Source organism: Symphalangus syndactylus, chromosome 15 (assembly GCF_028878055.3).
Source record: "Symphalangus syndactylus isolate Jambi chromosome 15, NHGRI_mSymSyn1-v2.1_pri, whole genome shotgun sequence".
NCBI lineage: Eukaryota > Metazoa > Chordata > Mammalia > Primates > Hylobatidae > Symphalangus > Symphalangus syndactylus.
In genome coordinates, this window is record NC_072437.2 from 41,196,326 (window position 1) to 41,268,414 (window position 72,089).

At 39.4% G+C, this 72,089-nt stretch overlaps 1 long non-coding RNA gene across 1 annotated transcript; it reads left to right on the forward strand.

Annotated features, from left to right (window-relative positions):
- The first annotated feature begins 15,374 nt into the window (after positions 1-15,374).
- On the forward strand, positions 15,375-45,757 carry LOC134732603 (uncharacterized). Its single transcript, XR_010115913.1, has 3 exons — positions 15,375-15,465; positions 23,009-23,123; positions 45,635-45,757. It is a non-coding gene; the product is annotated as an uncharacterized lncRNA (long non-coding RNA).
- The last annotated feature ends 26,332 nt before the right edge of the window (positions 45,758-72,089 follow it).

The window sequence follows — 72,089 nt, forward strand, 5'->3', positions numbered from 1 at the left end:
TCAGCTCTGCCATTGTAATGGGAAGGCAGCCATAGACAATATGGAAATTAATGAGTGTGACTGTGCTTCGAGAAATTTCATTTATGGGCCCTAAAATTTGACTTTTGCATAATTTTATGTGACAGAAAATATCATTCTTCTTTTGACTTTTAAAAAATTATTTAAAAATGTAAAACCCATTCTTGTTTCACAGGCCATATAAAGGCAGGTGGCAGGCTGAATTTGATCCTGGGGCCATAGTTTGCCAATCCCCAGTTTAGAGTTTTGAAATATGCACGTAGATGCTATGTCATCTGTTGAGCATGATTTGACAAGTTCAAAAATGTCACATTTTCTGTGCGTTAGATGACAAAGTTGGAAGCTCTTGTCTCCAACAAGCATTAATCATCATGCATTTTATTAAAAAATGGATACTCGGGCCAGGTGCGGTGGCTCACGCCTGTAATCCTAGCACTTTGGGAGGCTGAGGCGGGTGGATCACGAGGTCAAGAGATCGGGACCCACCCTGGCAGACATGGTGAAACCCCGTCTCCACTAAAAATACAAAAAAATTAGCTGGGCATGGTGGTGCATGCCTGTAGTCCCAGGTACTTGGAAGGCTGAGGCAGGAAAGTCACTTGAACCCAGGAGGTGGAGGTTGCAGTGAACCGAGATGGCGCCACTGCACTCCAGCCTTGAGACAGAGCCAGACTCCGTCTCAAAAAAAAAAAAGGATACTCTGTGCCATTAATACATGGTGAGTTTAAACATTGTTAAAGGTGAAACTAAGTGATTGCCAGGGGCACTTCTAATACTGAGATTCTGTGATTTCATGTGGATTTATTTTTCTTGAATATCTGGTTGACATTCTGGGGCCAAAACCAATGATATGTGGAATACAGAAAGTAAATACTTATCTCAAAAATTTAGAGAGAAAAAAGGTAGACAATATGTACTTTGGATTACATTACATGTAGTAGGTATTGTGTCATTTGTATCATAGTGAAGTAACTATTAGGATACATTAGAGGATTGTGGAGGAGTCCTGGAAATGATGATGAAAAGTACTTCACAGAAGAAAAGATGATGCCATTCAGATATTTAAAATCACCTTGTCCTAAATTTGGACACAACCAGTGCAAACAGAAATATAATAAAGTTACATATGTGTCAAATTAGTCAACACGCTCTCACATTAATCTTAGATGGTTGGGTAGAATTAACCTGAGACATGTCTGTTGAGAATCAACAACACCATACAAAATAATAAAGATGGCGCTTCAGTTTACTGTCTCCTGAACTAGAAGAGTACCTGATGTAGTTATCTGGAGACATAATTTATGAGATATAAACTTTATATAACACATTGAAGGTGAATGCGTTGTTTGTGATTTGGGGAGACTATAGATAACTCATTGTTCATTATGAGACTGATGGGAGTATACCAAACTCTAACAATCTACCTACAAGGCAGCTATTATTGCTCCATTTCACAGAAACACATCTAAAGCTTAGAGAGGTTAGGTGACTTGATCAAATTCATGTGGTAGGAGATGGGGCTTGGATCCAAAACTTTTCTTTCCGCTATCTGTTATTTAAAAATTTCCTTTCTTGCCGGGCACGGTGGCTCACGCCTGTAATCCTAGCACTTTGGGAGGCCGAGGCAGGTGGATTGCCTGAGCTCAGGAGTTTGAGACCAGCTTGGGCAACACGGTGAAACCCCGTCTCTACTAAAATACAGAAAATTAGCCGGGTGTGGCAGTGTGTGCCTGTAGTCCCAGCTATTCAGGAGCTGAGCTGAGATTGCTCACTGCTCTCCAGTCTGGGTGACAGAGTGAGACTCTGTCTCAAAAAACAAAAGACAAAAACAAAAAAACAAAAAACAAACAAACAAAAAATTTTTTCCTTGACCTTTACTTTGGTTTGTGTGTATAAAATTCAATTATTTCATTGGATAACAGAGTTTCCATTGTATGCACTTCATTGGATAACAAAGTTTCCATTTTATGTCAAAATGACTTTCATGAGTCATTTTGACATAAAATGATAAATGCCTCGTGCTTTATTCCCTCCTTCTCCAACTTCCTCATCCTCCTCCTACCTCCCACGTATTCATTAATGCATTGCATTCACGAAGGTAAAAGTAGTTTTAACAATATGAACTCCTGAGTCACTATGCCAATCAAATATAATAGCTATATGTCAGATAGAGTTTTCTCTTCTTAGTGTTAGTAATAGAATAAGCCTGGTTCAATGCATGTCATTGGTTTATTCATTTTGATTAAGTTTATTGGTTTCTTTCAAGATTTTTTTTGTGCTTAGATTACTATATTATTGAGATTAATTTCATACTTCAATGTGGTAGACAGAATAATTGTTTCCCAAAAGATATCCATATCTTAATCTCTAAAAGTTTTGAATATGTTTTTGTAGGAGAGAAAAATTAAAAAATTATTCTCACTCATCACAAGGTTCATGGCCGACACCCCTAAAATGAAAGACAAATTAACAAGAGAAAAGTACAAGAAATTTACTTAACAAAAGTTTTATGGGGCTGGGTGCCTGTAATCCCAGCACTTTGGGAGACTGAGGTGGGTGGATCACCTGAGGTCAGGAGTTCGAGACCAGCCTGGCCAACATGGTCAAACCCCATCTCTACTAAAAATACAAAAATTAGCCAGGCATGGGATTACATACACCCCTGTAATCCCACCTACTCAAGAGGCTGAAGCAGGAGAATCACTTGAACCTGGGAGGTGGAGGTTGCAGTGAGCAGAGATTGTGCCATTGCACTCCAGCCTGGACGACAAAAAAAAAAAAAAAAAAAAAATTATGGGAACGGGAGCCTTCAGAAAAGACCCCCAAACTCAGGGAAAACTGTATATATGTATGCTTAGGTTTGATGAAGATTGAAAAGTCATGTACTTTGGGAGGCCGAGGTGGGTGGATCACTTGAGGTCAGGAGTTTGAGATCAGCCTGGCCAACGTGGTGAAACCCCATCTCTACTCAAAATACAAAAATTAGCCAGGGGTGGTGGAGGGCACCTGCAATCCCAGCTACTTGGGAGGCTGAGGCAGGAGAATCATTTGAACCTGGGAGGTGGAAGTTGCAGTGAGCCGAGATCGCGCCACTGTACTCCAGGCTGGGCGACAAGAGTGAGACTCCATCTCAAAAAAAAAAAAAAAAAAAGAAAGAGAAGTCATGTTGTAGAAGTATGGACAAAAAGGGGGGTTGACCTAATGGTAATAAACTGGGGGAAATTTAGCAAGGCTTCTTTGCTCAGATTCTCCTTGGCCTCCAGGTATAGGGCAGGACCACTCTGGAATGAGGGTCTTGTAACCTACTATCAGGAGAGGTAGGTAAAACAATTCTTTCTATGACCTCAGGGAAGAAAGGGAGAGAAGGTCAGAGAGTGACCTTTCTGCTTCTGCAGTTTTCTCAATTTCTTTCAGCTTAAAATACTCACTCAGTATGCCAAAGTGCCGTATTTTGGGGTAGCATTTCCTGCACTCATCATTACCTTACACAGGAAGATGCCCTTTGTAGATGTGATCAAATTCACGATCTTGAAATGGGGAGATAATCCTAAATTATCTGGTTGGGCCCAATGTCATCACAAGGGAATTTATAAGAGGGAGGCAGGAAGATGAGAGGCAGATAAGAGATGTGGCAATTGAAGTGGAAGTCGAAGTGATGAACTTTGCATGTAGAGGGAGGGGCTGCTAGCCGAGGAATGAGGGTGGCCTGTGGAAGCTGGAAAGGTGAAGAAACGAATTCTCTCCTAGAACCTTCAGGGGAGATCAGCACTACCAACACCTTAATTTGGGCCCAGTGACACCCACTTCAGATTGCTGATCGCCAAAACTATAAAATAATAAATTAATGTTTTCAGCCACAAAGTTTGTAGTAATCTGTTACAGTAGTTAATACATTTACCATTCATATGTATGGTACTTAGTAGGCTAAGTACCAAGCTAATACATTTACCATATCCTCTTACAAGCAAATTTCACTGAGACTGAGCAATATCGCACCAAAACATTGTAGCTAGTGTGCTGTTGTCTCAGACATAATGATGTATTTTTGGTAATGACTTTGATGGATTTTGGAGTCATATTTCAAATAGAAACTTCAGGAAGTAACAGCATCTAATTTTCCTAATTACCACTACTTTGTTGGAGACGAGTGGTTTGCCATTTTTTCAGATCATGCATGTCTTCTGCATTATATTTCAACCATGATCCTTGAAGCAGTGATATAGCAGACCCAAGTTAAGTGTTTCCTGTGATGAAGCTTCTTCCAAGGTTGACATGTACCGCTGAACACAACTTTAAAACCACAGAGTGCCAACCTTCATGTAAGAAACAGTCACATCCTGGCCGGGAGCAGTGGCTCATGCCTATAATCTCAGCACTTTGAGAGGCCAAGGTGGGCAGATTACCTGAGCTCAGGAGTTCGAGACCAGCCTGGTCAACATGGTGAAACCCTGTCTCTACTAAAAATACAAAAATTAGCCTGACATGGTGGCAGGTGCCTGTAAGCCCAGCTATTCAGGAGGCTGAGGCAGGAGAATCGCTTGAACCCAGGAGACGGAGGTTGCAGTGAGCCAAGATCGCACCACTGCCCTCCAGCCTGGGTGCGACAGAGCGAGACTGTATCTCAAAAAAAAAAGAGAAAAAAAAAGTCACATCCGTGGGACAACCTTTAGGAAAATTACAAAGCAAATACAGTGGTTTTGATTTCAAAAATTTTTTAATAATGGACTATTATAAAACAAATATGGAATCTCTATATTAGTATGAATATAAAATTTTGAATAATCAGAGTACACTCACATTTTAAATTAAATGGTTTCAACTTGTTTGAAATTATAAGTAGTTTATGTTTAATATTTGAACATCTTAGTTTAGACCTCATTGCATATCTGGTAAGGATTTTTCTAAATTCAGTTGTGAAGCAATGAACTAATGTAAAATTTCTATAAAATCATAAAGAACAGAGCCAGTTAGTACATTAGTATTACCTAAGATAACATTAATAATTCCTATTGTACATTGAATGGTGGGTAGGTTCTAAGCACACCTAAGTTCAATACTCACTACTTTTCTCCAGTTTTACAGAAGACACAATGGAGGCAGAGGAAAGTTAAATAATTCATTCAAGCTCTTATATAGAAAATGTGGTAGCGCAAGAGTTAGTACCTGGAAACTTGATATAGAATGGGTTACCAACATTTAATGACTATGTGCCTTACATACTTTTTTTTTTTCAATTTTAATAAAGAAATGCAAGTTAACACTTGAAAATTATTTTTAAAAAATTAGAGTACAAAATGACATGCAGTAAAAATTAATAATTTCCTGACTCATGCTTTTTTCTCATCCTCATATTTACTTCTTAGAATTACACTTTTTTTTTTTTTTTTTTTTTTTAAAGACAAAGTCTTACTCTCCTGCTCAGGCTGGAGTGCAGTGGTGTGACCACAGTCCACAGCTTACTGCAGCCTTGACCTCCCTGGGCTCAGTTGATCCTCCCACCTCAGCCTCCTGAATAGCTGGGAGCACAGGCTTGCATCACCACGGTCAGCTAATTTTTCTATTTTTTGTAGAGATGGGGTTTTGCTATGTTGCTCAGGCCTACACTTTCAACGACTGACATGTTTAGTTTTTCTGGTAGTTACATACATAAATACAAATAATATGCTTACCGTTATACCTTGTTTGATCAATTTCAGTGTGAAAATGCATCTCTTTTGCCCCCATCCTTGACTTAATAGTTGAATTGGCGCTGCATTTCACCCTTGAGAAAATTACTTCTCGGCACTTGAAAAGGCTGGACCCAAAGTTTCCTTAGCATCTAGGATAGCTGATGGAAAATCTCGTCAGTCTGCAGTGTGGTCCTTCATCCTTATAGGCATTTTCCTTCTCCCTAGAAGTTTTCAACACCTCTCTTTAGACTTAATGTGCTGAAAATTTCATGAAGATATATTTTGAGTATGGATTTTAAAATTCATTTTTCTCAAAACATGACAGACTTTTTCAGCTTAAAGTTGTACATTCAGTACTGGGACATTTTGTTCTAATATATCTTTTATTTTTCCTTTACTCTTTAATACCAAATACCGAGACTTCAAGTGTTCTAATATATCTTATATAATTTCCTCTCATCCATTTTCTATTTCCTATCTTTTTGGAACTTCTATTAGTTGAATTTTAGACTTTTTGGAATGATTCTCTATGTTGCATATCTTTTTCTTTCAATGTTTTACTTCATAAAACATTGCAAGTCTTCTATAACTTTATCTTCCACTCATTCTATTGATTTTTTTTTTTAAGTTTGGCAATTTTGTTTTTGATTTCTAAGAGCTCATTCTTTTTTCTGCTTCTATTTTCATGACTCTCATGACATAAACTCTCAAATTTCTTTGAGCACAGTAATTAAAACTTTTTTTCCTGTTCTCTGAATTATGTTTATTTCTTTATCTTACTCTTTTTAAAAAAGGCTTTCTTTTTTAAAATATAAGGTAGTACAAGAATGGGAGAAAATATTTGCAAACTATGTATTTAACAAAGGTCTAATATTCAACATCTATAAGGAACTTAAACAAATGTATAAGGAACTTAAACATATATACAAGAAAAAAGAAACAAACAATCCCATTAAAAAGTGGTCAAAGGACATGAACAGACACTTTTCTAAAAAAAACATACATGAGGCCAACAAGCATATGAAATAAAGGAAAATCAAAGTGACAATAAGATACCATCTCACACCAGTCAGAATAGCTATTATTAAAGTCAAAAAATAACAGATGCTGGCAAGGTTGCGGAGAAAAGGAACACTTATACACTGTTGGTGGGAGTGTAAATTAGTTCAACTATTGTGGAAAGCAGTTTGGCCATTCCCCAAATTGCTAAAAACAGACCTATCATTTGACCCAGCAATCCCATTGCTGGGTATACACCCAAAGGAATATAAATTGTTCTACCATAAAGGCACGTGCACACATGTGTTTATTGCAGCACTATACAAAGACATGGAATCAACCTAAATGCCCATCAATGGCAGATTAGATAAAGAAAATGTGGAACATGCATACCATGTAATACTATGCAGCCATAAAAAAGAATGAGATCATGTTCTTTGCAGGGACATGGTTGGAGTTGGAGGCCATTGTCCCTACCAAACTAACATAAGAACAGAAAACCAAATACTGTATGTTCTTACTTATAAGTGGGAGCTAAAAAATGAGAAATCATGGACACAAAGAGGGAAACCACACATACTGAGGCCTTTTGGAGGGTGCAGGGTGGGAGGACAGAGAGGATCAGGAAAAATAACTAATGACTACTAGGCTTAGTACTTGGGTGATGAAATAATCTATACAACAAACCTCCCTGACACAAGTTTATATATAACAAACCTGCATATGTACTCCTGAAACTAAAAGATTTTTTCTGAAGTGATAAATATAAGGTAGTATGGCATAGCTTTCAAGAATGTGGAGTCTGAGATTCAGATTTCTGGATTTCAATTTCAGCTCTATCATTTATTAATTACGTAGTTTTGGACAAGTAATTCAACTTCTATGTGGTTTAGTTTCCTCAATTATAAAACATTGATAATTATAGTACCTGCTTAACATATTTTAATCCTAGTAGGATTAAATGAATTAAAAATGTCAAGACATTGGCCAGGCGTGGTGGCTCACACCTGTAATCCCAGCACTTTGGGAGGCAGGCAGATCACCTGAGGTCAGGGGTTCAAGACCTGCCTGCCCAACATGGTGAAACCCTCTCTCTACTAAAAATACAAAAATTAGCCAGGTGTGGTGGCGTGTGCCTATAGTCCCAGCTACTTGGGAGGCTGAGACAGGAGAATAGCTTGAACCCGGGAAGCAGAAGTTGCAGTGAGCCGAGATCGTGCCACTGCACTCCAGCCTGGGCAACAAAGTGAGACTGTTTCAAAAAAAAAAAAAAAAAATCAAGACATTGAATGAAATCTGCTATATAGGAAGTACTAAGAAATCATAGCTATAATTAATGGTTTTCCACCTTGATCTAGTGATTCATGATTAACTGCTCTTAGTGAAAAATGAAGGCCTCCTATATCACAGGTGGTCAGCATGGATATGGGTAGCTGTACTGTAATAAGTCAGCTTCCACAGTGATTTCTCCCCATCTCCCTCCACTCCCCAAAGCGGCTCGGGATGCAAAGAAGGTATATCAGTTCCAGTGGCGGACTTTACCTGCAGAGGACCAGAAAGCAGCTTGGCCCTCCACTGCAGAGGGAGATGAGTTTATCCTCCTGGTCCGTACTGAATGATTAGCTTTAAATAGGAAGCTTGCTCACTGTTTGAGGATAAAGCCCTACGGTGATTAGCCTGGAGGTAAATGCTGGGCTGTGGTGTCAGTTTTTCCTGCCTGCAGGAGTGGTAGAGGGGGCTGTAGGTGAAAGCTGTCCTAAGCCCCTTGTTTTTGCTTCGTTTCTCACTCCTGCTCTTCTAGTTGTCAACTCTGAGCCCATAGTGCTACTGCCAAGAGAATGGCCCGCTAAGCTTCCTTGTGGGCATTCTCTGGAACGTGGGTTCTTCCCCTTTGTTTCTCTGCAGCTTTCAGCTGCTCCTATCTACTCGGAATTTGTTGACGTCTCTTGTCTGCTAGTGAATACGCCTACTCCCTACCTTCCCTTTATTGTTATCAGTTTATTCTTTTTCCCACTTCCTTTGAGTCATTTTAATGTGATCTGGGGGCAAGGGTTGTGACTCAAGAGAGACATACTTTGTGCTCAGAATAAAATGTTGATCCCTCAATCCCCCTACTCCTCCTGTCTTTTTAAATTTTAGATTAAGTTTTACAATTATCCTGCAAAGGAAATATTACTATTCCAGTTCTTCATATGAAAATGAAGAAAAGCTTTAGTGACACCTCTGGATCACATGACTACTAAGTGATGACACCTGGATTCAAATTCAGATCTTTCTAATAAAAAATCACAATTTTTTTCTTCTAAGATCCAAGAATAGGGACTCAATATGAGGATAACCATGAGAAGTACTTAATATTAAGCATTTAGAAGAAAATCAAAATGTTAGTTATACAGATTTTAACACTATATGGACAAATTACTAAGATTATTATCTGAGTTTTTTAAAAAATGTAAGGTATGGATTTTTTATGCATTGCTGGTAATGGTGTTGGGATTCTACAGTTATGGAACCCATGACAGGGAGGATTTTGAGTCTTAAGACTGGAACACCTTTGTCATGTTCTCTTCCTTTACCTGTTCCAGGCAGTGTTTATTATCAGTTCAGATATAAGCATATCTGCTACAAAGAGACCTGGACTTTTTATTCTGCTCCAAGGCCCTTTAGGTGGCAAAGGCCTTCAGCCATGTTCCCCAGAAGCAAATGCAGTATAGATGTAGAACCAGTCAGTTAATCCAAAACCACCACTCTAGCAGAGGTCTGAATTATAATTTCAATAAGAGTCGCATTTTCTCGGGCACGGTGGCTCATGCCTGTAATCCTAGCACTTTGGGAGGCTGAGGCGGGTGGATCACCTGAGGTCAGGACAAGACCAGCCTGGCCAATATGGGGAAACCTGTATCAACTAAAAATACAAAAATTAGCCAGGCGTGGTGGCAGGCACCTGTAATCCCAGTTACCCGGGAGGCTGAGGCTGAGGCAGGAGAATAGTTTGAACCTAGGAGGCAGAGGTTGCAGTTAGCCGAGATCATGCCATTGCACTCCAGCCTGGGCAACAAGAGTGAAACTCTGTCTAAAAAAAAAAAAAAAAAAACCATCAACAACAAAAAACAAAGAGTTATCTTTTCTCTTTCTAAAATATGATGAGAAAAATGTTAAAAAGTCTGAAGGGAGTATGGATGTATGGTGAAAATACTGCTAGACATAATCCAATAACTCCTTGGATTTAGATTTGAAAAAATGGATATGCTGTTATTAGTACACCAAAAGTTATGTTTTATTGCAACTCACAACAATCTCTCAGTAAATGCAATCTGAGATGGAAAGGAAATTATCTCTGTATTTAACCAAAAATGCAATATTCAATTGTTCAACTAAGCCTAGTTGCTCTGAGTCCTGTGATTGAGGAAAGTCATCAAACTATAGGGTACTGATTCCTTGTTACTTTTTGGATGAAATTTGTAAGTTCAGCACTTACAAATAGAACTTTTCTGGAGGATAGAGCATGCGTGTTTCTTCTGAGACTAGTGGCTGCAGCTAGACTTCTTCCTCATGACCACATTGCCATTAAGATCAAACTTGGTCTGTGATTAATTGTCAAGAAAAATACATGGTTTTGACAATATGACTTAGCAACTTGAAAATCTTGGTTGGGGGCGGTGGCTCATGCCTGTAATCCCAGCACTTTGGGAGGCCAAGGCAGGTGGATCACAAGGTCAAGAGCTCGAGAGCATCCTGGCCAACATGGTGAAGCCTCGTCTCTACTAAAAATACAAAAATTAGCTGTGCATGGTGGCTCACGCCTGTAGTCCCAGCTACTCGGGAGGCTGAGGCAGGAGAATCGCTTGAACCTGGGAGGCAGAGGTTGCAGCAAGCTGACATTGCGCCACTGTGCTCCAGCCTTGTGACAGAGAGAGACTCCGTTTCAAAAATAAAAAAAAGAAAAAAAAAAAAAATCTTCAGGAGTTTGCAGATAAATCAAACTTGAGAAGCAGAGATATAAATATTCAGGGAAATAAATGATAGAAGAAAAAATCCTAACTAAATCTGAAAATATGATGAATTCATCCAGATCGCTAGCTAATAAGACAACCTATTAATACAAACATACTAGTTTCCTGCCCAAAGTCACTGGAATTTTTTCTTATGTACAAAAGGGCTTATTTTATTTCTCAGATACAGCACCTACTTGGTATGCTTAACCAAATAAAATTCTGGTTAATTAACGTGTGACTTTTCTCTCTCTTAGCTGAAATATTTCAGTAGCCATTCATTCTATTTATTAAGATTGCTGTACTTTTAAAAATTTAGATATAGAAATCTGTGTATGAGTAAGAAGTAAGAAATGCGGCCCAGCTTTTGTAAAGTCAATGAGTGACTACAGTTGAAAGAATACTCATGTATTTTAACAACTAGTGCTGTAGCCAAAACATGTCTGCTTACATTCTTTATTTCTCATAAGTGGAATTTCTTGTGAAAGGTTTTGTTTGTTTTGCTATACTCAGAGAAAAATGCACTCATCGGAGAGTTGGACATGGAATTTTCTGAAAGAATAAAAAGCACATGTTCTGACCATCACCACCTGTCTTAGTCTCAGCTCAGATTTGAACCCAAAGTTTAAAACACTTAAGAAGCATCTCAATTTATCACTGTTGTTTATGATACAGTGGCTTCTGATTCTAAGAAGACCATCAAGGAGCCAGGGGTTGCTAGAAAGCAGTTCACTTACAACATGTAGGGGAACCTGGGTATCTTCACTTGCAACATGCATTATAATGGAATCAATATCTCCTATCTTTTGTAATGCAGTATAATTTTATACCTATTTTGGAATGGCTACTTATTATAGGATAAATTGGTGTTGACTTATATTGTTCAAATACTTTGTATGTGTTCCTACAGTAATATAATCGTGTTCAAAATAAATCCCCACTGTAATCTGTCCATACTCAAGTTGGAAAAAAAAAATCTTTATGTTTGGTTGATTTACTTCTCCATCCACTCCATAAGTGAGAATAGGACCTCCCCCACTTCCGTCCAGTTTGAGAGCTCAAATGTGTTTCAGATTAACCTCTCAAATATATACAATTCAGTTAACTTGTTTAAAACATATTGATTCCCACTAGGCATTTCCACCTGGGAGGAACTGATTTCTATGTAAGTATGTAAACTTTTGCTTTTCCCCTGGCCAAACACACACACACACACACACACACACACACACACACTCACACATACACTCACACAGTGAATGTTTTCACATTGAAACTGAAGATGTAAATGAAGGCCTGCAGTCTCTGTCTGGTTCTAGTTACAAGGTCTGTTTGTTGACATCACAGATGAAGGCCTGCTGTGTCTCTGGCTCTGTCTACTCCATTTCCCCTCTAATTAGGCTTTGCCCTCAATTAAGTTAATGATGCAACTTTTCCTATAGATCATTTGCCCTTTCAATCAATTAACAGAATATGAAGGGTGCATCCCTCCTTGGCTTGGGATTCATTTGCCCGAGGGCAGACTGTTCCGCTCCCAGAAGTACCACATAAGCAAAAGCAAGAGGTTTACTATATCACATATTATCCCTAAGAAAATCAGGCCTAACAGAAGCCTTAACTAAACTGCACTTCATTATTGATTTGTGTCAGGGTAAAGAATTTATCTGAAATACTAGACCAGGTCAAAAATATTAATGGGAGTGTTGTAAATATAAGGCAGTTCAAAACAAATTTAGAGTCAATATTTTAAAACAGAAAATAAAGACTTCTGCAATGTCAAGTGGAATTATGAAACACACACACACACACACACACACACACGCCTACCTAAATGACCTGAACAAATACTTGAGGTTTCTATCATTTGTGGGTGAAATCACAATGGTCTCTCCCAGGCAAGATTATTTTTTATTTCTCAGCCTGTACTCAAAGATTTCAGAATGCTTTTAAATGTAATTTGGTTTTAAATAATAAATATAACCACAATAAGATTATTGTAGAACCCATATGTCATCTGTACCAATATTTGAATGCTGCAAAGATCAAGATTTTAAGATAAAGTTAGCTGATGCTTTCTTAAAATGTATGAAGATTAGGTTAAAAGACAAATATGACAGTTTAGCATTTTATTGAAAAGCAGGATTGAAATAGATGTAGAACTGCAATAGGGTTCTACAAAGAATAGAAATACTAACTCTACACAGATCATAAATATCCTGTAGAATATTGTTTTGTTTAACAGAATGTGGCCATTCTGTTAAACAAAGGCATGTTTTCATGTCTTTTTTCTTCCCATATAATAGGTAATGTCTCTTCGTGATAAAATAGAACTTGACTTTTCTCTTCCAGCTTTATTAAATTATAATTGTCAAAAATTGTATATATTCAAGGTGTACAATGTGATGTTTTGATATGTGTAGACGTTGTGAAATGATTTCCATAATCAAGTTAATTAACATATCCATCACCTCACAGGGTTGCCTTTTTGTGTGTGTGTAGTTAAGAATGGTTAAGATTTACTCACTTGAGGAATTTCAAGTATTCTGTATACATTATAATTTTATTTATCTATTTATTTGAGACAGGGTCTTTGTCTGTCACCCGGGCTGGAGTGCAGTGGTGTTATCATGGCTCACTGCAGCCTCCTCTTCCCAGGCTCAAGTGACCCTCCTGCCTCAGCCTTCCAAGTAGCTGGGACCACAGGCATGCACCATCACGTCTGGCTGTATTTTTTATTTTTTGTGGAGATGGGGTCTCACTATATTGCCCTGGCATGTCTCGAACACCTGGGCTCAAGCAATTCTTCTGCTTCCACCTCCCAAAGTTCTGGGATTACAGACATGACCCACTGCGCCCAGCCTTGTGTACATTATTATTAAATAGAGTCACCATGCTGTATATTAAGTCTCCCAAACTTATTTATCTTATAACTGCAATTTTGCACACTTTGACCAACATTTCCACATTTCCTGAATCCCTCAACTCCTGGTAACCACTCTTCTATTCTCTGTTTCTATGAGTTTGACTTTTTTAGATTCCCCATAAAGCACTTGGCATTTGATGGAAGATTCAGATAAAAAGAAATGCCTCCACTAAAAAGTTGTTAAATCTTACATTACTAACACAATCTAAGAGAACAAAAATTAGCTGGGCAAGGTGGCACATGCCTATAGTCCCAGCTACTCAGGAGGCTGAGGCAGGAGAATTGCACGAACCCAGAGGGCAGAGGTTGCACTGAGGCGAGATCGTGCCACTGCACTCCAGCCTAGTGACAGAGCGAGACTCCATCTAAAAAAAAAAAAAAAAGTTTCATATTTAGATGTTAGCCTGAAGAAAGGAGTCATGGAAGATTTTAAAGCACTCTGCGTTGAACAAGCTCAGGTTATGTACACACCATTCCAGGGATATTTAGCTTTAGATCCTTAAGCATCAGCCATGAGTAAAGACACCAATTGGTTAAATTCATATTGATTCATTCCCAGCATATCCAAACCTTAATTCATGATTTCCCCTCAGAGACAATGTTCATCTTATTTCTAATTTCTCCATTTGTAGCAATTTTCTTGCCACACAGCAAAGAAACAATCATTAACAGAGCACTTTTGGGATAAAAGCAGCAAAGCCCACCTATAAAAGATCCATTTAGACCTAGAGAAGGAGAAATGATTCAATTTAAGCCACATAGGTAGTAAGGCACAGAAATAGGATTCTAGTACAGTTAGAAACTACCCTATAGCCATGTTCTTCTACATAATCGAAGTTAAATGATAATTAATAAAGATGACAAAAACAGTAACATTCAAGTTACTTTGGGATGTGGCACCAGGTGAAAGCATGAATCAGGATACTGAACAACACCCCAGAAAGAGATGGATGCCTTCCCTCAAAAGGAAAGCAACTCAGGTAAGAAAGAAGAAAAGTTAGGCTCCCAGAAGCCATTCTAGGGAAGGCATGCTCTATCTAGCCTTGGGAGTATGAAGATTGCAGTCCCCGGTACCAAAGGCATAACCCACTGCTGATACAATCAGGCTGATATTCTATAGCCATTTTGTACATTTTAAAAGCTCTTGGGCTAATGAATGAACAATTAATTTTATTACTTTCCTTCCTTCTTTAATGGTTTGGAGAGTATTAACTGTAAGTAAGTAGCTGATGCACAATTCAGATATATAAGCATCCAGAATTCATTGGTGATATTTTTAAAATAATCCCCATCTGTATGTCTGTGGGCCACAATCTGTTTCATCCTTCTTCCTCTGTGAACGTCATTTCACATGAAACTTCATCTGGCCTTTCTCAAATTGCTGAACTGTTTCTGAGACAGGACTGGCTCCACTTCAATTGAGTGGATGTGGAGCACTGGCACACTAAAATTTTAAACACACACAATACTACTTCCCCCATTCACACTGAATTTAGCTGACGGTATTATGCGTGCTAGATAGCAAAGCAATAGATCAATGAAATATTTGGGAGACAAAAATGTGTTGCCCTATTCAAGCAACTTCTTTATTTTCCTTCCTGTGAATAAAAATGCCTTCCTCACTCTTCCTTTGGGTAGTCTTTCAAACAGAAGACAGTTAAGTTAGGTTCCATAGTTGTTTGGTTGATCCCTTGCTATGAAGAATCAGGACAATGTCATCTCCATAATAATCTTTAATTTGCACCATTTTTCTGTTTCTTTTTTCAGCAGTACCTTTGGCCCACAGTGTTCTTATCTTATAGAACACACAATTAGCCAGTGAAAAACTCATAACTAGTCTACCTAGTGGAGAAAAATTCTTGTGGTAAGTATCAGAAATACTTGAAGTAGGTGTAAAGTACACATCTCAACTTATGCAAATAAATTGATGTTGAAAACATTGATCAATTTAGAGAAGTCCACATCTTCTCATTTTCCAAACTCACCTTTGATATTACTATTTTTTTGTGCTACTTTACTTTTCATTTACATACTTCTCAATATATTGTTTTTCTAGGGGCCCACTTCACTCTAGGGCTACTACCCTCAATAAAGGTAGTTAACACTAATACTAAAACTCTTTATTTTTTCTCTCTCTTCTGAAGGTCTCAAACAGTTCTTCTCATCTCTTCCTTCCCCATGGAGGGCTTTTAATCTTCCTTTGTGATCTAACACCTTTTCCTAGATCATTCCTCTCAGTCATTTTATTTATTTTTTTACATGGAATATTTTTTAATGGTTGTAATGATATATTTTGCATGTAAAATCAAAAAGCTTAAATATAAACTGGAATTATTTCACTAAAAATGCTAGCTGAAAGAAAAATGTATATAATTTTCAACTTTAAAAAAAAAAACATCAGCAAGAGTTGGAGCAGCTGAGGCAGCTCTGGGGTGTACTGACTTAATGTTGCATGAGCTCAGAGCAAGTGATGCCAACACATCTGAAACTTCCCAGAGTTATTTTTAAGCAGTATTCCTAAAACTGATGTCAGTGTATTCAAATCCTCTAAGGACTTAAAAAAGTTGGTTTTAATATTGAAGGTAATTAAGAAAAATTCACTACAAATATACTTTAAATCACTTTTGCCAACCCCCATGAGGTGGCATTGTTAAAATCCTACAGATGAAAAGAAATTAAGATTCAGAGATGTAAACAAATTTCATACAGTCACACATGACTAAGTAGTAGAGTCAGATTCAAACCCAGGTGTTTTGGTTGCAAGTCCAAATATCACAGGGTGTCTCAGAGAGACAAAGTAGGTCTGAAGGTTGCAATTGCCGCTCCCCCAACTGCTGTCATCATTCTGGGACAGCAAAATTACACAGGGCTATTTGTTTCTATAACAGAGTATTCTCTACTTCAGTACTTCAGAGTCTCCTGTGCAGTTTTAGGTTATCAGGTTGCCCATCCTTCCCGTGGTTTCTGAGAAATAAGGAACTGAAGGGTCTCAGATGAAATCAGATAACTGAGACTGCTTAATCGCTAAACTTAATTTTATCCTCAACTTCAAGTCATGGCTTTGCCCTGAGGCTAACTGCTTTTTACCTGGGGAGAGTGAAAAATAAAATGTGTGTGTGTGTTGGTGGTGGGAGGTGGTGGGGAGGGGAGGTTTAGCACTCTAGCACCAAGAGCTATAATACATTGCTACACTTTTTTTTTTTTTTTTTGAGACGGAGTTTTGCTCTTATTGCCCAGGCTGCATTGCAATGGTGCGATCTCAGCTTACTGCAATCTTCACCTCCCAGGTTCAAGCGATTCTCCTGCTTCAGCCTCCAGAGTAGCTGGGATTACAGGCGCCCTCCACCATGCCTGGCTACTTTTTGTATTTTTTGTAGAGACGGGGTTTCACCATGTTGGCCATCTAGTCTCGAACTCCTGACCTCAGGTGATCCGCCTGCCTTGGCCTCCCAAAATCCTGGGATTACAGGCATGAGCCACCGCGCCTGGCCCAGAATAGAACTTTTAACTGTTTTCTGGATGGTTAAGCTGGGCAAAAATGAGTAGCAGTTACGGAAGCATGTAACAGAACACGTAATTTGCACTGTGAGTTTTTTGTGTTTGTTTATGTGCATACTTTCTAGTCATTAGAAAATCTTCAGGGCCATTTGTCACTCTTGCAGCAAGACTATAGGCTCTTCACATTGCTAATTATGGTGTTCTCATTCAAAGCAGTGATGGGTTTCTTCTCTTCCACCTATATCTATTATCTGTCACATGCACATTTAGATCATGCCTTACATATACACGTATATGTGTGTTTACATATGTAGACAAACCACAGATACATAGTATACACAGACATAGATCTATGTAAGATATGAATGTAAAGAATATTTTGGGCTGGGCACAGTGGCTCACACCTGTAATCCCAGCATTTTGGGAGGCCGAGGTGGGTGGATCACCTGAGGTCGGGAGTTCAAGACCAGCTTGACCAACCTGGAGAAACCCCGTCTCTACTAAAAATACAAAATTAGCCAGGGTGGTGGCACATGCCTATAATCCCAGCTACTCGGGAGGCTGAGGCAAGAGGAGAATCACTTGAACCGGGAGGTGGAGGTTGCGGTGAGCCAAGATCACACCATTGCACTCCAGCCGGGGCAAAAACTGAAACTCTGTCTCAAAAAGAAAAAAAAAAAAAGAATATTTTGTGCTGGACACAGTGGCTCATGCCTGTAATCCCAGGACTTCGGGAGGCCAAGGCGGGAGAATCACTTGAAGTCAGGAGTTCAGGACCAGCCTGGCCAACGTGATGAAACCCCATCTCTACCAAAAACAAAAAAATTAGCTGGGCAAGGTGGCACACTCCTGTAATCCCAGCTACTTGGGAGGCTGGGGCAGGAGAATCGCCTGAACCTTGGAGGCAGAGGTTGCAGTGAGCTGAGATAACAACATTGCACTCCAGTCTGGGTGACAGAATGAGACCCTGCCACACACACAAAAAAAAAAATATTAAAAAAATACTCTAAAACTTACTAAAGATATTCAAATGAGTGCTGCTCTCTATAGAGGAGTTTGATATCTTGGGAAGCCACATAAGTCATTATGACTGTAACACTATAATTCCCACTATTTAGACTTCCTCTTTTGGAATTTCTTTCAGAACCCTTGTAATTTCAGTGAAAATAAGATTAATATACAAAGTGAATAAATTAGGCAAATTAGTGTAATACTCTTTTGGTGGTGCTTGTTGATTGGGGACAGCACGGCACAGGGGGTGTGCAGTCATTAAGGAGAGCAATGAGGTTTCATGATTTATAAACTGGCGCTAAATTACAAGTCTAACAATACAATTGACTTCTTAAAGATTAAATTGTCATCAATACTATCCAAGTAGAGGTAAGAGAACTACCAGAGTTATGTCTGCAGTTCTGACATTTTGCTCCATTGCTGGGTTCCTGTATCCAATTATTTGACATCTCCACATGGAAGATGGCCAAAACCAAACCTTTGATTTTTCCACCTCAAATTTCTCTCACCATCTTTCTCATCTCAGGAAATTGTAACACTTTCTACCAAAGACCCGGAGGTCAACCATGATTCATCTCTTTTCCTTATTTTTTTTTTCTTTTTCTTTTGTTTTTGAGATGAAGCCTTGCTCTTGTTGCCCAGGCTGGAGTGCAGAGGTGCAATCTTGGCTCACTGCAACCTCCACCTCCTGGGTTCAAGTGATTCTCCTTCCTCAGCCTCCCAAGTAGTTGGGATTACAGGCACCCACCACCATGCCCAGCTAATTTTTGTATTTTTACTAGAGACGGGATTTCCCCATGTTGGCCAGGCTGGTCATGAACTCCTGACCTCAGGTGATCAGCCCGCCTTGGCCTCCCAAAGTGCTGGGATTACAGGCGTGAGCCACTGCGCCTGGCTTTCCTCATCTTCCTAGTTGAAATCAACCAGCAAATCCTATCAACTATGTCTGTAACATATATTCTGGATCTGTACACTATTCTCCCTAAGTAAAGCTACCTATGGCCGCTTGTGTCTCTTGCCTAAACTATTTACATGAGCAGCTTTTTTGTTTGTTTGTTTTGTTTTGTTTGTTTGAGATGGAGTCTTGCTCTGTCACCCAGGCTGGAGTGCAGTGACGTGATCTCGGCTCACTGCAACCTCTGCCTCCCGGGTTCAAGCGATTCTCCTGCCTCGGCTTCCTGAGTAGCTGGGATTACAGGGCCTGCCACCACACCTGACTAATTTTTGTATTTTTAGTAGAGACAGGGTTTCACAATGTTGGCCAGGCTGGTCTCGAACTCCTAACTTCGTGATCTGCCCTCCTCGCTCCCAAAGTGCTGGGATTACAGGTGTGAGTCACCGTGCCCAGCTGAACAGCTTTTTAACTTGTCTTCTTTCTTCTTATTTATTTATTTTTGAGACGGAGTCTTGCTCTGTCACCAGGATGGAGTGCAGTGGGGTGACCTTGGCTCACTGCAACCTCCACCTCCTGGGTTCAAGTGATTCTCCTGCCTCAGCCTCCTGAGTAGCTAGGATTACAGGGGCCTGACAACACGCCTGGGTAATTTTTGTATTTTTCAGTAGGAACAGAGTTTCACCATGTTGGCCAGGATGGTCTCGATCTCTTGACCTCGTGATCCGCCTGCCTTGGCCTCCCAAAGTGCTGGGATTACAGGCTTGAGCCACCGTGCCTGGCCTAACTTGTCTTCTTTCTTTTCCACCTGCTTCCTTAGAACCTGTTCTCGACATGGGAACCAGAATAAAATTTTCGAAACATAAGTTGCATCTTACCATTGTCCTGCTTACAACTCTTCAGTGACTTCATTTTTACTAACACATACAATTCATACTCCCAAGCTTGGCACTAAGTTAAGGGAACCCTTTAAATATTTATCATAACATCCACAAGCAGCCTCACACTCTGTACCCATTTTGCGAGACTCTTTCCACAATGAATCTTCAGCCATGCTGATTTTCTTTTGCTTCCTCAAAGAATCAAGCCTTGTTTTGCTCTGGGGCCTTTGTACTGGCTGGTCTCTCTTCCTGTTTTTTGTTGTTGTTTGTTTGTTTTTTGAGACAGAGTTTCGCTCTTGTCACCCAGGCTGGAGTACAGTGGTGTGATCTCGGCTCACCACAACCTCCACCTGTCGGGTTCAAGTGATTCTCCTGCCTCAGCCTCCCGAGTAGCTGGGATTAAGGCATGCACCACCGTGCCTCGCTAATTTTGTAGTTTTAGTAGAGATGGGGTTTCTCCATGTTGGCCAGGCTGGTCTCAAACTCCCGACCTCAGGTGATCTGCCCGCCTCGGCCTCCCAAAGTGATGGGATTACAGGCGTGAGCCACTGCACCCGGCCTTCCTGTGGTCTTTTTCACATGTCAATTGAGACCCTCAAAGATAGGTTTCAACTGAAATGTCACCTCTTTAGAGAATCCTTCTGTAGTGGGTTGAAATGGTGATCCTCAAAAAGATACGTCCACGTCCTAATGCCTGGAACCTGTGAATGTGACCTTATTTTCAAAAGGAGTCTTTGCTAATGTAACTCAGAATCTTAAGATGACCATAGATTACACAGGTTGGCCTTAAATCCAATAACAAGTGTCTTTATGAGAGACACAGAGAAGAGACATGGATTGAGGAGAAGGCCATGTGAAGATAGAGGCAGAGATTGAAGTTAGGCAGCTACAAATTGAGAAATGCATTAAGCAACCAGAAACTGGAAGAGACAAGAAAGGGGTCTCCCCCAGAACCTTTGGAGGGAGCACAAGCCTGCTTACATCTTGATTGTGGATATCTGGCCTCCAGGACTATGAAAGGATATTTTTATGTTGTTTTAGGTTACCATGTATGTGATAATTTTTTTGTGGCAGTCCTAGGAAATTAACACACCTTCCCTGACCATCCAATCTAAAGTAGCCATGCAGTTACTGTCACCATTTTATTTTCTTCATGACACATTGCTACTTGATTCTTTTGTCTATTTTCTTGTTTATTTTTTTCTATCTCACTTATAATGTAAAACATTCTGTCACTTAGAATTTTAAGAGAGCAACTGTATTATTTTTATCTTCACTGTCATTATTTTTAGAGCCTGTTCCCATGTCTGAAATACAGTAGGTATACAAGAAATATTTGTGGAATAGATGAACAAATCACATACTATGAATGATTTGGGAGACTGGACTAAATATTGCTAAGATATTTTCTAATCCAAGATGTTTATAATTTTGCTATTTCAAGATGATTTTTTGACATAAAATTAGAGACCATTGGTAGAGGAATTGCAGATTAAAAACAGTTTTAAGAAGGACAACATGGCAGAATATACTATGTGAATTGTAGAAGCAAGGAATGGTAAATAATTTTACTACTTAGGAGGGAAATAATCCAATTGAGAGTGATGAAGGTCTATATCAGGAAAGCTGTAAGAACTGTGAAGAAGAAAAAAAAGAGAAACATACACATGTTAATTATAAAGCGAAACCAAATTTCAACAGAACAAAATGGATGTGTGATAAGGTTAATATGACAGAAGATTTTCATTTATCAGCTCAGGAAAATTTTTGATTTTAAATTGTGAATTTGAGCTTACAAAACTGCATCACAAACGCGTGGATGAATGTTCATATTCATCATAAACAAAGGTTCTTTGTAAAATTATATCCCCTTTAGAGTGATTAATGATGAGTACATGCAAAGACTGAATGTATCAAGCTGATTGTAAAATAAATATTTCCAAGGGTATCTTCTGTGAATCAGTGAGTCACATCAGCTCTTTTAGTTTAATACGTTCTAAGTGGAGGCCAGAATATAAGTCATATGTTTATTAAGGTTTTAATGGCTATTTAAGAAAAGCAGTAGAAATCCAGTAAATTATAATTTACACCAAATGCACAAGGATCCAGCTTATTCTATGGGGTGGATTTTCTTGATAAATGGAAATTTAAATGTATTTAAAGGATTCCTTTTGGAAGAAAGGTGTTATTAATTTTTATATTTACAAAATATAAAATATGTCGATTATATAATTACAGAGAACACTTTTCTCTTTTTTTTTTTTTTTTTTTCTGGAGACAGAGTGTCATTCTGTCACCCAGGATGGAGTGCAGTGGCTCGATCTCAGCTCACTGCAACCTCCACCTCCCGGGTTCAAGTGATTCTCCTGCCTCAGCCTCCCTAGTAGCTGGGATTACAGGCGTGTGCCTCCACACCCAGCTAATTTTTCTTGCATTTTTAGTAGACAAGGGGTTTTGCCATGTTGCCCAGGCTGGTCTCGAACCCCTGAGCTCAAGTGATCCACCTGCCTCGGCCTCCCAAAGTCCAGGGATTACAGGCATGAGCCACTGTGCCCAGCCCAGAGAATGCTTTTCTTTTTACAGACAGTCTCTTATATGTAAAGGAAATCGATTTCTATTAAAATAGTATTTTCTAAAATTTGATTCTACTATATCAATCCATGTAATAATAAAAGCAATGAAAACCCTAGGATGAGAGGCAGAAAAAGATAGGGAATCCCGTTATTCAAAGAAAGAAGTAAGAAAGAGACTTCAGCAAAAAGAGAAATTGTTGTATGGTTTAATTGCATAGTACAGAAAGAGCTACCAAGTCAGAAGTTTCTATTGTGGTGTTCCAGTTGTGTTCCCCACCCCCCGACTCACTTACCTTTAAGTATTTAAGTTATGAAGCATACATTTTACATAGATAATTTGAGAAATGCAAGGTTTTAAGCTTAACTGTTGAAAGCTATATTGCTTTTCTTTTTTCAAAGTTCTTGGAAATGATACCCTTCTACTTGATAAAATTAGAAGTTTAAGATGTACAAACAAGTCAGATGATATCACTCTACTGGTAAAGGAGTAAGTCTTATGAACGAATTATGAAACTTGGGACAGACTCTGATGTTACGTTTCTTCTCTAAAAGGGCAGTTTGAAAGCCTCTAAGAGAAGATTATGAAGTTTGGAACCAGATGGCAGGAGACACGAGGAAGGCTGTAGATGCTTTGAACTTGTCTACTGGAGGAATATGCTATGTTGTGGTAAGTTAAGGTCTATCAAGGGAATTTGGCTACAGAGTGAGAATTTCTATAATTGCATTTCACACTTGTACGTGAACTTGCATCTGAGAATAAACTTGAACTGATGGAGGAAAGGGTGAGCAGTAGTGAGAATGGTATGTCAGATACAGATTGAAAAAACTTGTCCTACTCACACCTTCATCTAAGGAATGTGTCCAAACTAACAGGCTGTGCTCTCCAAAATTCCAGTATTTGGTCACACATGACCTTACTTCTCTGTCCACCTCTGGCTATGGCTAATTCGGATCCAAGAATAGCTCGTACATGGCTCACCTGGAATTCAAATCTGTATCCTCCCTCTAAAGACAGGCGTTTAGCATGAAGTTGCACAGGAACGGAAACAAAGACTAAGCAAGGAAAACTGGTTGGTGGGCAGAGGGGAATGGAGTTGATATATGAAGAAGAAAATCACCAAAGGCATGGCGCGGTGGCTCACGCCTATAATCCCAGTACTCTGGGAGGCTGAGGTAGGTGGATCTCAAGGTCAGGAGTTCGAGACCGGCCTGGTCAACATGGTGAAACTCTGTCTCTACTAAAAATACAAAAATTAGCCAGGCGTGGTGGCATTCACCTGTAGTGCTAGTTACTCGGGAGGCTGAGGCAGAAGAATCGCTTGCACCTGGGAGGTGGATGTTGCAGTGAGTCAAGACTGCGCCACTGCACTCCAGCTTGGGTGACAAAGTGAGACTCCATCTCAAAAAAAAAAGAAAAGAAAAGAAAAGAAAAACACCATGAAAGAAAGACACAGAGAGGATCAGGAAGCTGGGCCATAAAACTGACTTGGTGGTATTTTTTTTTCTGAGGCCTTATTAAGCTTTCCCAGCATTCTCTGCTAGTCTGTTCTCTCAATAAACTCCCTGACAGTTAGGTGACCAACTCTCCCCATCTGCCTGGGACTACCCAGTTTTAACATTGAAAGTCCTGTGCAGGAAACAACATTATCATCACAGACATCTTTGGGTATCAGGGACTAGATAATCAAAATCCACAAATGTTTCTCAGGCAATCAACAGTAAAGCTAACCGATTTACAATGGAATAAAGGAAGCCTGGGTTATAAGTGACAAAAAGTGTATCATATGACTTGTCTCAGAAAAGAAATAAAGGGCTGGGGAAAAGAAGATATAAACTCAGCCAACGTTTGAGGGGACTAGTGAATGAACACTGCTGACAGTAACTGCTTTACCTGCAGTCAGTAAGGGCACATGACTCACTGAAGAGGCCATTTTTGTCTTCAGGGCCAGGACTAAAGAGCAGAGACACACTTTGTGGGGTTAGCAGGGGATACCACTCAGGCAGAGATGCAGTCATTATTTTAGAGTGATACCTAATAGAAATTAGGCTTAGGACCTTGAGTTCATAGCTGATGGCAATTGTGAAGAATCTATGAAAGAAAGAAAATTGTTGTTTTTGAATGCAAACATGAGTTAGAACAGAATTGATTAGAATTAGTCACAGATTTTTCCCTTCAAAAGAAGAGAATGAAGGTTCAAAAGGTAAAATAGAAATCATTTTAAGTCCACGTGAATTGCCTTGAAATTGAGTGATGGGGGTGAAATGAGAGCATGATGTGGCTTTTGTGAAAATTAAACATTATCTTACTGATATGACTCATAGGATGATAGAGAATATCTTAACCTTGGAGAGGAAGCTGTTGTATCAGGTTGGTGTCTGCCTTTGATCACCTTTAGTGTGACCCAGGGTGATAGGAAGTAGCTGTTTCAAGATGATCTCAAATCAGGTGAAGACATTTAAAGTATGATCCCACCTGGGGCTGAATGATAGCAACCTTTTCTTGCCAAATGAACCCCAGGGGTGGAGGAGAAATGAGAGGAGACAGAAGTTAAAATTGAACCAAAAAACGAGAAAGGAATATAGCAAAAACAGTTTGTTATAACCTTGATTTTAATATGAACGCTAGCTGTCTTAGCCAATGGAAGTAGTAATTATCAGGAAACATTTCTTTACAAATGTATAAATGAGGGAAGAACAGAAGACATAAATGAGAGATTGCAAATTTGCAATTTATGCACCAAAAATGGGCGGTAGGCATATTCTGATGGCCTAAAGTGTATTTATAATAACAGAAAACGTTGCTAACCTGGTTACTTTAGGAAAAAATACAAATCCTGGCTTCTCTTTAAAAAGTCAGATCTGGTGGCCAGGCACAGTGGTTCAAGCCTGTAATCCCAGCACTTTGGGAGGCCGAGGCGGGTGGATCACCTGAGGTCAGGAGTTCAAGACCAACCTGGCCAACTTGGCCAAACCCCATCTCTACTAAAAAATACACACACACACACACACACACACACATCAGATCTGGCGGTGCCATATGTTTATAATGAGCTGGAGCTCAGTAGACCTTTTTATTAAAAATGTTTATTTATTTGTTTTACTTTATTTTGTTAGAAACAGCGTCTTGCTCTGTGGCTCAGGCTGGCCTCGAACTTCTGGCTTCAAGTGATCCTCTCACCTCAGCTTCCCAAGCAGCTGGGACTACAGGCATGCAGCACTGGGCCCAGCTGATTGGCTCTCTTTTGGTAAAACTCACCAAGAGCTCTATGTCCAGCCCTAGCCTCTGTAGAGATTTCATTTTGCTCCAGGCTTCTCTTCCTCATCTCAGCAGTTGTTTGTAGCCAAATAGGCCTGCTTTAGACCAGGATGAGAAAAATAAAAATAGTGACCTAAACTATGAAGGCAGACCCTGTCTTGGATCATCTGTCCACTCAACACATAACATTTAAGGAAACACAATATGCCAGGTACTCTGTTAGGGCCTACGGAGATAGACTTGAATAAGCTGCCGTTCCTGCTTTCATGGGGCTTACAGTCTGAAGAGACAGAGAGACATTGCTTGACTAACTATAAACCTGGGTAGTATTGTGCTGGAGAAATGCTGAGTGCTTGGGAATAGGAATCTCGTGATCTAACCTAATGGGGTGGAGTATGATAAAAGCTTCCTGAAGAAATGTAAGCTGAGTCTCAAGGTCTCCCCAGTAATGTCTAGGGTTGGCTCTGGGTATGATTTAGGACTCACAGTTAATCACAAACTCTTTCTAAAATGATTGACACTAGCTGGGGTGCCCTACTGAGAGAATAGTGTACTGAAGAAATGGAACAACTGATTATCTCATAAAGTTTTGGTGCTTTGGTCCTACTTCAGTGATGCTGCAAAGTATTTGTACAACCAGCCATACATACACCCAAGAACAAGTACTCTATTGGGCAAAGTGTAGAGGTTATAAAATTAATATCTTTCCACTAAAAAGTATAATTAAAGCAACATTCTAATGGCTAACACAGTTATCTAACAAGTTAGTAAGACAAGAAAGAATTTGATTTTTTGTTAGAATGGCAAAAATGCATAGGTAGCAATAATGGTATTGATCGGAACTAAATCTTGGAAACAAATGCAGCCTGAAAAAGGAAAGACATTACTTGATGTTTATTATCTTGATCAAAGGCTTCTGCAATTCACAGTTTGACAGCATTTTGTGAGTAGCATCAACCATTCCACAAAGCTGTAATATACCTTAAGAAGAAAACAATTAAGGCACATCAAATAAAGCTAATTAGGAACTGAAAGAAATAAGACAAAATGATGAAATCCTAAAAGACTGATCTTTTTTAAAACAAAGTTTTAGCTTATAAATGGAAACTTCATAATACCACTTTTACTTCTTTGGAAAAAAAGAAGTGTTTTTGAGTGTATAGACATACATACACTGAAATGGAATCAATATGCACAACATATATTCTGCACCTGAACCCCTGCAGATCTGTTTGCATCATTTACTGTGTAAACATAGGCATAATAATTATTAGATTATAAGTTTAATTCCCAATATATCCATTGACTTTGCTTTATAGAGAGTAATCTATTTTTACCAAGTAGGAATTTTGCTTTGGTTAACAGGATTACTCTATTAAATATGGATTAGAACACTTTAATATTTCAGATTTTAAAAATTAAAAACCTAGAGATTTTTTGACCTGAAATGAGATATGGCTGTATAGTATTAAAGCAATTATTATTCACAGACCACTCATTCAACTTGTGGTTATTTTGACCATCTGTTTCTCTTCTTAATCTACTAAGTCTCAATACAAGTGCAGAATTCCTCTGAAACGTTGTGTTTTATCCAAAAATTAATTTAAAACTTGAAGTCATTCCTTTATACACTATGTTTAACAGTTAGTTCAAAAAATAATGTTGGAATAACTTGAGTCCTTCTCCTTGAGAGCAAAATAGGTGGGTGCTCTAGGCAGTTTCTGCACTTTGGTAGTTCTGAGAAGCTCACAGTGTTCTTCCTGGAATGATGAATGTAAAATACTTAGCATAGTGATGAGGAGATGATTCAATAAATGTAAGCAGTTCACTAATTCAATAAAGTATGTAATTATAATAAATTTGATTAGTGGTTCATTTGAAATGAAAGTCTGATCAACACTGATTCCTTTTTTTCTGTTTCCATACTTCATCTCTATGAATATTTAGCAAGGATTTCTACTGAACGTTTGCAATAATAAAAAGTATGCCATCAGTTTTAATAAAGAGACACCCACTTCAATTACTATTTGTTACAACACTTCCAGTATCATTACTCGTGACAAATTTCAATTATAGTTGAAATCCAAAGCATAATCCAGTTCAGAGAGACACATGGAAGTGACCCTTGAGCTTTATTTTGTTAAGTTAAAGTTAAAACGTTGCTTTTATTTCATCATGTCGACAAACATCCCTGGGAGTCAGAATCACCATTTTTGCAAGAGGTGAGTTGTAGTTTAAATAAAGCATTCAAACAATCATTCAAATAAGTTCAATATTTATTATTCTGTTACTTTGATTTTAGTATATTTCTAATGTCTATATCTGTTAGTCGATCTATACCTCCTTCCTAAAATATGTTGGTTATGCTTACCATATTTATCCAACAAAATATGGAAAGTCACGTAAAACAGTGTCTTTTCTTCTGGGCCACCTTGCACAGGAAACTTGACTCCTCAATGAAATGTGGGAAGGGCCTGCTTAAAGGGGCTTAAGGATATCTTACAAGCTTCTGCTTGAGTGGTAACATTTACTAGGGGAAGTAAAGAATTTATTTTTCAGCTGAAACTCTGAGAAAAATTTTAGGTATAAGGAGAAGATATAATTATGTGGTTTGGAATTTGGCCAGGGCCCCGGAATTCATACCTCTTCACTTTTAAGATGTGTCACAGACTCTTTAATTACCCCAAGTGAATCAAGACCTCTGTCTTCTGTCTATCCCATCAAGAAGACATCACACATTGTTACACATTTATCTAATGCCTCTATGAATTTTAAATTTTACTGAAAAGTATGCAGAAATCGTCTTAATCTCTCCTACTGAATTTTGTGTTTTGAAATCCTGATGTACACATGGCAAGGTGGGAGGCATCATTTATAAGAGAATGACTGCAGGTGTCCGTGGGGCTCTCAGGCAAAAGCCTGAGGTCTACCTACTAGGAATCAGGCTGGCTGGCTGTAATGTTGAACTTAGCTGCTTACTAGCTGTAAAATCGTACACATGTCAGTTAACTTTGACCTTAACTTGAGAAGCAGTTTCCTTATCTGTAAAACAATCAATAAACATTTATCATTTAAATATTCTATAAATGAGATGGTGTTCAAAGAATTCTTAGCCTCATACTTGGAACACAGCAAACAGTCAATGGATGTAAGTATGATTATTATTCTAGGGCTTTCTGTAGATCTTAAACATGACACATAGTAGGCTAAGCCATGTGGAGAGGTGATAGGAGTTCAGCTAACAAATAATATAAATTACAGTCTGGCTTGAAAGAGCTTTGTACATCAAGCCAAGAAGTTGAGATTTTTATCCTGTAGACAAAGGAGAAGGAATCATTGAAGGATTTTAGTCAGGGAAATGACAGGGTGACATTTGTGTCTTAGAAATAGTACTCTGGTTTCAAGGTGGAGGAGGGACTTGGAAGAAGAAAGGCTGGAAACAGTCTCAAATATATTGCAAACTTGCCTGTCTCCTCAGAGTATGAACTTAATTTACTTTCAGTTATTGAATTGTCCTGCAATGCTTCCGTGCCCTGGAATTATACTTGAAAGTTATAATTGTCTTTTGAGAGACGTAATAGACTTTTTGTCTTTATACAAAACGACCCTGAACTGCTATTCATTTTTTTTCTGGATCTTTCCCCCAAGGCACTATTTCCCTCTAAGGCACTATTTCTACTTACCTGTTAATTTTTAGTGTTGTGAGCACAACAGATAGCCAAACTTTTTAGCAGTGTGTCTAAAACTAGAATAAATAGACCTTCAGTTTCCTCTTCGCTTGGTTAATAGAAATTGGATTTCAATACAAAAGCATCTCTGCTTACTAACTTTCAACTTATGAATTCTTATAGATATCACACATTGAGGGCAAAAGTGCTACAACTGTGAACATCACCAGTTGTGTGTAAACAGTCACTTGAATACTTTCACTGGGATGTGGGGAAAATGGAACAATGTCACTAGTTCCATAAATTGAGGACCTGCTCTGAATACCAGAGCTGAAGGATCTTATCTTTGTCTTGCCTCTGAGTCACATTGCCTTTCTAACAATGGCTGGCTCTTCATCCCTATAGGCAAAGTAGAAACAGATAACATCAATGACTTATTTATAGCAAAACATCATGTATTTCCTGAAAATATGCATGAAATTATATTGGAGGTTAGCACTGAAGTATTGCCTCATGAAAATATTAAAGTGAGGCTAGTGGGGCGCCGTGGCTCATGCCTGTAATTCCAACACTTTGGGAAGCCAAGGTGGGAGGAGTGCTTGAGCCCAGGAGTTTGAGACCAGCCTGGGCAAGATGGCAAGATGTCATCTTTATAAATTTTTTGTTTTTGTTTTTGACAGAGTCTCGCTCTGTCACCCAGGCTGGAGTGCAGTGGTGCAATCTCGACTCAATGCAACCTCCACCTCCTGTGTTCAAGCGATTCTCCTGCCTCAGCCTCCCTAGTAGCTGCGACCACAGGCATGTGCCACTACGCCCAGCTAATTATTCTATTTTTAGTAGAGATGGGGTTTCACCATGATGTCCAGGCTGGTCTCGAACTCCTGACCTCAAGTGATCCACCTGCCTCGGCCTCCCAAAGTGCTGGGATTACAAGAGTAAGCCACCACGCCCGGCCTGAAAAATTAAAAAAAAAAAAAAATTAGCTGATGCTGTAACATGTGCCTGTAGTCTCAACTACTTGGAAGGCTGAGGTGGGAGAGTCACTTGAGCCCAGAAGTTTGAGGCTGCAGTGAGCCATGATAGCTCCACTGCACTTCAGCCTGGGTTACAAAACAAGACCCCATCTCTTTAAAAAAAAAGAAAAAGAAAACTTAGGTCATCAAATTAGCTGGCCTAATGTAATCAGTGTGGCTTATAGGGCAAGGAATCAATCTTAATTCTGTTACTAATAAGGAAAATAGGATAAAAACGGAAGTATTGATAGCCAAGGTGTAATTCAAGTGTTGAGAAATAAAGTCCAGATGTTTGATTAAGGCCATGAGACAGGAACAGACAGACATGCACAGAAGGGGCAAATGACAATATCTAGTATCGTCAGAGTCAAGGGAAGCAGACAGACAAGAAATAGACCCAAACACTGGTGACTTGAAGTCCAAGGGAGCAGTAAGGAACCTAGAGAAAAATATAGGACTGAAGTAGGAAAAAGGTCTTCAGAGAACAAATCCGAGGTGCCAGAACCCAGAAAGATCCCTGTAACTGAGGCCAGTTTCTGTCTCATTCTCATAGTCTTTGTGGCAGGAACTGATGAGAGTATGACTCACCTGGATATTACTAGTGTCACTGGTACAATTTTACTGTCTTTACAGGGGTGGGAGATAACGAGTGGTAGCTCTTTTTTGGGCATCAGCTTTGACTCTGAGGGACTAGCTGTGGCCAGAGGAAGTATGTGATCACGGCTGGGGGAGGTGGTCCCAGGGGCAGGGTGGGAGTGGAATCCAGAAACCCTAAGCACTTGGGAGATACACTACATCTGCAAAAGAGAAGTGCAAGAGCACCAAAGTCAATTTACAATTTTTCACAATTTTACCTAAAATATGTCCCTAGTTCTAGAACTATATTAATGGACTTATTAAGCCCTCCATTTTTAAACTCCCAATAAAGAAATACTCTCCCAAGCCCCATAGATCTCCCCAAAAGACACTTTCTTAAAAGTCTCACTGATGAATGTAAGTGTCATTAGTAATAAAAGCAAGGCTGTGTTCTGTGAAAGCCTATACTTGGCAATGGATATTTGGCATTTTCAACAATCTTGTATAGTTTCTCACAAGTCATGCATCAATAATGCATTAATAGTACTTTAGAATAACTCCAAAATCTGTTACCACTAAAAATAGTTGTCTGTCTTGAATAGATGTCTAATTTTGAAAGGAAATGGTTCACTTTCAAATATGAGACAGCTGTAAAAAATTATATATATGAACACATTTATGTACAGCACAGACTCTTCAAAATAGTCCTCAATGGAGAAGAAATATCAATCTATTCTTCAAAGACTTTACACAATAGTTCTGAGGCACATAAATAAAATGTAAAATTTATTTATTTGATCATTTTTACTTTGAAAGTCTGTTACATTCAATATAACCAGTATAGCTAGTTATAGAATTGTGATTCTATAGATGAGAAGCAAAGATTAATTAATGGTACTTGATTCTTTCATTGAAAGAATTGTGTACAATTTAATGGAATTCATGCCTAATATTTCAAAAAGGAATTGTCCTGCTTACAAAACAATCTCGTACATAACTGACCTTTCTCCATCCCACCGTCTCTTTCTCCTTTCTCCCTTCCTCCCTCCTTTCCTTCCTTCCTCTTTTCTTTTTCTTTACTTCTCTTTCTTTCCCCCTCTTTCCTTCCTTCTGCCCTCCCTCCCATCCTCCCTCCCTCCTTCCCTTTCTTCCTTCTCACTGTCTCTTTTTCTTTTCTTCTCTCTCTCTTTCTTTCTTCTTTCTTTTTTCTTTCTTCTTTCTTTCTTTCTCTTTCTTTCTTTTTCTCTTTCTCTCTCTTTCTCTCTCTCTCTTTCTCTCTCCTTCTTTCCTCCCTCCCTCCTTCCTTCTCCCTCTCTCTCTTTCTCTCTCCTTCCTTCCTCCCTCCCTCCCCCTCCCTCCCTCTCTCTCTCTCTTTCTTTCTTTCCCACCAGAAATGTTATTATCCAGCAAAGAACCAATGGAAAATAAATAGCTAGAAATAACTCATCCAATAACTATTAATTCCTTGGATTCCTAAAATGACATGAAGTTCTATAATAGGTGCATGTGCAACTGTGGCCTAGACACAGACCCTGCCATTATTATTTATAGGTTAGTGTAGATCCAGACTAGGGGAGAGGTCATACCTGGGGTTAGGAAGACTTTCCTGAGGAAGTGATATCTAAGTGGAGACCTGTGCATGAATAGGAGTCACTGCTTTGTGTTGAGTGTGGGGTGAGACAAAGGAATAAAAGGTGTTTGCAGCAGAGGGAATATGTATAGAAACCCAGAAGCAAGAAGGAGCGTAGAGCACATTGAAGAATCTCAGAGTTGGAGCTTTGGAGGTGGCTGAGGGAGTGGTGACCTGCATGTGACATAGTGGTGGGGGATAAGGTAGAAAGGTGTTCTAATAAATGCTGTGGGGTTTGGGCTTTATCCTAAGAAAAGTGAAAATAGAGAAGCTCATGAATACATATATTTAATTATGTCCAGGTTACCTAAATATCTGGGATGCTGCTTACCCTCCGTTTAAGTGCATCCTTATGAAAACTAAGACTAACTTAGCAGCAGGACATGAGGAAGCATCCAGTTCATAGACAAGAACTATATAAGCCAGTTTTTAAAATTTATTTTTTCTACCAGTGGGTAAAATAATGTTACAATACTCAAATTCAGACTCGACAGACTTTAGACATCTTTTGGAATCAAAACGTAAGCTATTTAAACCTTGAATTATGTAATATTTGAAATTACGTAAAACTTCCCCAGGCAGGGGTTCTGGAAACCCTTAAGACCTCTGTGCATGCTTCAGCCATTTCTGCCAAAAGAAACTCTCTGATTAAAGGGAACCAGGCCACAAGGTCCAGGAAATGAGGATCCCTGGAAGGAGACGTGCAAGTTTGCACAGACACATCTGCCCAGGGCCTACAAGTAACTGGGACGATGCAAAGATTAATACATTTTACTTTTTGCTTTTTATGAAATTTTCACAGGACTCTGTTTTTTTTTTTTTTTTTTTTTTTTTGAGATAGAGTCTTGCTCTGTCGCCTGGAATGTAGTGGTACAGTCTCGGCTTACTGCAAGTTCCACCTCACAGGTTCATGCCATTCTCCTGGCTCAGCCTCCCGATTAGCTGGGACTACAGATGCCCGCCACCACGCCCGGCTAATGTTTTTGTATTTTTAGTAGAGACGGGGTTTCACCGTGTTAGCCAGGATGGTCTCAATCTCCTGACCTTGTGATCTGCCGGCCTCGGCCTCCCGAAGTGCTGGGATTACAGGCGTGAGCTACCATGCCCAGCCAGGACTCTGTGTTTTTAAGCACAACCTAATGTAGTGACACTTGACTATCCTAAAATGAAGAGAAAATTATGTCCATTCCCCTGTGGATACCACTGTTAAGAACGATGGTTTTTAGCTTTTTTGGGGTGCACAAAACATTTTGAAAAATCATTAATGACCGGGCGCGGTGGCTCACGCCTGTAATCTCAGCACTTTGGGAGGCCGAGGCAGACGGATTATGGGGTCAGGAGTTCAAGACCAGCTTGGTCAATATGGTGAAACCCTGTCTCTGCTAAAAATACAAAAATTAGCCAGGCATTGCGGCTCATGCCTGTAGTCCCATTTACTCGGGAGGCTGAGGCAGAAGAATCGCTTGTACCCAGGAGGCAGAGGTTTCAGTGAGCCAAGATCACGCCATTGCATTCCAGCCTGGGCGAAAAAGTGAGACTGTGTCTCAAAAAGGAAAAAGAAAAAAAAGGGAAAAGAAAAAGAAAAATCATTGAATATTCACCCTTGACCTCTGAATATGCAAATATAAAACTGTAATCATATGCACACTAAATTCTGCCTAGACTTTCAGAAGGTGCACAGATTTCCACGGTTCATCCACGGACCCAGATAAATACTATAATAGTAACCTCGATTGAATATTTACTATGTGCCAAACACTCAACTAAGCACTATACATGCCTTATCTCATTCAATTCTCTTAATAATTGTATAATAGGATTACTATTATCTCCATTTTAAAGGTGAGCAAACTGAGGCTTATAGGAGTAAGGTAACATGGCTAATGTTGCACAGATAGAATGGTGGAGTCATCACTAAAACCCAGGCAAGCTGTCTCCTCAAGCCAAGCTCTTAATCACTGCCCAGGCCCCTAGTCATAATTGCGCTTGAACAATACAGGATGATACGGAAATAAAACTACACTCAGAGCCAACATGCACAGTTCTCATTCTGATTGTGTTCTTCAATGTCAAAACACGATGAAAGTTTCAAAGCCATATTAAGGAATAAGAAAATGCGTAGAAGGAAAGCAATGTTAAAATCATTCATAACCAGTGACCCAGGGATATATGTTAACATTGCAAAGTTTATTAAAAGATTGCCACGTGCTGAAAACTAGCCTTAAGGTTTTACATGCATTATCTCACTAAATCCTCACTGTATTACCTTGTTGTGAAGGTATCGTACTTTTATCTCTATTTTACAAGGTAGAACATGGGCTTAGGGTGAAGAAGTAACTAATTTAAAATTATGTAGTAAATTATTATGTAGTGAAGTTGGATATTATAGTTTAATCTGTTTTATGGCAAACTCATGCTCTTAATCTATTTGCTGTATTGTCTCATTTCCCAATACACCTTTCCAGGTATTTATTTCTAGGCATATATACCTATACATCAGTGAATATTTTCAAGACAGGGCATTCTGGACATATAATTTTATAATCTGTGCCTTTACTAAGCAATATATTGAAAACATTTTTCCATATTGTTCCCCGGGGGTCCTTGCTCCCAGAGCTGCCAAGATGGAGGCAGGCTGCTTCTAAGACGGTGGCAAGCTTCGTATTCTCTGACCTGGGGTTCTTGGCCTCACGGATTCCAAGGAATGGAATCTTGGGCCATGCGGTAGTGTTATAGCTCTATTAGAAGCCGTGGGTCACGGAAGAGAACCGTGGAACCCAGTGGCTAGTGTTCGGCTCGATTAGGATGAACCCGGGCACTTAGCCGTACAGGAACAATGGCAAGCCTTTAGCCAGATCCGGAGTGGCAATGGGCATCTCGCTAGATCAGGAGCACAGCGGACACCCTGCCAGATCTGGAGGGATGGAAGTCAGCGGTGGGTCTGCGACAATGGCAAACAGCAGTGGTGGATGGCGAGTGAAGGCTCAGCTCTAGCTGTAACAAACACGGACCAGAAGAGCGTGCAGTTGCAAGATTTAATAGAGTGAAAACAGGCTCCCACACAAAGGGAGGGGACACAAAGAGGGTAGCCGTTGCCGGGTTTATATCCCGATCATTGTTCCTGGGTTTATACCCCGATCATTGTCCCTGGGCTTATACCCCGATCATTGTCCCTCCAGCTGTGCTCTCAGGCGATAGATGATTAGCTATTTCTTTACCTCCTGTTTTTGCCGGATTAGCATTTTATTGAGCTCTCTTTACTACTTGATTGGTCGGGTGTGAGCTAAGTCGCAAGCCCAGTGTTTAAAGGTGGATGTGGTCACCTTCCCAGCTGGGCTTAGGGATTCTTAGTTGGCCTAGGAAATCCAGCTAGTCCTGTCTCTCAATATCAAATATACATTAGTCACAAATATGTTTCTATGAACTACTCTTTAATGGCTGTGTAGTATTCCAATAAATGGATCATCATCATTTGTGGACTACTACCTTAAGTTTAAATATTTGTGTTGGTTCCAATTTTTCCCCAATCACTTGCTTCTAGATAAAATTCTTACTCCCTCTTATTTTAAATGAGAATAATAACATTGTTCCATCTATCACAGGATTAGCATGGGAACTGAATCAGATAATACTTAAGAGTAAGTCCAATGAGGGAAAGTAATATATTATGATGATTTCTCCTTTGGGGAAGGAAGAAGTATGCCTCAGCAGGAGAGAAATAAAATAGTCATTTTTGTGCATACAGAAAAATAATAACATTGAGAAATTTCTCTACTTTCTACTCCATCAATTGTGAGTTATATACTTTACTATCCAAAATAAATATGTGTAAGAAATTACCATTATGTTTAAAAATGAGATAGACTGCTAAAAACACTATTTATTGACTTAATCACAGATTGTAAGATTCTAAGTGTTATCCATGTACCCTCAGAGCTGCTTGGGAGGGAGACTGAAAATAAAAGAGAAGAGTTGTCACTTTATTATTCAAATATCAATGTAACAAATAAATGGTTCAGGCCAGGTGCAGTGGCTCACCACTGTAATCCCAGAACTTTGGGAGGCCGAGGCAAGTGAATCACTTTATGTCAGGAGTTCGAGACCAGTATGGCCAACATGGTGAAACCCCGTTTCTACCAAAAATACAAAAATTAGCTGGTTGTGGTGGTGCATGCCTGTAATCCCAGCTACTCTGGAGACTGAGGCAGGAGAATCCTTTGAACCTGGGAGATGGAGGTTGCAGTGAGCCGAGATCGCACCACTGTACTCTAGCCTGGGCTACAGAGTGAGACTCCATCTCAAAAAAACAAAACAAAACAAAAACAAAAAAGCAAAAAACAAAACAAATAAATGGTTCTGTGAATATTCTGTTTAGATTTATGTCATTATAGTAACATAAATTACATGAAATGGCCAAAACTGAATTTGCACTTGCTATTTGAACATACACTTTGGTCTTTCAAAGTCCGAGACTCCAATATATCAATTGCTAATCAGCACAAAGGTCAGACTCAGATTGGAGGTGAGACTCAGAGACATATGATCACATTGTCTGTAGAGTCACTGATAAGTTGGCCCCGTCTCCATTTGAACTGGTGCTTGACTTTAGAGACAGGGCATAGCTAAAACAAAGAGCATTTCTCTCCCTTCTCCTCACTGCACCTTGCCTCTCAAATCCTTCTCTCTTACTCCCTATTACTCTTAATGACATTTCCCTCTCCAAAGACAGAAGTGCCTTGTCCTGTGCAGAGGTTAGGCAGTGGTCCAAGAACAAGGTGGATCAGCAGTGAGTTGACATAATCACGTACAGTGACGGCGCCACATAGCATTTCAGTCAGCAATGGACTGCATATATGACAGTGGTCACATAAGATCATAATATTGTATTTAAACCTTTTCCACATTTAGATATGTTTAGATACACAAACACCATTGTGTTACAATTGCCCACAGTATTCAGTACAGTCATGCGCTATACAGTTTTGTAGCCTAGGTGTGTAGCAGGCTATCCCATCTAGGTTTGTGTAAGTACACTCCGATGTTTGCACAATGACAGAATCACCTAAGGATGCCTTTCTCAGACTGTATTCTTGTCATTAAGTGATGCATGACTGTGCAAGGTTTAATACTTTCACTGAGATGGAAATCTGGTCTCAGGAAATGCACAGAGCAGTAGGCCAAGGATGATATGACCTAACATCTGTATCATCATTCCAAGTGTATCAAATTTGCGTGGAGCCCTGAAGCTCCCTGAATCTCCCCATTATTCTTTACTCCTCCTTACCTAATTGGACATAAAATCCTACTTTTTCTGGAAAAATGCTTCTTCTCTGCCCACAGTGGCATTGCCTTAGAAAAGGCCACATCAGCCTTTTTTTTTTTTTTTTTTTTTTTTTTTTGGCAATGGAGTTTCGCTCTTGTTGCCCAGGCTGCAGTGCAGTGGTGCGATACAAATTCGCTGCAACCTCTGCCTCCCAGGATCAAGCAATTCTCCTGCTTCAGCCTCCTGAGTAGCTGCGATTACAGGTGCCTGCCATCACATCCGGTAATTTTGTAGTTTTTAGCAGAGACAGGGTTTCACCGTGTTGGCCAGGCTGGTCACGAACTCCTGACCTCATGTGATCTGCCCTCATCGGTGTCCCAAAGTGCTGGGATTACAGGCGTCAGTCACCATGATGGGCCTCACATCAGCTTTTAACTGGATTATTACAAGTTTCCTAACTAGTTCCTCTCCCGATATTCTCTTCCTCTTGCAAATTACTCTCCCAAATGCTGTTCAGGTTGTCATCCTGAAGACAAATTGGATCACATCACTCTGGCTGCCAACGATTCTAAAAAAGAAAAGCCCCAACTTTTTAAACCTAGTCTATGAAGTCTTTTACAAATTGGCCCATATCCCCAGGCCTTTGCTGTCTTTTTCTCTCACTTTAAATTCTAACTGCATAAACTTTCTCTTGTTCCTTGAATATGCTGCACCCTTTATTCTTAGTGACTTTGCATGACTATTCCTTATCTCTGGAATGTTCTTTTCTACCTATTTGCCTACTGAGATGTAAAGATCCTGCTCTAGGAAGTCTTTTCAGACAGCTTCAGGCAGAATCACTTTCTCCCAGGCCTTAGGCAAAGTTCCCTTTTCCTATCTCTATTAGCATTTTATATTATTACGGCTCATTTACCTACACCTACTCCTTAACTTGACTGTGTAAACTCCTGGAGGCCAAGGCCTTTGTATTCTCTTCCTAGCCTCCACATAACACTATAAATATTGGCTGAATGAAACAAAGAATGCATTTTAAAGAATTCATTTATCATTTGGTTTCCAAAATGCTAAAAATGGCATTATCAATGTATATTAGATGGAGCTACCATATAATTGTGGGTCTTGAATTACACTTTACATTTATTTCTGACTACTTGATGCTATATTAGAGAAAATGATTTTACCTTTCAAATTATGTTGTTTTCCATTGACAGAAATCTTGAAATTAAAGATTTGTTTTCAGAGGAGGCAAAAATAAATCTATGAATTGAGTTGAAAATTATGATTAGGGCTAGGTGTCAGCCAGATTTCAACGAGCAACAGGTTTTTACTTGAATCCTGAATTTTGGCCATGGAACTGAGAGTACAAATGCCTGTTGTCAAGGAACTCACATGCTGTGTAGCTAATACAACTGGGGCACTATTCTTGCTTTGATTTGAAGATTCCGTCAGCAGTTTGCCTTTGGGCGCCTTGATAAAGTCATACTGTTTCTTGTGATAATGGAGACAGCCAATAATTTTGTGCATGGTGGGTGACAACTGCCTTCTTTAGGTAATCGTGTGTTAGTGAGGTCAAGATCCAGATACTAACATCAGTTGCCAGGTCTGACCCTTTTCCCTCTCTGGGACCATTTGTAGTTGGAGTCCCAGAAGGGGAAGGCCCTTTTTTTCTTCTCATTCTTCATTTTTTACTTACATGACATTATCCACTTTTGTAGGTCCAGTTCCTAGTATAGTTAATATGGTTAATGGCCCTCAAATAATACCTCTAGCCTGAGAATTTCTTCTAAACTCCAAATATCCATTTAGCTATATTTATAGCTGTATCTCCATTGTCCACTGAACTTGACTTTCCTCATAAACCCTGCTTGTCCCCCTCATTCCCAACAGAAACGGCATCACAATGGCATCACTTGAAATTTGCAAGTCACCTTTGTTTTGATTGTTTCCCTATGATTTCCTCTTCCGTTGCGACATATCAATTCAATCACATGCTCCTTTGTGTTTTACCAGTATATAAGTCTTCAGTCAGCCTATTGCTCTTCATCTCCAATACCCACCCTAGTCTAGCAGTGAGCAGCCTCCTTTCCCTGGACCAATCCATGAGATGCTTGCCTAGCTTTGCATCCACTCAGGCCTGCCTCCAATATGATCCCCCAATGGTAGCAGAGTAGTGTCTTTAAAAATAAAAATGTGATCATACATCTCTTTGTTAAAAAAATTATACAAATATGTATGTATGTATGTATGAGTGTGTGTGTGCGCGCGCATGTGTGCATGTGTATACATCAACTTTTATATAGTGCTCATGATACTCAGGTACTCAGTTTTTTGTCTGTTCTCACTGATTTAATTCTTAGAACCTTTTGCTGTGAGTACTATTATTATCCCCATTTTACATATAAGGACACTGAAGAAAAGACGAGGGAAGTGCTTTGCTCCATGTCCTACTGTTAATATGTAGTGACAGACACGTGAACTTGGGCAGTCTGGCTCCAGGGTCTGTTCTTTCTTTAAAAACAATTCAGTGGCTTTGCTTTGTCCCTAAGAAAAGGTGCAAAATTAGCAACATGTTCCCTGAAGCACTTCATCTGTCCCCTGATTAGTTAGTTCTTCAGCCTTTTCAAGTGACACTCTTCCCATTCTCTCATTTCCAGTTTCACTGACTTTGTTTCGGATTCTGGAATGTGCCATTCTGTGTCGTAGGGCAGGGCCTTTGCTCCTGTCACCTCTCTGCCTGAAGTGTGCTCAGTCCTTCTACCTCATCTCCCAGAGCAGGGCTTCCTCTATCTCCCCAGAACCCACGCAGCTCTTTCAAACCAGCTGTCGACTGCACACTTGCCTGAGCCACGCTTATTTTCTTGCCTATGCTGCACATAAGCGTCGGGAAGGCTGGGACCTTTTTTCTCATATTTCTTGCCTGCTGAAATTTCCAACATTTAGTACACATACCTGTCAAAAAATAGCTTGTCGAAAAATAAACAATTCATTATTTATTCCTTTATTCACAGAAATTTATTGAGTGCTTACCATGTGCAAGGTAATATACTATGTACTAGAGGGCTTAATGGAATAAGACAGGTGTCTTTACTCTCCTGTTCTATATTATTTCTTTAAGATGAAAGGAAAGAAGTGTAATGGTTTAGAAATGTCTTTTTTTCTCACCCATCCTAGTTTCATGGCTGATGGCTGAGACCTCTATAAAAAAAGACATAGTAATAAGAGAAAAGAGTACAAATTTAGGCCGGGCGCGGTGGCTCACGCTTGTAATCCCAGCACTTTGGGAGGCCGAGGCGGGCGGATCATGAGGTCAGGAGATCGAGACCACGGTGAAACCCCATCTCTACTAAAAATACAAAAAAAAAATTAGCCGGGCGTGGTGGCGAGTGCCTGTAGTCCCAGCTACTTGGAGAGGCTGAGGCAGGAGAATGGCGTGAACCCCGGGAGGTGGAGCTTGCAGTGAGCCGAGATTGCGCCACTGCACTCCAGCCTGGGCGACAGAGCAAGACTCCGTCTCAAAAAAAAAAAAAAAAAAAAAAAAAGAGTACAAATTTATTTAATATGTTTTATTTTATTTATTTATTTTTGAGATAGATTTTCACTCTTGTTGCCCAGGCTGGAGGGCAGTGGCGCGATCTCGGCTCACTGCAAACTCTGCCTCCTGGATTCAAGTGATTCTCCTGTCTCAGCCTCCCCAGTAGCCGGGATTACAGGGCCCACCACCACACCTGGCTAATTTTTGTATTTTTAGTAGAGATGGGGTTTCTTCATATTGGTCATGCTGATCTCGAACTCGTGACCTCAGGTGATCCACCTGCCTTGGCCTCCCAAAGTGCTGGATTACAGGCATAAGCCACCACACCCGGCCTATTTAATATAAGTTTTATTTGACACAGGCACTACCTTCATAAAGGAATGAAATCCTGAAGAAATGGGTAAACCTTCTATTTTTAATGCTAGGTTTGATTTTTTAAAAGTAGGTAGTCATGTAGAAAAATGATTGGATAATAAAGTATGAGCTAATATAAATAAACTGGGGGAAAACTTAGCAAGCCCCTGTTGTTCAGAATCTTCCCTGCATTCTTGTGTCTTCAGAAAGAAGGATGTTCTTTACTTGGGCTAGGAAGGATACTTCTCAAATGAGGTTCTTAAGACCCACTTCAGGGGAGAATGGTGGAGGAAGGTAACCTTCCTGCTTCTGTGCTTTTTTCGGATGCCAACATCCCATATCTGGGGGTAGCATGTCTTGAACACTATCAGAAGAAAGGAATGAAGACAGAGGGGAGAGAGAGAGAGAGAGACAGACAGACAGAGAGAGAGAGAGAGAGAGAAAGGAAAAGGCATAAAGTACCATGAAAACAGAAAAAATTTATAAATGATCAGAAAATGCTCAGACTCGGAAATACCTAATAGATTTAGTTTTTAGTAAATGCATGATGGATGTAGTTTTTAGTTTACAAATGAGAATACTTCTATTAAGTATATATTATGTATATATGAGTATGTATATATTATATATATGTGCGTGTATATATATATATATATATTTTTTTTTTTTTTTTTTTTTTGAGACTACTCTGTCACCCAGCCTGGAGTACAGTGGCGTGATCTTGACTCACTGCAACCTCCACCTCCAGGGTTCAAGCAGTTCTCCCTGCCTCAGCCTCCCGAGTAGCTGGGATTACAGGCGCCTGCCACCATGCCTGCTTAATTTTTGTATTGTTTAGTAGAAATGGAGTTTCACCATGTTGGCCAGGCTGGTCTTGAACTCCTGACCTCAGGTGATCCACCTGCCTCGGCCTCCCAAAGTGCTGGGATTACAGGTATGAGCCACTACGCCTGGCCAGTATATTTGTTTCATTTCAAATTAATTTAGATGAAGTGAAAATTTGAGTTCTTCTTTCTAAGCCCAGAATTCTCTCTCTGGCTCTTTTCAGATAAACTCATACTGGGATGCCTATTATTTCCTAAAATTCACCACGGACAAAATCAAACTCATCTCCTTTTCTTTTAATTGAATGCTTCTTTAAGATTCCCCATTTTCATTAAAAGCATCTACACTACTCTGCTTTATCCTTGATTGCTCCTATCAACCTCCACTTGCAACTAGAGAGCATGTTTATTAGTTCTTCTGCTAAACAATCTTGTGTTCTATCACAGTATTTTTTAATTAATCCTATGACAATTCTACAAACTAAGACTTTATCTTTATTTCCATGAAGGTAAGAAAAGTGTAATTGGTCCAAGGTCACATAGCCATTATATGACAGCCAGTAGCTGAATCAAATTCTACTTGAGAGTAAAGTTTACATTGTTTTTTTAACATGATGGCTTCCTAACTTCCGAAAGATCCCCAGGAACCATTTCAGCCCTCAGTGATCTCTAACTTCTCCAAATTTTATAGCACTTACTATCTGTGGATCTCATACATTCAAGCATATAATTCATCACAATGTATTTAGCTACATTATGTGAATGCCTTATATACCAAACCAAATGGAAAATTCCTGAAAGGCAGAGATTATATCTTGTATTTTTATTTTGTTTCATAGCCTATAAATGGAAATGTACATAGAGTTGCCCCTCAAATTCTAATTCCAACTTAGAATCATAGATTTTATATCTATCTGGAAGGGCCATCTAGTCAATTGGGATTGTCTCTCCTGCCATGTAAGGTATTATAGATGATTTCCATTTTACAACTAGGTACATGGAGACTTGAAAAAGTATATGACTTGTCTAGAATCTCCCTGGTAGAGACCAGAAATCAAGTTTTCTGATTTTGGGGGCCAAAAAATGAAGTGAAAACTGATAAAGCTTTAAAAAATACATTCTAAAGAAAAGGATAAAAATGTTTGGCAGAGTTGGCCAGGCATGGTGGCTCACGCCTGTAATCCCAGCACTTTGGGAGGCCGAGGTGGGCAGATCATGAGGTCAGAAGATCGAGACCATCCTGGCTAACACAGTGAAATCCCGTCTCTACTAAAAATACAAAAAATTAGCTGGGTGTGGTGGCGGGCGCCTGTAGTCCCAGCTACTCAGGAGGCTGAGGCAGGAGAATGGCGTGAACCTGGGAGGCGGAGCTTGCAGTGAGCTGAGATCATGCCACTGCACTCCAGCCTGGGTGACAGAGCAAGACTCCATCTCAAAAAAAAAAAAAAAAAAGTTTGGCAGAGTAATTTTTTTTTCCTAATAATTCTGCTCTCACATATTTTAAATTAGGACAAGTTATATCACTTTACTCATAGAAAATAAGTTCTGTCACTGAAGTCTACGATGTTTCCCAGATTTGTGAATTAACAAGCCCAATGAGCTGCATCTGTTTTCAGATGCAGAGAACATATGAAGAACGAATCGCAAAATACTTCATAAATGCATGCAAGTGTCCTTAAAGAAAATGCTGATAAGTAAAGGATGGGCCCAAGCCAGGTGCTTGAGAACAGAAGACAGGGGCTGAGTCATTCACATGAAAGGGAAGCAAGCTTCAGCCTGGAGCTGCCAGATCATAAGGAGGGGAAAGGAGAGACAAAAGAAAATCAGAGTAGTAAGAAAGAAAAAAATGAAATGTGAGATAGACCACAAGGAAAAAAATATATATGTATAAAAATTGGTCCAAGGTCACATAGCCATTATATGACAAAGCCAGTATCTAAATCAAGTTCTGCTTGTCAATCACTTGACAAGTATTATCAAATACAAGTCAATCAGTATTATATATATTTTATATAAAAATATATGTTAATATATTTTATATATAAATATATATTAATATATTTATATTTTAAAATAGTTTAGTTGTATATTTATAATATATACATATTTTATATATTTAAACATATAAATATTATATATTTATAAAATATATGTATATATACATCTATATACATAAAGCAAAAAAATAAAATAAAATAAAACAAGAGAAATAAGAGAAAGGAAGAAGCCTAGAGCTCACCACAACAAACAAGAGACAGAAGGAGGAAATGGTAACAATTTTTAAAGTTCCCCAAAGAAAACATACCTACTTTTAATCAGATCTTCTCCATTTTCCCTTTCAGCAATGTTCCATTTGGCTGGGCAGCTTCCTAACCGATTGCATATGCCACCTCCTCTGTAACTTTCCTTAAATTATCCCTGGTTTGAATATCTTTTGGAAACTTTCAGTAAATGAAAACATTTTCTTCCTCCTTTTGAGTAATTTCTTCTATAACCTTAAAATTTAAGGATTTTAAAAACTGCTTTTAATTGCAAAAAATAGCTTATAGCTTATATTGTGTATAAATATTTGATGGTTATTAAATTTATTCAGTAGAGATTGTTGAGCACTTACTATGTATGAGCCTTGTTTTCAGTGCTGTGTTCCTGCCCGCTCTCAGTCAAGTGGCTAATAAACACCTTTACACAAACTATCAAGTAGCATTCACTGTAAAAAAAAAAGTAAATAAACTATTTTACAAATAGTTTCAGACCTACAGAAAAGTTGAAAACATAGTACCTGAACAAAGAGTTCCTGTATACCCTTCATTCAGTTTCCCCTATTGCTAACCTTTTACATTACTATGGTACATTTATTACTACTAAGGAATCAAATATGTGTTCATTACTGTTAACTAAACTCCACACTTGATTGCATTTCATGAGTTTTTTCCTAATGTCTGTTTTACTGCTTCAGGATACCACATTACATTTAATCATGTCTCCTCAGGCTCCCCTTGGCTCTGATAGTTGCTCAGACTTTCTTTGTTTGTAATGACTTTGACTTTTTTTTTTTTTTTGAGACGGAGTCTTGCTCCTGTCGCCCATGCTGGAGTACAGTGGTGCAATCTCAGCTCACTGCAACCTCTGCCTCCTGGGATCAAGTGATTCTCCTGCCTCAGCAGCCTGAGTAGCTGGGACTACAGGTACACCCCACCATGCCCAGTTAATTTTTGTATTTTTAGTAGAAACAGGGTTTCACCATGTTGGCCAGGCTGGTCTTGAACTCCTGACCTCAAGTGATCAGCCTGCCTCAGCCTCCCAAAGTGCTGGGATTACAGGAGTGAGCCAATGCACCTGACATTTTTTTAGGAGTATTGGGGAGGTGTTTATAGAATGTCCTTCAATCCATATTTGTCCAGTGTTTCATCAGAGTTGAACTGAGGTTATAGAGTTCTGAAGATAATGTTAGGGAAGTGAAGTGCCCTTCTCACAGTGGTATATCATAGGGTGTTATGAGCTGGATGTTTGTGTCCCCTCAAAATTCATATTGAAATCCTAATACCCAATGTGACAGAATTAAGAGGTGGGGCCTTTGGGAGGGGATTAGCTCATGAGGGTGGAGCCCTCATGAATGGGATTAGTGCCCTTATAAAAGAGGCTCCAGAGAGCTCTTTAGCCCTTTATCTGCCATTGTGCAGTCTGCAGTCTGGAAGAGAATCCTCAGCAGAACCTGACTGTGCCAGCACCATGATTTCAGACTTCCAGCCTCCAGAATTGTGAGAAATAAATGTTTGTTTTTTAAGCCACCTAGTCTATGGTGATTTGTTATAGCAGCCCAAACTAAGACAGAGGATATGGCATCAAACTGCTGAATCACTGGTGATATTAATCTTGATTAGTTGGTGAAGGTAATGTTTGTCAGTGTTCTCCACTGTAAGGTCACTGTTTTTCCCTTTCCATATTCTATTTACTAAATGATTCAGTGAGTCCATCTCATACTCAAGAGGGTGGGATGAGGAGTAATGAAGCTCCATCTCTGGGAGGAGGGCGTATCTACATATATATTATTTGGAATTCTTTTGTAAGGAAGATGTGTCTCTTCCATTTATTGATTTAATCAGCTGTTTGTAGAATTGATATGTGTTTATTTATATTTTGGGCTAGACATCCAATATTATGTTATTGTCACTCCAATTGTTATAGCTTTGGAGACTGGGGGCTCTTCCAAGTTGGCTCTTGTGTTCTTTGACATGTTCTCATCCTCTTATTTTTTGAGCAGTTCCTTACTTTTGGGTACCACACAATGCCCCAGGCTTACCGTGTTTATTTCCTACCATAGCCCTATAACTTTTCCAATGAGCCCTGGTTCATTTTATTGGAGAATTGTGTTAGAAATTGAATGAATTGGCCGGGTGAGGTGGCTCATGCTTGTAATCCCAGCCCTTTGGGAGGCTGAGGTGGGTGGATCACCTGAGGTCAGGAGTTCAAGACCAGCCTGGCCAACATGGCAAAACCCCTTCTCTACTAAAAATACAAAAAATTCGCCAGGCACGGTGGTGGATTCCTGTAATCCCAGCAATTTAGGAGGCTGAGGTAGGGAGAATTGCTTGAACCCGGGAGGCAGAGGTTGCAGTGAGCCAAGATTGCACCATTGCACTCCAGCCTGGGCAACAAGAGCAAAACTCCTTCTCAAAAAAAAAAAAAAAAAAAAAAAAAAAGAGTGAATTAGTCTTCACTATAACATTGTAAAGTTTCTGGTTTTGCCTTTGAAAGATTTCTTCCCCCAAGGGCCAAACTGTCTTGCACAGAAAGGAATATCTTTTTCTACTGTAAAATGCTCTTAAGACAGCTAAAGGACTTTTTAAAACAGTAGTCAGAAAACTATTGGGTGTTTGGTTAGACAGTCAATGGGAACAATATTTATTATCTGAACAATTTAGAAAAATTAATGGGAAAATCATTATTAAAATATTCTTATCAACAAAGCAACTCTTGAAAACTCAAACCAAAGCTGAGTCTCCCAAATTAGTAAAACCTCAGCCATCACTGAGCTTCTGAATCTTTTTTTTTTTATTTTGAGGCGGAGTTTCACTCTTGTTGCCCGGGCTAGAGTGCAATGGCACAATCTCAGCTCACCACAACCTCTGCCTCCCGGGTCCAAGAGATTCTCCTGCCTCAGCCTCCTGAGTAGCTGGGATTACAAGCATGTGTCACCACGCCTGGCTAATTTTGTATTTTTAGCAGAGACGAGGTTTCTACATGTTGGTCAGTCTGGTCTCAAACTCCTGACCTCAGGTGATCCGCCTGCCTCAGCCTCCCAAAGCGCTGGGATTACAGGTGTGAACCACCATGCCCGGCCAATTCTGAATCTTTTAATGCAATAAAGAGCAATGCAAATGTGGAAAACAGGTATCTATTAGATGCTTTTCATTCATAAATAATCTTTATTAAATTAGTCAATATTTAAAATTTTTGAATAATAATTATAACTTCCACTTATTGAGAACTACTCACTCTGCTGACTACATACTTATTTTCTCGTGTAATAATGCTCAAGAGATAGGATTTGATATGCACTATATTTATATTCCAAGAAGCCAAGACCATGTGCAAAAACCAAGACAAAAACAACAAAAACTTCACCTTTGTCTCGTTCTAAATAATTAAAAGCAAAAGGCCAATATTAGATTTTAATCACGCTCTTTTTTTTAGAATTAGTTATATTTAAGAAACAAAAGGTAGGTAAAAGCTTGGAACAAAATACAACTGTGGCACAATACTTAAGAAGGGTCAAGCCCTACTCTTTCATCTGATGAAAAAGCTGGAGTTCACCAATCTGGCAGCTTTTCCATATCACACTTCTGGTTAATGGCAGAAGTAAGACTGGAACTCAAGGCTTTCGGTTCCCAGTTCAACGTACTTCCTCTAATCCTGTTCTCTGAGTCAACGTTTTGAATCAATACCATATTGGAGTATAACTTGAAACCATCAGAACACAAGTGCAGAGCAAGAGAAGATACAAATCCTAAAAATGCTGTATACAGATTCACTCCACCTTCTCCTGGCTTTGAGAAGAAAGGCCTGTAATATCAATTTACACAGCATTGCCACAATCAATGTGAGATGACTCTCTTCCTCTCTCCCTACTTCCATCCCATCCCCTCTCCTCCCTTCCCCTCCGCTCCCCTTCCTTCCTTCCTTCCTTCCTTCCTTCCTTCCTTCCTTCCTTCCTTCCTTCCTTTTTTTCCTTCCTTTTTCTTTTGTTCCTCTCCTTTCTTCCTTTTATTTATTCTCTTTTTTTTCTTTTGTTCCTCTTTTACTTTTCTTCTTTCCTCCTTTTTTGTTTTTACTGGGAGTCAGAGACAGAGCAATAAAGAGCAGACTGAATTCTCAAAGAAGGCTGGTAACTATTGCTCTTCTCTGCTAGTTCTGCTGTGCGAGGTGTGTGTGTGTGTGTGTGTGTGTCTGTGTGACAGAGAGAGTGAGAGAGAAACAGAGAGACAGACAGAGATAGAGCAAACTGAGGTGAAGGGCTAGGATTTTTGGTTTTTAATATTTAATCCATTATGAATTGGTATTGTTTTAAATACAATACAAATGAATTTTGTTGCTAGAAAAATGAAATAACATGAAAAATAAGAGACTAGAAATATAATATTTGATATTTTATTATTAGATTTAAAAGACAAAAATTATTCAGTAAGTTTGCTATAAAAATTTCTAAATATGCTGGTTTTCTGTATTTACCTTATTTCTGTATGAACAGTGAAAATCAGTTCCCACGTTGGCATCAAGATGCAGGCAATGCTTTGTGTTGTGTCATTCTCAGCAACAGCACAAACCATATTCAGATTACACATGGTTTGCCTTCAGATTACAGTCATAACTGCACCCCACCCCACCCCAAACCAATTAAATTAGAATCTTTAGGAATGGGGTCTAAATCTGGTTGTTGTTTGTTGGTTTGTTTGTTTTTATCAAATCTCCAGCTGATTCTAATGTGCCACCTTATGAGGACATGCTGTCATGACAGGAGGTCTGGAAAATACCCCTTGCAGGCTCCTGCCATAAGCCCTCCAATGGTACCTCCAATGATTGGAGATGAATTTTGTTTATTTTTTGAGACTGAGTCTCTCTCTGTCACCCAGGCTGGAGTATGGTGGCGCCATCTCAGCTCACAGCAACCTTCGCCTCCCAGGTTCAAGCAATTCTTGTGCCTCAGCCTCCCCAGTAGCTGGGATTACTGGAGCCCGCCACCACGCCTGGCTAAGTTTTGTATTTTTAGTAGAGGCAGGGTTTCACCATGTTGGCCAAGCTGGTCTCAAACTCCTGACCTCAAGTGATCTGCCTGCTTTGGCCTCCCAAAGTGCTGGGATTATAGGCATGAGCCACCACGCCCACCTGGAGATGAATTTTCTTTAGTGAAGCAGGACCTGCGTGCTCCTGCCGTTTCTTAGATTCTCACTAAATCCATGGCCCTTTATTCTAGATAAACTTAACACATGACAGGAAGTAGATATTAGGGTACTATTTGATAGCTGGGGTGAGTAGAGAGGTAGGGTATAAAAATGATGACCTTTTTAAATACTACTCCTTATTATAGTTGTCAGGATCATTTACTTTTAGGAAATAGCAAACACATTTGAATCCCATTTTATTTAAAGTCAAACCAAAATGATGTCTAATTCCCATAATTAAAAATATTCTTTCATTCACTCAACAAAAGCAATTGCATAGGCAGTAGGGATGCATTGGGCTGTTAGATGGTGCTGCTACCCTTGCAGGCTTAATGATCAGTTTTAATTTTAGAGACAGGAGTGTTAATAACTGTTTTTAAGAAGTAATTCAATCTGAATTTGACCGATTAATTTTACTCAGACTTGGAGGGATTAGCAGATGCTAATGAGTCAAGACCATACAAAGATTGACTAAGTCCATTGAAAGCCCAGGGTTTAACTTGTCCAGTACTAATCACCCCTAGGCTTTCCTCCCGCAAAGCTACGTGAAAGCAGCCACAGTTGAGTAATTCAGGTCATGAACCTTGAAGTGGCCAAAAAGGTCACCTGCCTACCACAGCATGTAAGCTGTGATCTCAAGTTCACTTTTAGTACCCTAATATCTACTTCCTGATTATGCCAGGGGAGGGGCTGGTGCTACTCCAGCCATGAATGCTGCAGTACAAACCATGCCACTGACCTGCCGTATTATATATCTGCAGCCATACAGTTTGGACCCCAGAATATTTCCTTCCCTAATGGTAAGTGCTTGGACCGGGGTTGGAGATAAGGTTTCGTCCATCATGTGGCTATGAGATCCCAACCCCTGATTGTGCCAGAGGAGGGGTTGGTATTTCCCAGTCACTCAGTTTAAAGGTCTGAGGCTCTTCCTCTGGAGACTAGACTTTTGGGAGTCTCTGTGTACTGCCCTAGGATGTGACAGGCCACGAGAGAATGGCATGCCTGCTTTTGTTCCTATATTTGAGAATTTTTTAAAAATATAAATCTTATTCTGACGGTCTTGGCAGTGTGCTACCTGATCATTTGCTAGGTTTCTATGACATCTACCAACAGCAGGAAGCATAATGAGAGTATGACTTGTGGACTAACTTTGCCAGAGAAACTAAGACGTTAGGAGATGTCAATCTAGGGGGCACTAGGAAAGGTTACGGGGAATCCCTTATATGAGGAGTCCAGGAAAACTCTCCACAGCTAAAATTAGGGCTGTGTAATCTATCCACTTTCTGTTCTATAGAATTTGCAGGTATTACCCAATTCCATAGAAGTATGGCTTGGAGGGTTGCTAGCACAGTGTGAGTACTGCCTTTCCTGGCTCATTCTTATGGGAAAAAAAATTATTAAGAAATAACCACGTGCCCAAAACTGTAGAATATAAGCACTAGGGATATGAAGATTAAAATAGAGTCTCTGTTATCAAGTAGCTAAGGCTGGTGAAGGAGACTGCTATGGACTAAACATTTGCATTTCCCCCAAATTCATATGCTGAAATCCTAACTCCCAATGTGATGTGATTAGGAGATGGGACCTTTGGGGGGTAATTAGTCATGAAGGTGGAGCCTTCAGGAAGGGGATTAAAGCTCCAGTAAAAGGAGCCCCAGAGACCTCTCTTGTTCTCTTTCCCCAGCATGAGTATAAATGAGAAGATGGAAGGCTGAGATCTGAAAAACGGCCCTCACCAGAGCCTGACCATGCTGGCACCTTGATCTCAGACTTCCAGCTTCCAGAACTGTGAGAAACAAATTTCCGTTGTTTATAAGCCACCCACTATGGTCTTTATTAGGATGGCCCTGACTAAAAGATCCACAGCTAAAATGCTATAATACTGTAATGAGTTGTGTGTAGAGCGCTCTGGAAGCACAGAGGATGAAATAGCAAACACTATTTGAGAAAAGTCCGGCTGGGCGCAGTGGCTCATACCTGTAATCCCAGCTTTTTGGGAGGCCAAGGTGGGAGGATCACCGGGGGTTAGGAGTTCGAGACCAGCCTGGCCAACATGGAGAAACCCTGTCTCTACTAAAAATACAAAAAAATTAGCTGGGCATGGTGGCGTGCACCTGTAATCCCAGCCACTCAGGAGGCTGAGGCAGGAGAATCGCTTGAACCCAGGAGGTGGAGGTTGCAGTGAGCCGAGATCATGCTGTTGTACTCCAGACTGGGTGACAAGAGCAAAGCTCCATCTAAAAAAAAAAAAAAAAAAGAAAGAAAAAGAAAAGGGAAAAGTCCTAGGGGACTTCACATTCACAGAGGAAATGACATTTGCATGTGCCCAGAAATGTTGGGTTTTAAAAATAAATCCTACTCTGGCAGTCTTGGTAGTGTGCTATTTGACTGTTTGCTAAGTTTCTATGACATCTACCAACAGCAGGAAGCATAAAGGGGTCATAACTATGGACTAACTTTGCCAGAGAGACCAAGACCTTAAGAGACCAAGGTCTCCTAAGAGAAACTGAGACCTTGTAGAATCCAAGACCTTCTACGACCCATTTGTGGAAACCTCATGCAGGAACCTCCAACCTTCATTCAGTTAAGATACATCTGTTTCTAGTTGACATATGGAGCTTTTTTTGGAAGATTGGGCTCTACATACATGGTACCCTTGACATTTGCAAAGGAAACATTTTGAGACATCCAGAATCCCTAAATTCACAAATACTAATTAAGATGTAGAGGCAGAACAGTCAGTAAGGCTTACTCACTGGCTAAGTACTTGCTTCTACACATGAGCCATGTAGCAGCACACATAGATGCATACAAACTGTCAAAGGTTGAAAGTACAAATGCAGTAAGTCTAGCATACTTTAGAGAAGGATCTTCCTAGGTGTTAGCAGGATCATTCCAGTGCTCCAGAGGGGCAGTGATACTGTGGGCCAGACAGTGAGAGAGTCATGATCTCTGGGAAGATGACCAGGGCAGGGCAGAGGAGCTTGCTGCATCCTTGGTTACTTGGAAGACACAGTAAAAGTTACACAAAAGGAGGGTATTGGGGTCAGGCCTCATGTTACAAGACCTAATAGGTCATCATGGGCTAAAACAGATTTATTTCAGCTGGAAAGAATTAATGAATGTGTATCATTTATTGAATGCACTCATTACATTCCTGGCACACTGCTAAGAGCAACACAAATACATTAACATTCACTTGTCACTAAAAAAGCCCCTGCGAATTAAGCATTGTTACTTCCCTGTTTCTGAGATGAGGAAACTGGGCTTGGAGAAGTAAAACAACATACTCAAGGTCACACAAAGTGGGAAGTGATCAAATGGGGTTAACCCAGGGACATCTAGTATCAGAACCCTCTGCTATTGGCTTTTCAACCCTTCTTCCTCTGTTAAAGATAGAGGACTATTGGCAGAGTTTATGCGGAAAGGAGTTGAGTCTTGAGGACTTGTGGCTAGCTGGGAACCTGCTCCTCTTCCAGGGCCTTTGCAAGGCCTACTTGCTGGTGGCCCAGGGAATTCAGGCAGGGGCTCCCATGACAAACCTTGTCAGGAATCTGGTTTTTGTCTTTCACAGGTTGATGTGGCCCATGACAGGAATTACACGTCAGGGCCAAATATACATTACTAGAAATAGATTACATCAGGAAGCCAGATTTATATAGTTTAAATAGAAGTGAAGAAAACTGGAAGGAAGATACAGCAGTCTAATCTGTGGTTGAATCATGCACCATAATTAAGCCTCCTCATTTCCTACTCTTTCCTTCTGCATTTTGCAAATGTCTCCATCTGTGACTCATCTTTTTTTACAGCAACATCACTCCCTCATATTTCTTTTTCTTGTCTTGCTATTTTCTCTGTCAATTCTGTCTTCTAACTTTTCTAGGAAGATCCTATTGATTATTAAAATTATCAAAGAATAAGGGGAAAGAGACAATTCTTGAAGAAACATTAAGAATCCAGATTATTGTCAAGTCCCTCAGTAAAGCCAGAAGTTATAATTTGGTAGCTGATGTTAATGAGAACATTATACACATAATTTAGTTTAGCATATTTTATAAGAGCCTAATTTTCAGCTGGAACTTTGCTAGGTGCTGAAAATATCAAAATAAATTAAGCACAACCTTTTTTTTCCCTAGGAATTAATAGTTTAATGGGTAAGTCCAAGACCTAAAAAGATTATTTCAATAAAATGTGGTGTTATGATAGAAGTATATACATGTTATTAAAGGAGCTCTTTATTCAACCCAGGGGCTCCAAGAAAGTTCTTGAATGAAAAGATGAAATCTGAGCTCACTCATTAAAGATGAATTAGTGGGGAGAATGGAGAGGGGTAGGAGAAAGGGTGTTTCAGGTCCAGAGGACCCAGTACATAAGCAAAGGCACAGAGACATGGAACCACCTGGTCTGGTTGAAGAATTTCAAGCAGTGCAATGTTGCTAGAATGCAAAGTTGCAGGTGGCGAGAGGTAGAAGCAAGACCGGGGAGGCAGTCAGGACCACATTATGGGTGCTTTTATGTCTGTTAGGGAACATGAACTTCTTTAGGTGATTGAGTGGCTGTGAAGGACTTAAGGAAGAGAATTGACATGATCACATACATGAACATACTAGGTATTTTTGAGTGATCTCTTGGCTGGCAAAAAGAAGGAGAGATCTGAAAGGTGGAAGGCCAGGACCTGGGATGGGATTCCAGAGGAGAAGTGATGGGACCTGCACTGGGCTATCATCATGTGAATGGAGGAGTCATAAGCTATGAGCATTTGGTGTAGAAGTTATGGGAGCAATATAAATCTTTCCTGAGGTTCTTGTGAATTGTTGTTTATGAGTAGCAAAGGTTACCATGATAGGGATGCCAAACCCTATCTAGGTCTTTCTGTGGTTCATTTTTGCAGACCCAAGTTGAATTCTAGTGCTTTCTTCCTTTGCCTTGGATCCAGGGATTCTACATGCTTTTCTCTCCTTCAGTAACTTCGTAACTTCCAGCATTCCCTTGCTTCTTTGGGGAAACTTTTCCTCCAGCCACTCTGTGGCATAGGTCTCAGGCTTCTCAGATATCTTCTTGCTTGCTACCAAAAAAAAAAAAAAAAAAAAAAAACCAAACAAATGAACAAACAAAAAAACAAAAACCAAACCAAAACAAAAAAACACCTTTCCTTCATAGCACTTATGATGATTAGAATTAATTAATAATGCCATCACTGTTTGTTTAATGACTCCTTCTACTAGTCACTATTATTGGTGGCAAACATCAAACAGCAACTTTGTTAAACTGGAGCATTAAAAGGTATAGGAGAGAGATGGATGAGATTGCCGAGAAATCAAGGAAGGGAAATGGCAGAAAGCCCAAGGCTAAGCAGCTGCAAGATAAGCCAGACCACACCAGGGTTCATGTCTGTTCAGAACCTCACCATCGAGACTGCTGAATTCAGAACTCTTTTAGTACCAAAATTCTTGAAGAGTTTCTATTGCTTCTGAGCTATTGTCATGCACTCTCAAAGCTCAAATTCCTTGAGTAGAGCATATCTGGTCTTGAGTGCTGGGAGATTGGAAAAGAGTGATTATTTCCCTTTAATTTCCACAGTGGGAAGGTGGGAAGCATGACTCTCTTCCTCTTCAACTCTTTGGGGTTTCCTGCCAAAAAGGGGAGAGTATTTAAATTCTGAGTTAGTGTCTCTCTATCTCTATATCTTTATCTACATACACTCATGCATATATATAACACACCTGCCATTAATAACAGTGACTAGGCTGGGCATGGTGGCTCACGCCTGTAACCCTAGCACTTTGGGAGGCCAAAGTGAGCCGACGGCTGAAGGCCAGGAGTTTGAGACCATTGTAGCCAACATGGAGAAACCCCGTCTCTACTAAAAATACAAAAATAGATGGGCATGGTGGTGCATGCCTGTAATCCCAGCTACACAGGAGGCTTGAACCCGGGAGGTGGAGGCTGCAGTGATCTGAGATTGTGCCACTGCACTCCAGCTTGGGTGACACAGTGAGACTGTCTCAAAACAGAAAACAAACAAACAAACAAACAGAAAACCAGTGACTAGTTCCATGAGGCTAGAGAATGTCTCATTCTTGTTCACTGTTGTATCCTCAATGCCAGATGAGTTAACACCAGGCAAGGGCTGATAGTAAGTATTCAGCAAATATTTCTTGAATAAATGGGAGAATCAGTGAATGAATGTACTATTTTAAAAAAGCATTTTATCTCTAATCACTATAGGATTTTAATAAATCAATATTATTTATAGTTAGACTTCCTAACCTATAGTTCCTAAGTCCCTTCTGAGATAATAACTGGAGATGCTCCCACCCTCTGCTTGTTTTATGGGATTTTTAAAGGATCCACTTCTGAACCTCGAATTTTAGCAAAGGTACCATACACCACTTAGTCCATGCTTCCCCTTTTCTCTGACTGAAAATGAATCAAAGCAATGCCATCAGTATGCCTAAAGTCAACTGAACTTTTGCCTTTCCTTGGATCTCCAGACTTGGTAAGATAGCTCTGTTAGATAGCTCCAGCTCAGGAAGAAGAGCCTGCAGCCCATTTCCTTTCAAAAGGCAGAGATGAACATTTTCCCTGGCCATCTTGAAATGTGAGTTGTCAATAAGACCTATAGGCATGGATATCCTACAACTTTAGAGCTGTTTGGGATTTGAACCAGTTGTTTTCTCTAATCAGCAACAATATTGAAATTCTAGGAAAATATAATCATGTTTTCAAATAGATGATCTATTTTTGACTTTCTAATTGTTTTAAAGTGTCTGTTGGGCCAAGCCATATAACAATGACATATAATCTTTTAAGAACATTACAGACTTAAAAATCATATTATTAAAGACTCAAACATTGTCATTTGATTTATGTTGCAAGTTAGAAGATTTCATTAACATAAAGTAACCAGTTTAATGCTAATAATCTGTCCAGAAACAACTCTTCTTCCATAGATTTTAGCCTAAAGGATTTTGAACATCTACATACACTTCAAGGATTCTACTGATGTCATCAGTTTCTTGATTAATATTGTCTCACTATGTGGGCTTGCTAAGGTTTTCTACGTAGGCTATATTTTGAAATTCCTTTAATTTTGGTTATTGGTAGTTTCTTGCTTGAACTGATATTCATATTTCTCCCCGCTGAGAATAAAATTTGTTCTCAGAATAAAGCATATTTGACTCTTTCTAAGCTGCCAAAATGTGAAGTCTTGTGGTTAGGGATTTTGGAAAACTGGCAGGTTTTGTTTACATACTGTGGTCTTTCTCCAAATTTATCCCACATCCCACACCCCACAAGTCTAGGACCCCTTCCAGCGTAATTGCTGTGGGACAAGTGCAAGGCAAAGGCTTCCGCAGTCACCAAATCCTTTCCATCTTTGAATCAGACACAGCAAGTACCAGAAGAGCTTCCCCTGCTTAAAAAAAAAAAAAAAAATGAAAGAAAAGAAAAGAAATTGCTGACCTATAGAAATACCTGAATCTAATTTGCTGTACAAATGGAAACCTTTTCTTTTTAGATTGGATGCAGAAAATGTATTTTCAATGTTTATAATTTAACAATTGCTCAAAGCCTTTCATATGAAAACAATTTACTCATGTTGGGCCCAATTATCCTAACATGCTTAAAACTTAACCAGTATTTTTCATCTTTAACCTTGGTGCATTAGTCTCCTTGGATAGGGCCTTTTTACCAACAGTGAATCTGAAATCTAATCCCAGAGGTGCTTTATGGATTAAGTGCTAGAAAATCCTTCTTGTCAGGGAAAGAATATCTTGGAAAATGACACTGTTTCTGTATATTCTTCTTACAAGGATTAAAACTTTGGGGTTTGAACCAGATTCACCGATTCCATGTAATATTCTGCCAGAAGAGATGTTGAGTCATGAACCCACACTTATTTTCTGTTACCTTCATTTTGAAAGAAAGCAATGTGGCCCATCTATTGCACGTACGTTAGCTAAATCTGGCACCAACAAGCAGTCTAGGGCCATCCACTCTGGCCATTTGTATGGCTTATTCAGTCAATTCACTCGAGAAATATTTATTGAGTGCTTACTCTGTGTCAGGCTTTATGCTAGATGTTGGGGAGAAAATGATGAAAAAGCAAGATATGTTTCTGTCGAGGAGTTTATAATTCTGAGGGAGATAACATGGGCACAAAGAGTATTATAAGTAACAAATGGCTAATTACACTATGGCTATAAATACTACGTTGCAAAAAAGAATTCAGTCTTAGGAGGAGCTTGTGGCTGAGATAAAAGGCAGGAAGGAAGGCCTCCAAAAGAAGTGAGAGCTAAGGTGAAGCATGAATGGGTGATGAAAAGGAGATAGGTCAGATGAAGAGGAGTAGGTAGCATGTTTGGGGGAGGAAGTAGCAGCATGTTGGGAAGCCAATAAGTCACGTGTTTGAGGAACCAAAAAGGTTTCATTTTGCCAGAAGGGTAAAGTGTAAGGTTGCATGTGATAAAAGATGTTGCTGAGGCGGGGCACGACGGCTCACACCTGTAATCCCAGCACTTTGGGAGGCCGAGGTGGGTGGATCACAAGGTCAGGAGTTTGAGACCAGCCTGGCCAACATGGTGAAACCCCATCTCTACTAAAAATACAAAAATTAGCCATGCGTGGTGGTGGACACCTGTAGTCTCAGCTACTCGGGAGGCTGAGGCAGAAGAATCACTTGGACCCAGAAGGCAGAGGTTGCAGTGAACCAAGATGGCGCCACTGCACTGCAGCCTGGGTGACAGAGTGAGACTCTGTCTAAAAAAAAAAGAAAAGAGGCCGGGCGCGGTGGCTCACGCTTGTAATCCCAGCACTTTGGGAGGCCGAGGCGGGCGGATCACAAGGTCAGGAGATCGAGACCACGGTGAAACCTCGTCTCTACTACAAAAAAAAATACAAAAAATTAGCCGGGCGTGGTGGCGGGCGCCTGTAGTCCCAGCTACTCGGAGAGGCTGAGGCAGGAGAATGGCGTGAACCCGGGACGCGGAGCTTGCAGTGAGCCGAGATTGCGCCACTGCACTCCAGCCTGGGTGACACAGCGAGACTCCGTCTCAAAAAAAAAAAAAAAAAAAAAAAAAGAAAAGAAAAGATGTTGCTGAGAGATAAGTAGAGACTCATTCACTAGGACCTTGCAAACTCTAAGAAAAAGCTTGGAGATTTTCCTAAAGGGAACTGAGAGCCTTGAGAAGATTTTACACAGAGGACCAGCAGGAATTGATTGCATTTTTGGAATGATTATTTTGGCTGTACTGTGGGGACTAAATCGTATGTGGATTGAAGCTGGACCTTGGCTGTCATAGAGAAGAAGGACATTGGTTGGTCTGAATGATGGTGATGACCATGGAGATAAAGATAATTTGAACTACTCAAGTGAAAATCACTTGGGTGAATTTGTTGCGGTAACTGACTAGACATGGGAGAGATAGGAGTCAAAGATAAGGCTCAGGTTTTAGCTTAGTGATTTTCCTACTGTTGCTGATTTAACACCACTGGCCCAACTTTCATGAATTTTCCCAGGTAATTAGTTTCATGAAACATTGTTGAGTGGGATTTTCTTCATCTCCAGCATTCTTGGGAGTATTCAAAATATCCAACACTTAGATACTATTATATTATGTTAAGCAGTAAATTAACAGAATGACAAAATAAAACACATAAATTATATAAAACAGGAACTAAGAAAATGGCATAAGTGGCTGGGCGCTGTGGCTCACCCCTGTAATCCCAGCACTTTGGGAGGCCGGGCTGAGTGAATCATAAGGTCAGGAGTTCAAGACCAGCCTGGCCAACGTGGTGAAACCCTGTCTCTACTAAAAAATACAAAAATTACCCGGGCATGGTGGCAGGCGCCTGTAATCCCAGCTACTTGGGAGGCTGAGGCAGGAGAATTGCTTGAACCTGGGCAGCAGAGGTTGCAGTGAGGCAAGATCACATCGCTGCACTCCAGGCTGGGCAACAGAGTGAGATTCTGTTTCAAAAAAAAAGAAAAGAAAAGAAAAGAAAGAGAAAGAAAGAAGAAAATGGCTAAGCATTGAAAAATTCTGTGACTAATCCTGTGAATACATTTACCTCATTTGCAAACATAGACTTTCAAGCTAGAAAGTGACAGAGTAGAAGTCTGTGATCAGAATCCATGTTTGTTCCATCACCTCAGGGAGTTTAAATTATGTAGGACCCTGTGGCACCATCCCTGCCCTGCCTCCCCTGGAAGGGGTAGCACTGCCAGGCCCACTCATAGCCATCTCTGCTCCAATCAGAGTAGCCCAGCTTTTGCTGTTTTATACAATGGGTTTCTATAGAATATTACACCTGACAAAAATAACAAAAAAAAAAAACTCACATGAAAACATTTAAAAGTCACCATCCTTTACAACTATCTTCTGAAACTCTGAGAGTTATTAGCCATGGCCAAGCTGTTGCATCTCTCAAGACCCAGTTTCTCTATTCACAAAATAAGATTACGATTTTTCTTTCCTACGTCACAGGATTGTTTAGATGATCAAATGAGTTTATTTGTGTTAAAGTGCATTAAAAAAATCAACGTTATTGCGGTATAAGTTGATATAGTTTGGATATTTGTCCCCGCCCAAATCTCATGTTGAATCTTAATCCCCAGTGCTGGGTGGAAGTGAGGCCTGCTGGGAGGTGTTTGGATCATCTGGGCAGATTCCTCATGGCTTGCTTCTGTCTTCGTGAGGGTGAGTTCTCATGAGTTCTGGTCATTTAAAAGTGTGTGGCACCTCCCCCCACCATTCTCTTTCTCTCTCTCTTGCTTTCTCTGAGTTACGTGCCTGCTCCCCTTTTTGCCTTCCACCATGATTGAAAGCCTGCTAGAAGCCAAGCAGATGCCAGCAACCATGCTTCTTGTAAAGCCTGCAGAACCGTGAGCCAATTGCACCTCTTTTCTTTATAAATTACTGTCCCAGGTATTTCTTTATAACAATGAAAGAATGGCCTAATACAAAGTTATGCCCAGTAAACTGAATCCATTTACAGAACACAATTTGTTGCGTTCTGACAAGGTCTGCATCTGTGAAACCGTTGCCACAACTAAGTTATAGGATATTTTCATCACTCCAAAAGATTCCTTGTACTCCGTTGCAGTTCATCCTTCCTTCTGCTCCTCTTCCCTTTACCCCCCTGAAATCACCAATCTTCTTTCTATCAGTATAGATTAGTTTACATTTTCTAGAATTTTATATAAATGAAATCATACCATATGTACTATTTGTGTCTGGCTCCTTTTATGCAGCATGATGATTTCAAAATTTGTTTATTTGTTGTAACAGTGATACTTTTTAAATTGCTGAGTAGTATTCCATTATATGGATGTATATTTCACCCACTCACCTGTTGATGGACATTTGGATCATTTTCTACTTTTGGCTATTGTGAATATAGCTGCTATGAATATTCATGTACATGTTTTTCTACAGACTTAAAGAGTTATTTGAACTGCAATATGGCATTTAAATAGAAACTTTCATTATTCAAATGTTAAAATCATTCTGGCTTTCATGAGAAATTTCCTTCTCATGTAAGAGCAATATCTGTTTATTGATTTCTTGGGAACAATTATGGAGTTAATGCATAAACTCAGCATACTCTGAATGTTGTCAATATACAACCTCATTTCAAAATAATTTGCAATGTTTCTTATTATAGATAGGTGCAAATAAAACTTTTTATTTGAAATATAAAATTGCAAAGTTATACAAATTTTAAAAAATATAGAGAGCCCTTTGTAAAAAGGTTTTGATAAATATACAGGTTAATAATTCAGGCTACTATGATATTCCCTTGACACATGCACTGAAATCCCTTTAACTCCATGGGACTTGTGCCCATAAATTTAGAAAAGAATATATGCAGCAATTGTGTTAATTACAATAGAGTTGTTGTTCAGATCAAAAAGCATCTCACTGGGGCTGTGCCTAGGGACTCAGCATTGACCTCTTATTTGCTCTTTGACTATTGAACTTAAAGGAATCTCCATTTGCTTCCTACTTAATATTTTAGAAACTTCTTATGTTGCACTGTTGATCCCAAGGAAGTAGATATATATAAACTATACTATATAGTTAGTGACATACCAGTGGTCAAAAAATCTGGTCCTCACCTCCTCCTGGAAGTTTTTCCAGATTGCCAAGAAATATAATTTTATTCTTTCTCCTTCCCTTATGTGAAAACAAGCTTTTTAACATTTTTGAAAAATCCCTTTACTGTCTAGCATATCTACTCTGCATTTTTTTTTTTTTAACAATATCACACTTCACATGGTCTCTGGAAAACCACTGCATTTTATCAGTTTTACATCATTGTCCAATACCATTCCTGGATCTGTATTTATTATAAAATTTGTTGAATAAACATGGCACTAAGGAGGAGAGAGAAAATGTGAAAAATTCTGATCATGAAAATGGTACTGATCTGAAGAGCCTCTCAAATACATTGGAAGACTCCCTTCCCCCAGCTGACTGAGGTTCCTGAACAAACTTTATTTTACTTTATTTAGACGTGGTCTCACTCTCTCACCCAGGTTGGAGTGCAGTGGCACAAGCTCACTGCAGCCTCGACCTCCCTGGCTCAGAGTATCCCCCTATCTTAGCCTTGCAGGTAGCTGGGATATAGGCCCAAGCCACCGCACCCAGCTAATTTTTGTAGAGATGAGGTCTTGCCATGTTGCCCACGCTGGACTCTAACTCCTGGGTTCATGCAATCTGCCCACCTCAGCTTCCCAAAGTGCCGGGCCTACAGGCATGTGCCACTGCACCCGGCCTCTGAACAAATATTAAAAATTGCTGTTTTAGTCATTGATATAGTATGATGCATGTTTAATTAGAAAAACAAAGCTCATGAAAAGTAGTATGTTTGGACTTCTCTCATTATCAAGTCTTCTAATCAATTATAACAAATATAGCCAATCTACTGGAGACTGATTTGTCTGTTATCTGAAGCAAGTGAGAAAGGTGAGAAGGTGAGAAAAACTGCAAACTCCTATTATGAAACTTAACACAATATATTACAATTCTTAAACATTGTCATACTGGAATATGATCTCTTTGAAGGCAATCACTGTGTCTTTTCATCAATATAATCTCATGGCGCTCAACACCATTTCTGGATCTGTGTTTATTATACAATTTATTGAATGAAATAAACTGAGTATACCCCATAAACTTACTGTAGAATATCTAGCTATATAACTGTAATACGTTATTGACAAAATTACTTCCAAACTTAGAGATGTCAACAATCAAAAATTTAAGTGTGCAGGCATCCATCCTATCTTCCAACTTGTCTGGCACTGATGCACAAGTGGTGAGACATTGCCAGGGCTGGCAGGACCACTCCATGGTAGCTTTTTAAGAGGACAGTTTCAGAGCATAACCAGAGGTCAAGTTCAGCAAGTTCCTTCCAAATGCAGCCAACCAGACAAAGAAAGACCCAGGATGAGTTGGAATGCCAGTCCAGCTGTAAGGGAAAACAGAAATGCCTAAGTTGGAAAGGGATAGGAAAAACATAAGAATAGACAAGGGAATGTCAAAAGGAACAAGACCTAAGTCAGATATGGTATGTGAAGACATATGAAGGAAGACAGAGTTTGATTTAGGATAAATCCTCTTTGATGTTGGTCTTCTATTACGGTACACATTTATGTATAGGTTCAGTGTTCCTGACTTTTAGGGGCTGAGTCTCAAATTCCATCATTTTTTTTTTTCCTTTGGTGGAGGCTTGCTCTGTAGCCCAGGCTGAAGTGCAGTGGCGTGATCTCGGCTCACTGCAACCTCTGCCTCCTGGGTTCAAGCGATTCTCCTTCCTCAGCCTCCCAAGTAGCTGGGATTACAGGCGCCCACCATCATGCCCGGCTAATTTTTGTATTTTTAGTAGAGATGGGGTTTCACCATGTTGGCCAGGTTGGTCTCTAACTCCCGACATCAGGTAATCTGCCTGCCTCAGCCTCCCAAAGTACTGGGATTACAGGCATGAGCCACTGGACCCAGCCTCAAATTCCATCTTATGATGAAATTGTTGATGATTTTTAGATCTTCAGCTTAATGAAATTTGATGCAGTATTATTATAAAACTATCCATTGGGTTCCTAGGGACACAACTAGCTTGCTGGCTTTTTGGTGTGTTCTCGGCCTTCCTTCCTTCCTTCCTTCCTTCCTTCCTTCCTTCCTTCCTTCCTTCCTTCCTTTTTCTCTTTCAGCTGGATGTCACTATATCCTGTACTGTTGGGTGCAAGATCCAAATTCCTTAGGTGTGTTTGTATTCTTCATGGAATCTATGCCCACATATGGTGTATCCTAGAGCAAGTCCTTAGAGGGCTGCAGGCTTCTTGAGGCCTATTGTCAGCATAGTATAGCCCTGACTTTACAAAGTGCATTATAACATATCTTTTCCTGGGTGTGCACTTTAGAGTCATAAGCACATGGAATTTCCTGAATGACTCTCAAGGGCTTACAATGAGTGCAGGCAAATGTTGAGTTGGGAGACTTTCCCAGAACCATGTGAGAATACCCACAGTTGCTACAAACTGTGAAATAGCATAAAATGCTCCTTTTTATTAGTTACATATTGTAGTTATTGCACAGACACCTCATGAGATCTCAGACTTATAGACTGAACTTACTATTTTCCCCATACACCCGTTCTTTCTGTGTTTCTACCCTCTACTCAATATCAGTACCAGACCCCGAGTCATACAGATTAGCCAGTCTGATCTGCTTCATCTTCTCCTGTTTCCTCAGATAGAGTGAGTTGCTAAGTTGTGTCCCTGATGTATTTGCATCTTCCACTTTTGCTTTCTTACTCCCAACTGAAGCCCCTCATCACCTCCCCCATGGACTATTGTGATGCTATGGGTCCCTGCTCAACCTCAGTTCCACTTAGCAGCAAATATTTGTACTACTGGTAGGGTAATCTTCCAAAAACACATGTTCAGATAATGCTGTCTCATATTTACAAAGTCTTTATAGCTTTGTATTGCTTAAAGAAATAAATTCCAACTCCATAGTTTGTTTTGTTTTGTTTTTCGAGACAGAGTTTCACTCTTGTTGCCCAGTCTGGAGTGCAATGGTGCAATTTCAGCTCACCGCAACCTCCGCCTCCCAGGTTCAAGAAATTCTCCTGCCTCAGCCTCCCAAGTAGCTGGGATTACAGGCATGTGCCACCATGCCTGGCTAATTTTTGTATTTTTAATAGAGATGGATTTCTTCTCTGTGCATGAGCATGATGAAAACGTCTACCATGAACTACAGTTCCAGAACATAATGACGTATTTTGCATATTTTCACTCACACTTCTAAACACAAATAAAAAGAAAATATTTATAGGAGGAAATGATTAATTTGATATTCTTTAGTGAACTTGTTTAATTCCTCAGTGGGTGTGACATATTTCATGGGAATATTCAAATATCTATGGTAATATTTTGACCCTTTATATTTGTTCTAAAATAAGTCAAAGTGTGAAAATAATATTAAATCTAAGATGTTTTGAACGAAGCATCTTTATATGCTTGTGTAACAGGAACAAAGTAACAGCCTTTCAATTCATGTACTGCCTTGTGTTCAGCGAACCCAAGAAATGTAATAAATATTTGTAATTTTACACAAATATTTAAGAGGAAAGAGTATTAAGAGCAATTCAAAAAAAGTAACCTTATACTACTAAAAAATAACTATTTTTGCATATATTATCATCAAATGCATTTTTGAAGACATCAAAGACTCAGGTTAAAACTATTTTGGTAAGTGCAGCTTGAATTTCAAATATCCCATGTTACCTTTCTCTATTACAGCTTAAAGTATGCTACAATCTGTGTCATATAGTTAATTGATAAGCATTTTAATCTGTGTAAACACAGGAATTTAAATAGGAATTTACTATTTTTTTGTAAAGCTTTTGCTATTTTTTTCATTGCTCATTTTGTTCTTATTATTTTGATAAAGTATCAGACTTTTTGCTTGAGTTTTTCAGTGTAAATTATTTTTTACATGTAAAAGTACTGTATTCAACCAATTGCATAATACAGCAAAAATCTTTAAATTCCCCTTTAAAATAACTAAAATTTGATGGTTTCCATGACAGATTTATAGCACATATAGGGATCTTGCATATATCTGCAGAAACTTCATTATTTTTCAAATGAAATGATGTATACTTCTTTCAAATGAACTTTGAGACTTGAAACATATTTTAGTCATTTTTTGTTAAATATTGAATTTTTAAATACACATATATCAAAAAGTTGAGAATAAAAAGAAAGCCTCATCATCAGCAATTAAAAAAAAAAATAGAGATGGGGTTTCACCACATTGGTCAGGCTGGTCTCGAACTCCTGACCTCAGGTGATCCACCCACCTCGGCCTTCCAAAGTGCTGGGATTACAGGTGTGAGTCACTGCACCCGGCCCACAGCTTTTTTTAACCTATCTTTAAATCTTTTCCCCATAGGAGCCCTCAAACCAATTTTATCCTCCTCTGAGCTTATTTGACCTTTCATACCTTCATGTGCTGTTTATGCCCATCTTTCTGCAATGTTCTCCTCTTTAGATCTTGGTTCTTTGGGTTTTAGCTGGGAACTTGGGGCTCAGTATGTATTTCATGATTAGATAAAGGAGCAAATGAGCCTATTCTTTCCTCATTGACTATTTATTTGTATAAGATGGAGAACCAGAAGCTAGGTGCCAACACAATCATGTTTTGGATTGTTGAATGATTTTGTCTAGGGGTTGCTGACTGTAGGATCCCTGAGTGCATGAAAGGAAAAGAGACGTCTTTGGTAAAATTTCTGGTCCTCCCACCCCCATCTTCATTTTTCTCCTTCTTCCAAATTAATAGCGTTTTAGCTAGATACATGGATGCCCAGCTAAATACTGTATTTCCCAGCTTCCCTTGCAGCTAGAAATGGCCATATGGCTAAGTTCTGGACAATGCTTTGTAAATAAAATTAATGGGTGTCATTTGTGAGATTTGTCCTTAAAATAACTGTTTGTGTACTTCTCTGGTTTCCTCTCCCTTTCCAGATGCTTAGAATGAGACTGAAATGCCATCTTAGGTCTACAAGTAGGGGCCATAAGTTAAAGAAGGCAGAGATGCCACTAGCCTTAGAGTGTCTACTTTAGAATTTTATACCACTGCACTTTGAGGTTTTCAATTATAGCACCTTAGCCTGTACCCTACCCACTCCCTTTCTTTCTTAAAACAAAACAAAACAAAAATAAATTTTGTTCAGAATAATCACATACTCAATGAAAATTTAGTATCTCCTCAGACCCTTTTGCCACATCGGGTGGCCATAGGATCCATTTCAGGCCATGAGATATGACTGGAATATTCCTGGGAGGACCTTCCAAGAAATCTATCATTTTCATAATAAAAAAAAATAGACTAGACTGGTGTAAGTCATTTTGTTTCTTTTTTTTCTGCCTAGGAACCATCTATGATGTCATTGCTAAGTTATGCCTTCCCTATTGAAAATCTACACCTCACAATGTCTAAAATACTATCAGATTTTGTTTCTACCTAGGACATTCCAAGTCATCAATCTAATGAATGGTACACATTGAGCTACAGCATTGATTTATATGTTTGAATTAGACAAGGCTTTACTCCATAGAACAGCCCTGGACTGACTACCTTAGGATTTCTAATTACCCAAGGAAACAAACAAAACAAAACAAAACAAAACAAAACAAAACAAAACCATCTTTTATTTTTTATACTCTGCTATATTCCCACTGTCTGGCTTATATAATAAGTGTTCAAGAAAATCTTCTGAATAAGTAAATAAATTAATACCATTTTAGACTATTTTAACTTTTCAACTCCTTGGGAGGTGTTAATTACTATAAATTAACATAGTTGGGAATTGTTTTATGATTGACAGACCAAATCCTTTAACATTCATTCTATGATATAATTGTAACACATTTGGAGTTCCTATATGAAAACATTTTACTACGCATTACAAGAGACACAGAGGGAAGTAAATACATAGGCAAGCATAGGCTCTATTGAGGTTAGAATTAAATAAAAAATTTGTGTGATGCTTTATTATGATATCTGCTTTATTCTAGTGGACTGGAAAGGAACTTTAAATATCTCCGAGATATGCCTGTAGTTCTCTGATGGCTATTTGGGTGAAAGAAACCATATACGAATTATCTAAGTTTTAAGATAGATTCGTTGATATTATAGAAAGATGAAGATTACCAAGCATTTGTTGAGTTTCTATTTCACTGGTGCAGTTGGTACCAGGCAGAAGGCTTAGTTGTACAGTCAGTGAGAGGGATTTTTTCTCCTGCCTTGCATTTCACTACCACCGATGAAGGGTATTGCTGGTATTAAATATTCAGACAGATCTAATCCAATCACCACTGAAGAATTTTACCAGCAGACAGAGAACAGTTTACAAGATATTTAAGAATCCAGTAATATGGTTTCTCAAAAAACTACCACACAAATAGTTGTTAGCAGAAAACTGAATATAAAGAATAATTCCAGGAATCGTGGAGGCTGAAAGATATAATTTAAGCCTTAAACTGAAATACATCATTTGTTAGACCTCATTCTTTGATCTTTAAACCCAAAACTCTGCGTTCATTGAGATATTCCAGGAATATCTTAACCACAAATTCAAAAATGTTTTGTCAATATTTTATCATTATAGTTCATAAGAGACCTTTTGTGGGAAGGAGCAAGATTTGTAATCATCCCTATTTGGCAGTTGTGGCAACACCAAGGGAAAGTCATAGGGAGCTGGCCTTGGTCTCTAGGATACAACAGTTGTATTTACTCTAATTGTAGCTGCCCAATCTGAGAAGTTTGCGTCAAACTGATGAGCACTTTCTTCTCAGCATACTAAGCAGTATGCTGAGTTTTAACAGGATCAGGATCAGGTCTAGTGAATACATGGCATTGCAGATGGACTCTGGAGAGCTTGTGATTAGAAAAGTTCTCTGAAATTCCTGTTGCCTGTAACAAAAAGAAAGATGGTGAGACTAGAAACCTGTGGACATTAAAAAAAAAAAAAAAAGAAAAAACCTTCTAACTATACTTTAAGGCCAACCCAAACCACCTCCTCTATGGAGCCTTGCCACATTCCCTCAATCATTTGTAATCCACCCTTCCTTTTACTCTCCATAGCATTTGGTTTAGTTTTGGATTTTTTTTTTCAAATCCCTTCCTTTAAAATATTTTGTTTTAATGGACTTATGGTGACTTATGTAAACATTTTCATTTCTTATACAATAGTCATTTTAATTCTAACCTCAATAGAGCCCATGCTTGCCTATGTATTTACTTCTCTCTCTGTCTCTTGTAGTGCTTAGTAGAATGTTTTCAGATAGGAACTCCAAATGTATTTCAATTATATCATAGAATGAATGTTTTGTTTTATATGTAAATAGATGTGCTATCATTCAGGTTTTGTTATTCCATTTATAAAGCACAGAGTAGAGGTAGCATAGTTCTTAAGGGTCCTAGGATTTTCAGAATATTAAATGAGAATTGGCTTCAACTTAAAGTTACTAGCTGTATTAGCCCCTAACAAGAAAATTCGTCTGAACTTCGAAGCTTTGAAGTCAGCCATTGTCTTCTCCTCTCTAGCTACAAAATCCTAGATGGTATCTTTACCAATATAAGGCTGCTTCATCTTCATTGAAAATCTGTTGTTTAGTGTTAGCCACCTTAATCAATGATCTTAGATAGATCTGTTGGGTAACTTGCTGCAGCTTCTTTGTCAGCTTTGAATTGAGGAGAGTTAGGGCCTTGCTCTGGAGTAGGCTTTGACTTAAGGGATGTTGTGGCTCCTTTCATCTATGCAGACCACTGTAATTTTCTCCATACAAGTTGCGTATCCCTTATTTGGAATCCATGGGATCAGAAGTATTTTGGATTTCAGAGTTTTTCAGATTTTGGAATATTTGCATCATACTTATCGGTTGAACATCCCAAATTCAAAAATCTGAGATCTCAAATGCTCCATTGAGCATTTCCTTTGAGCATCATGTTGGCACTCAAAAATTTTCAGATTTTAGAACATTTCACATTTTGAATGTTTGGATTTGAGATGCTCAACCTCTGTCAGCAATAAGGCTATTTCACTCTCTTATCTTTAATGTGTTCACTGGAGTAGAACTTTTAATTTTCTTCAAGAACTTTTCCTTTGCCTTCACAACTTGGCTAACTGTTTGGTGCAAGAGCGCTAGCTTTCAATGTAGCTCAGCTTTCGACATGCCTTCTTCACTAAGCTTAATCATTTCTAGCTTTTGATTTAAGCTGAGAAATGTGCAACTCTTCCTTTCACTTGAACACTTAGAGGTCATTGAGGGTTAGTAATTGGACTGATTTTAATATTGCTGTTGTTTCAGGGATTAGGGAGGCCTGAGCAGAGAGAGAGAGATGAGGAAATTCCTGCTTGGTGGAATAGTCAGCACACACACATTTATCGATTAAGCTTGCCATCTTCTATGGGTATGAGTCATGACATCCCAAAACAATTACAACAGTAACACCAAACATCACTGATCACAGATTACCATAACAGATATAAAAATAATGACAACATTGGAAATATTGTGCAACTTACCAAAATGTGAGGCAGAGACACAAGGTGAACACATGCATGTGGAAAAATGGCATCAATACACTTGCTTAATCCAGGACTGCCACCAATCCTCATTTGTAAAAAAATAGCTGTGAAGTGCAATAAAACCAGGTATGCCTGCACATATGCTCAAATAGTTTAGACAAAGCCATGTGTCTGTTCAACCATGATTAAACGTCTAATAGGTTTTTGAAGCATTGTTCTGGCCTGGCTGTTTAATGAAGAAGAAGACTTGGTCTCTGTCCTCAAAAGAGTGTATAGTTTAGTGGAGGGAAAAAGAAAAGGGACATCACAATACATGAGATTAGAGGTAGGAATCAGCAGAGTGGTAGCACTGTCGTTTAATCTCTGGAGTCACAGAAAGATAAATTCTGCATCATCTCACTTATAGCTGTATGTGTGATATACAAAAATCAAACTTATAGGAACAGAGAGTAGAAGGCAGTTACCAGAGGCTGGGGGTTGGGAGGAAGAGGGATGTTGGTCGAAAGACAAAATTCAGTTAGGTGGAATAATTTCAAGAGATCGAGTATATGTTGATATGGTTTGGCTCTGTGTCCCCACCCAAATCTCATCTCAAACTGTAATCCCCATGTGTCAAGGAAGGGACCTATAATCCACCTGTGTCAAGTGCAGGAGGTGACTGGATCATGAGGGCAGTTTCCCCCATGCTATTCTAGTAATAGTGAGTGAGTTCTCACAAGATCCGATGGTTTTATAAGGCAGTTTTCCCTGCTCCTTCATTCTTCTCTCTCCTGCCACCATTTGAAGAAGGTCCTTGCTTCCTCTTCACCTTCTGCCATGACTGTAAGTTTCCTGAGGCCTCTCCAGCTATGTGGAACTGTGAGTCAATTAAACCTCTTTTCTTTATAAATTACCCAGTCTCGGATATTTCTTTATAGCGCATGAAAACAGACTAATACATATGTCATGGTGGCTATAGTCAATTACAATACATGGTATAATTGAAAATTGCTAAGAGAGCAGATTTTCAGTGTTCTCGCTACACACAAAAAATAAGTTTGTAGGAGCCAGGCACGGTGGCTCACACTTATAATCCCAGCACTTTGGGAGGCTGAGGCGGGCGGATCATGAGGTCAGCAGATCGAGACCATCCTGACTAACACGGTGAAACCCCATCTCTGCTAAAAATACAACAAATTAGCTGGGCATGGTGGCGGGTGCTTGTAGTCCCAGCTACTCGGGAGGCTGAGGCAGGAGAATGGTGTGAACCTGGGAGGTGGAGCTTGCAGTGAGCCGAGATTGTGCCACTGCACTCCAGCCTGGGCAACAGAGTGATACTGTGTCTCAAAAAAACAAAAAACAAAAAATTTAAAAAAAGTTTGTAAGGCAATACATATGTTAAATAGCTTTATTTGGTCATTCATAATGCATACATTTACCAAAACATTATGTTTTACACCATAACTGTATACAATTTTCTGTCAATTAAAAAAAT